Source organism: Lolium perenne, chromosome 4 (assembly GCF_019359855.2).
Source record: "Lolium perenne isolate Kyuss_39 chromosome 4, Kyuss_2.0, whole genome shotgun sequence".
Lineage (NCBI taxonomy): Eukaryota > Viridiplantae > Streptophyta > Magnoliopsida > Poales > Poaceae > Lolium > Lolium perenne.
This window is the reverse complement of record NC_067247.2, coordinates 228,652,194-228,724,282: the sequence shown is the minus strand read 5'-3', so window position 1 is coordinate 228,724,282 and position 72,089 is coordinate 228,652,194. Positions and strand designations below refer to the sequence as shown.

General features: G+C 43.7%; 1 protein-coding gene across 1 annotated transcript; it reads right to left on the bottom strand.

Annotated features, from left to right (window-relative positions):
- Positions 1 to 45,781: 45,781 nt before the first annotated feature.
- Positions 45,782 to 48,670, bottom strand: LOC127323304 (GDSL esterase/lipase At5g55050). The gene is made up of 3 exons (XM_051351469.2): positions 48,235 to 48,670; positions 46,657 to 46,781; positions 45,782 to 46,578 (listed from the first exon to the last, which is right to left on the bottom strand). The coding sequence occupies exons 1-3, from the start codon at positions 48,488 to 48,490 to the stop codon at positions 45,871 to 45,873; spliced, it is 1,089 nt and encodes a 362-aa protein (XP_051207429.1). The 5' UTR covers positions 48,491 to 48,670; the 3' UTR covers positions 45,782 to 45,870.
- Between the last annotated feature and the right edge of the window lie 23,419 nt (positions 48,671 to 72,089).

Below are 72,089 nucleotides of genomic sequence, written 5' to 3'. Positions count from 1 at the left end.
TACTGCAATGCTTTTAGCTCCTTTTTTCATGCATCTCTTGTTCAGAGCTGTTAGTTTTCTTTAGTTAGGTATTATTAGCTCTATGGTCTTCATTGATAAATTAATATGAGAGTTTTTTCAAAAAAAAGTTGATTGGTGTTGGAGAAGGATAAAATATTTCATGCTGACAGTGGTGCGAAAGGAAGCTTGTTTAGATTGTGGCATAGACTTTAACATGTCATGTTAGATATTATTTTCATCAGATGCTTAGTACTTATTGTTGTACCATGACTTGTCTCAAATAGCTGAGAGTTCTTAATATGCCATTGAAAGAATCATATGTTGTTTTAATCATACAAAAGCATAATATTGTGGTATTCTCCTTTAAATATTTTATTTGGGTTGACTTGGCGCATGCTTACGCCATGTTATGACTACAAACCAGTCACCTCAAGCCTCTATGATCATTTAGCTTTTGGATTGTAATATCACTTTATGCTTTGATTAATAATATTTTATCGCTATGCATGATTATGGCCATTATTGCTCTCTTAGTTGGTCACTCCCAGTCTTTTGCTAGCCTGTACTGAGTATGAGCTTTACTCGTGCATCCAACTCTCAAAAATCCAAAGTTTGACAAATGTGTCCACCATACCTACCTATATGTGGTATTTCACCGCCACTCCAAAGTAAATTACTTGTGTGCTACCTTTAAAACCTTCAAAAGCTATTACCTATTTTGTGTTCCTGTTTTAGCTCATGAGGAAGTGTTGGATGCTTTATTGTCTCTTTCATGTTTATTTGGCTTCACACCTTGACTAGCATGCATAATGTGCTAGTCCCTAATATTGCAAAAAGAGCAGGCCAATGGGTGTCCTGCCCACTAAATATAAAATAATCAAATAAATCTCCTAACACTATGGGCTTGAGAAATCATGAACTTAGCTTGTTCAAACAAAGGAGAAGAGAAACTTTAGTATTCTCTCTATGGGAGCCGCTCTTGAAGCCATTAAACATGAAAGGATGATAAATCATTTGATGTCATTCATTGACATAGACATACATACCTCTCAACATTATATGTTCAATACCTCTGTTTTATTCAAATAAAAAGCTCTATCACATGAGTAATCCCTGCTTCCCTCTACGAAGGGTCTTTCTTTTACTTTTATGTTTAGTCTTCATCTTCTAACTTTATGCACCAATTAAGAGAGCATAATTGTCATTCTGAGTATAATGTGCATAGTTCCAAGATTTATTATTGATTGATTCATGATTATGCTATTGCTTGTTCTTAAACTATTTGTATCTAGTCACCCTTTGAACTTTAAAGGTGTCCTGGCATTTATGTTTTGCTATTCCATGAAGGACAAGCTAAATACCACTTTGCTATGTTTTCTCTATGCTCGAAACAAACAAATAGCTTTCAATGCATTATTATTCATGATCTTTTGTTTTTGTTACTTTTCATGTTGTAACATATTTGCTAAGTTACACTGTTAGAATTTTATCCATCATGCCTATGTTTAGAATACTTTGATCTGAGCTTACAATGCTTTTACAATAACTTGATCAAGATTGTATTGGCTGCATGTCACGTCAAAAATTATTTTGTTATCACTTACCTACTTGAGAACGAGCAGGAGTTAAGCTTGGGGATGCTGATACGTTGCAAACGTATCTATAATTTTTGATGCTCCATGCTTGTTTTACACCAATTGCTACATGTTTTGTTTACACTTCGTAGCATTTTTATGCATATTTTGGAACTAACCTATTAACAAGAAGAAGCAGTGCCAGTTCATGTTTTCTGTTGTTTTTGTATTTCGGAGAAGTTGTTCTAGAAATATTCTCGGAATTGGACGAAACAAAAGCCGAAGTTCCTATTTTTCTGTCACGAAGACGAAGTCCAAAGGGGAGACAGAGAAGACCCGGGAGGCGGCCACACCACCCATAGGCGCGGGCCCCTGGCCACGCCTAGGCATGGTGTGGGCCTCCCGGGCGACCACCGACATCGCCATTTTGCCTATGTATTGCTTCTGACATGAAAACCCTAAATCAATCAGCCTCCATCCACGAAAAGTTCCGTAGCTCCGCCATCATCGAAGACAAGTTTCGGGGGACATAAATCTCTGTTCCGGTGATGTCTACGCACGCTTCTATTCCTGTAGACAGTGTTGGGCCTCCAAGAGCAGAGGTTTGTACAACAGCAGCAAGTTTCCCTTAAGTGAATCACCCAAGGTTTATCGAACTCAGGGAGGTAGAGGTCAAAGATATCCCTCTCAAGCAACCCTGCAATTACGATACAAGAAGTCTCTTGTGTCCCCAACACACCTAATACACTTGTCAGATGTATAGGTGCACTAGTTCGGCGAAGAGATAGTAAGATGCAAGTGATATGGATGAATATGAGTGGTAATAGCAATCTGAAATAAATATGGCAGCAAGTAAACATGCAGTAGAACAGTAAATAAACGGAGATTCGATATTTGGAAACAAGGCCTAGGGATCCTACTTTCACTAGTGGACACTCTCAACAATGATAACATAATAAAACTACTCTACACTCTCTTGTTGGATAACAAACACCATTCATTTAAATATCTACACAAATTCTATAACAAAACAGACACACCTTGAGTCCACCTCATTTGGAATTCCTACTATTTTGGTAAAGTGCCTCATACCATGAGTCCCTGTGGATCTTTTTGGTGGAGAGAGATTTTCAAATTGACTCCCATTTATAGAGGGATCACAAAGATCTTAATTGGAGATGGTTCCACTGCACTATTCTGGAAAGACAACTGGGAGGATGGAATTCATTCAGAAATGTACCCCAGGGCATTCTCCTATGCTAGGAATGAAGATGTTTCAATACAGGATTTCCTAACTGCCAGCAGATTGTCTGATAATTTTTATTTGCCCCTGTCCCCTCAAGCTTTGGAAGAAACAAGGACCCTACAAAATGATGTGACTCATATTGAAATGGCAACTAATGGCAATGATAAATGGACCTATGCCTGGGGTTCTGACATATACTCATCAAAGAGCTTTTACCAATACTGCTTTAGAGAATTGCAACCCCATATTACATTTTCCTGGCTCTGGAAGACAAAATGTGTACCTAAGATGAAGTTTTTCTGCTGGCTGGTTCTCTCGGACAGACTAAATACTAGAAACATGTTGAGACGAAGACATTACACACTGAATTCTAGATATAATTGCCTTTTGTATGTTTCTCCTCCTGAGGAAACAATTGAGCATCTGTTCTTTCATTGTCAATTTAGTACTGAATGCTGGTCCACCCTTAACCTTTTCTGGCAACAAACTGGGGATAGATGTCATATTATTGAACAAGGACGATCACAATGGACACAGCCCATGTTCATGGAAATATTTATTGTTGCAGCCTGGAGCATTTGGAAGGAGAGAAACAACTTTCTCTTCAATAATGTCCCACCTCATGTGGATTCTTGGAAGCAAAGATTAAAAGCTGACTTCTCTATGCTAGTTCATAGAACTAAGGAATCTCTACATCCCTTTATTCATAGTTTTGTTAATAATTTGTAACTTCTTTCAGTGCCCCCCTGTAATTCCTCCCCATGTAAATTCTCCATGACTACACCCTCATGAGGGTGATTGATACGTCTCCGACGTATCGATAATTTCTTGTGTTCCATGCCACATTATTGATAATATCTACATGTTTTATGCACACTTTATGTCATATTCGTGCATTTTCTGGAACTAACCTATTAACAAGATGCCGAAGTGCCGCTGTCGTTTTCTGCTGTTTTTGGTTTCAGAAATCCTAGTAACGAAATATTCTCGGAATTGGACGAAATCAACGCCCAGGGTCCTATTTTGCCACGAAGCTTCCAGAAGACCGAAGAGGAGACGAAGTGGGGCCACGAGGTGGCCACACCCTAGGGCGGCGCGGCCTGGCCCTTGGCCGCGCCGACCTGTAGTGTGGGGCCCTCGTGTGGCCCCCTGACCTGCCCTTCCGCCTACTTAAAGCCTCCGTCGCGAAACCCCCAGTACCGAGAGCCACGATACGGAAAACCTTCCAGAGACGCCGCCGCCAATCCCATCTCGGGGGATTCAGGAGATCGCCTCCGGCACCCTGCCGGAGAGGGGAATCATCTCCCGGAGGACTCTACGCCGCCATGGTCGCCTCCGGAGTGATGTGTGAGTAGTCTACCCCTGGACTATGGGTCCATAGCAGTAGCTAGATGGTTGTCTTCTCCCCATTGTGCTTCATTGTTGGATCTTGTGAGCTGCCTAACATGATCAAGATCATCTATCTGTAATTCTATATGTTGTGTTTGTTGGGATCCGATGAATAGAGAATACTTGTTATGTTGATTATCAAAGTTATGTCTATGTGTTGTTTATGATCTTGCATGCTCTCCGTTACTAGTAGATGCTCTGGCCAAGTAGATGCTTGTAACTCCAAGAGGGAGTATTTATGCTCGATAGTGGGTTCATGTCTCCGTGAACTGGGAAGTGACAGAAATCTCTAAGATTATGGATGTGCTGTTGCCACTAGGGATAAAACATTGGTGCTATGTTCAAGGATGTAGTTACTGATTACATTACGCGCAATACTTAATGCAATTGTCTGTTGTTAGCAACTTAATACTGGAGGGGGTTCGGATGATAACCTGAAGGTGGACTTTTTAGGCATAGATGCATACTGGATAGCGGTCTATGTACTTTGTCGTAATGCCCAATTAAATCTCACTATACTCATCATAATATGTATGTGCATGGTCATGCCCTCTTTATTTGTCAATTGCCCAACTGTAATTTGTTCACCCAACATGCTGTTTATCTTATGGGAGAGACACCTCTAGTGAACTGTGGACCTCGGTCCAATTCTCTATACTGAAATACAATGTACTGCAATACTGTTCTACTGTTTTTCTGCAAACAATCATCATCCACACTATACATCTAATCCTTTGTTACAGCAAGCCGGTGAGATTGACAACCTCGCTGTTTCGTTGGGGCAAAGTACTTGGTTTGTGTTGTGCAGGTTCCACGTTGGCGCCGGAATCCCTGGTGTTGCGCCGCACTACATCTCGCCGCCATCAACCTTCAACGTGCTTCTTGGCTCCTACTGGTTCGATAAACCTTGGTTTCATACTGAGGGAAAACTTGCCGCTGTACGCATCACACCTTCCTCTTGGGGTTCCCAACGGACGCGTGCTGTACGCGTATCAGTGATTTAATATAAAAAGCAGTAGGAGCCTTTCCTACTGTTAAATGTTCAAAAAAAAAAAACAAACACCATTCATTGTGTAGGGCTACAAGAGCTCCCTCAAGCCGGAGTGAACAAGCTCCACAACATTCGGAGTTCATATTTAAGTAACCTCTAGAGTGCATAATAGACCGTTGCAATTTAGACCGAGTACTAACATAGCATGCACACTGTCACCATCATCTATGAAAGGGGGAATAGATCGCATCAATACTATCATAGTAATAGTTAACTTCATAATCTACAAGAGATTACAATCATAACCTACACCAAGTACTACATGATGCACACACTGTCAACAGTACATCATGGAGGAGGAATAGACTACTTTAATAACATCACTAGAGTAGCTCATAGATTAATAATGATACAAAGCTCATGATCACATAAATATCACATGGGAGAGAGAGATGAACCACATAGCTACCGGTAGAGCCCTTAGCCTCGGGGGAGAACTACTCCCTCCTCATCATAGGAGACAGCAGCGGCGTTGAAGATGGCGGTGGTGTCGATGGAGATGCCTTCCGGGGGCAATTCCCCGTCCCGGCGGCGTGCCGGAACAGAGACTTCTGTCCCCCGAATCTTGGCTTCGCGATGGCGATGGCTTGATACGTCTCTGACGTATCGATAATTTCTTATGTTCCATGCCACATTATTGATGTTATCTACATGTTTTATGCACACTTTATGTCATATTCGTGCATTTTCTGGAACTAACCTATTAACAAGATGCCGAAGTGCCAGTTGCTGTTTTCTGCTGTTTTTGGTTTCAGAAATCCTAGTAACGAAATATTCTCGGAATTGGACGAAATCAACGCCCAGGGGCCTATTTTGCCACGAAGCTTCCAGAAGTCCGAAGAGGAGACGAAGAGGGGCCACGAGGGGGCCACACCCTAGGGCGGCGCGGCCCCCCCCTTGGTCGCGCGGCCCTGTGGTGTGGGGCCCCCGTGCCGCCTCTTGACCTGCCCTTCCGCCTACAAATAGCCTCCGTCGCGAAACCCCCAGTACCGAGAGCCACGATACGGAAAACCTTCCAGAGACGCCGCCGCCGCCGATCCCATCTCGGGGGATCCAGGAGATCGCCTCCGGCACCCTGCCGGAGAGGGGAATCATCTCCCGGAGGACTCTACGCCGCCATGGTCGCCTCCGGAGTGATGTGTGAGTAGTCTACCCCTGGACTATGGGTCCATAGCAGTAGCTAGATGGTTGTCTTCTCCCCATTGTGCTATCATTGTCGGATCTTGTGAGCTGCCTAACATGATCAAGATCATCTATCTGTAATTCTATATGTTGCGTTTGTTGGGATCCGATGAATAGAGAATACTTGTTATGTTGATTATCAAAGTTATATCTATGTGTTGTTTATGATCTTGCATGCTCTCCGTTACTAGTAGATGCTCTGGCCAAGTAGATGCTTGTAACTCCAAGAGGGAGTATTTATGCTCGATAGTGGGTTCATGCCTGCATTGACACCGGGACGATGTGAGAAAGTTCTAAGGTTGTGTTGTGCTGTTGCCACTAGGGATAAAACATTGATGCTATGTCTAAGGATGTAGTTGTTGATTACATTACGCACCATACTTAATGCAATTGTCTGTTGCTTTGCAACTTAATACTGGAGGGGGTTCGGACGATAACCTGAAGGTGGACTTTTTAGGCATAGATGCAGTTGGATGGCGGTCTATGTACTTTGTCGTAATGCCCAATTAAATCTCACTATACTCATCATGATATGTATGTGCATGGTCATGCCCTCTTTATTTGTCAATTGCCCAACTGTAATTTGTTCACCCAACATGCTGTTTATCTTATGGGAGAGACACCTCTAGTGAACTGTGGACCCCGGTCCAATTCTCTTTACTTGAAATACAATCTGCAATACTTGTTCTACTGTTTTCTGCAAACAATCATCTTCCACACAATACGGTTAATCCTTTGTTACAGCAAGCCGGTGAGATTGACAACCTCACTATTTCGTTGGGGCAAAGTACTTTGGTTGTGTTGTGCAGGTTCCACGTTGGCGCCGGAATCTCTGGTGTTGCGCCGCACTACATCCCGCCGCCATCAACCTTCAACGTGCTTCTTGGCTCCTACTGGTTCGATAACCTTGGTTTCATACTGAGGAAACTTGCCGCTGTACGCATCACACCTTCCTCTTGGGGTTCCCAACGGACGCGTGTTGAACGCGTATCAAGCAGCTTTTTCGGGCGCCGTTGCCGGGGAGATCAAGACACGCTGCAAGGGGAGTCTCCACTTCTCAATCTCTTTACTTTGTTTTTGTCTTGCTTAGTTTTATTTACTACTTTGTTTGCTGCACTAAATCAAAATACAAAAAAATTATTTGCTAGTTTTACTTTATTTGCTATCTTGTTTGCTATATCAAAAACACAAAAAAATTAGTTACTTGCATTTACTTTATCTAGTTTGCTTTATTTACTGTTGCTAAAATGGCCAACCCTGAAAATACTAAGTTGTGTGATTTCACAACCACAAATAATAATGATTTCTTATGCACACCTATTGCTCCACCTGCTACTACAGCAGAATTCTTTGAAATTAAACCTGCTTTCTTGAATCTTGTTATGCGAGAGCAATTTTCTCAGTGTTAGTTCTGATGATGCTGCTGCCCATCTCAATAATTTTGTTGAATTATGTGAAATGCAAAAGTATAAGGATGTAGATGGTGACATTATAAAATTAAAATTGTTCCCTTTCTCATTAAGAGGAAGAGCTAAAGATTGGTTGCAATCTCTGCCTAAGAATAGTATTGATTCATGGACTAAATGCAAGGATGCTTTTATTGGTAGATATTATCCCCCTGCTAAAATTATATCTTTGAGGAGTAGCATAATGAATTTTAAACAATTAGATACTGAACATGTTGCTCAAGCTTGGGAAAGAATGAAATCTTTGGTTAAAAATTGCCCAACCCATGGACTGACTACTTGGATGATCATCCAAACCTTCTATGCAGGACTAAATTTTTCTTCACGGAATTTATTGGATTCAGCTGCTGGAGGTACCTTTATGTCCATCACTCTTGGTGAAGCAACAAAGCTTCTTGATAATATGATGATCAACTACTCTGAATGGCACACGGAAAGAGCTCCACAAGGTAAGAAGGTAAATTCTGTCGAAGAAACCTCTTCCTTGAGTGATAAGATTGATGCTATTATGTCTATGCTTGTGAATGATAGGACTAATATTGATCCTAATAATGTTCCATTAGCTTCATTGGTTGCACAAGAAGAACATGTTGATGTGAACTTCATTAAAAATAATAATTTCAACAACAATGCTTACCGGAACAATTCTAGTAACAACTATAGGCCATATCCTTATAATAATGGCAACGGCTATGGTAATTCTTATGGGAATTCTTACAACAATAATAGGAATTCACCCCCTGGACTTGAAGCCATGCTTAAAGAATTTATTAGTACACAAACTGCTTTTAACAAATCTGTTGAAGAAAAGCTTGGGAAAATTGATATACCTGCTGATGTTGATCTTTTGAAATCGAAAGTTATGCCTAATGAGAATCATCATAATAAAATTGTTACTACAGCAAATGCCATCCAAGTTAGAATTAATGAGAATATAAGATTAATGGCTGAACTGCGTGCTAGGTGGGATAGAGAAGAAAATGAACAACTAGCTAAAGAGAAGAATGTAGCTAAAGTTTGGACTATTACCACCACTAGTAATGCTAATGCTACACATGTTGCTGCACCTTCTACTATTAATAATAAAAGAATTGGTGTAAGCAATGTTTCCACTTCTAATGCAAAGCGCGAGAAACTGCCTGAAACTGCTAAAACTGCTGAAACTGCCTGTGATAAAGCTGCTGAAATTTTTTCCAACATTGGGGATGATGATCCCATTGCTTTAGATTATAATGGTTTGAATTTTGATGATTGCCACATCTCTGAAGTTATAAAGTTCTTGCAAAAACTTGCTAAAAGTCCTAATGCTAGTGCTATAAATTTGGCTTTCACGCAACATATTACAAATGCTCTCATAAAAGCTAGAGAAGAGAAACTAGAGCGCGAAGCCTCTATTCCTAAAAAGCTAGAGGATGGTTGGGAGCCCATCATTAAGATGAAGGTTAAAGATTTTGATTGTAATGCTTTATGTGATCTTGGTGCAAGTATTTCTGTTATGCCTAAGAAAATTTATAATATGCTTGACTTACCACCATTGAAAAATTGTTATTTGGATGTTAATCTTACTGATCATTCTACAAAGAAACCTTTGGGGAAAGTTGATAATGTTCGCATTACCGTTAACAATAACCTTGTCCCCGTTGATTTTGTTGTCTTGGATATTGAATGCAATGCATCTTGTCCCAATATATTGGGAAGACCTTTTCTTCGAACTGTTGGTGCTATCATTGATATGAAGGAAGGTAATATAAAATATCAATTTCCTCTCAAGAAAGGTATGGAACACTTCCCTAGAAAGAGAATGAAGTTACCTTTTGATTCTATTATTAGAACAAATTATGATGTTGACACTTCGTCTCTTGATAATACTTGATACACACTTTCTGCGCCTAGCTGAAAGGCGTTAAAGAAAAGCGCTTATGCGAGACAACCCATGTTTTTACCTACAGTACTTTGTTTTTATTTTGTGTCTTGGAAGTTGTTTACTACTGTAGCAACCTCTCCTTATCTTAGTTTAGTGTTTTATTGTGCCAAGTAAGGTCTTTGATAGAAAAGTAAGTACTAGATTTGGATTACTGCGCAGTTCCAGATTTCTTTGCTGTCACGAATCTGGGTCCACCTCCCTGTAGGTAGCTCAGAAAATTAAGCCAATTTACGTGCATGATCCTCAGATATGTACGCAACTTTCATTCAATTTGGGCATTTTCATTTGAGCAAGTCTGGTGCCATTTTAAAATTCGTCAATACGAACTGTTCTGTTTTGACAGATTCTGCCTTTTATTTCGCATTGCCTCTTTTGCTATGTTGGATGAATTTCTTTGATCCGTTAATATCCAGTAGCTTTATGCAATGTCCAGAAGTGTTAAGAATGATTGTGTCACCTCTGAATATGTTAATTTTTATTGTGCACTAACCCTCTAATGAGTTGTTTCGAGTTTGGTGTGGAGGAAGTTTTCAAGGATCAAGAGAGGAGTATGATGTAACATGATCAAGGAGAGTGAAAGATCTAAGCTTGGGGATGCCCCGGTGATTCACCCCTGCATACATCAAGAAGACTCAAGCGTCTAAGCTTGGGGATGCCCAAGGCATCCCCTTCTTCATCGACAACATTATCAGGTTCCTCCCCTGAAACTATATTTTTATTCCATCACATCTTATGTGCTTTGCTTGGAGCGTCGGTTTGTTTTTGTTTTTTGTTTTGTTTGAATAAAATGGATCCTAGCATTCACTTTATGGGAGAGAGACACGCTCCGCTGTAGCATATGGACAAGTATGTCCTTAGTTTCTACTCATAGTATTCATGGCGAAGTTTCTCCTTCGTTAAATTGTTATATGGTTGGAATTGGAAAATGATACATGTAGTAATTGCTATAAATGTCTTGGGTAATGTGATACTTGGCAATTGTTGTGCTCATGAATAAGCTCTTGCATCATATGCTTTGCACCCATTAATGAAGAAATACATAGAGCATGCTAAAATTTGGTTTGCATATTTGGTCTCTCTAAGGTCTAGATAATTTCTAGTATTGAGTTTGAACAACAAGGAAGACGGTGTAGAGTCTTATAATGTTTTCAATATGTCTTTTATGTGAGTTTTGCTGCACCGGTTCATCCTTGTGTTTGTTTCAAATAGCCTTGCTAGCCTAAACCTTGTATCGAGAGGGAATACTTCTCATGCATCCAAAATATTTGAGCCAACCACTATGCCATTTGTGTCCACCATACCTACCTACTACATGGTATTTTCCGCCATTCCAAAGTAAATTGCTTGAGTGCTACCTTTAAAATTCCATCATTCACCTTTGCAATATATAGCTCATGGGACAAATAGCTTAAAAACTATTGTGGTATTGAATATGTAATTATGCACTTTATCTCTTATTAAGTTGCTTGTTGTGCGATAACCATGTTCACTGGGGACGCCATCAACTACTCTTTGTTGAATTTCATGTGAGTTGCTATGCATGTCCGTCTTGTCTGAAGTAAGAGAGATCTACCACCTTATGGTTAAGCATGCATATTGTTAGAGAAGAACATTGGGCCGCTAACTAAAGCCATGATCCATGGTGGAAGTTTCAGTTTTGGACATATATCCTCAATCTCAAATGAGAAAATTATTAATTGTTGTTACATGCTTATGCATAAAAGAGGAGTCCATTATCTGTTGTCTATGTTGTCCCGGTATGGATGTCTAAGTTGAGAATAATGAATAGCGAGAAATCCAATGCGAGCTTTCTCCTTAGACCTTTGTACAGGCGGCATAGAGGTACCCCTTTGTGACACTTGGTAAAAACATGTGCATTGTGATGATCCGGTAGTCCAAGCTAATTAGGACAAGGTGCGGGCACTATTAGTACACTATGCATGAGGCTTGCAACTTATAAGATATAATTTACATGATACATATGCTTTATTACTACCGTTGACAAAATTGTTTCATGTTTTCAAAACCAAAGCTCTAGCACAAATATAGCAATCGATGCTTTTCCTCTATGGAGGACCATTCTTTTACTTTCAATGTTGAGTCAGTTCACCTATTTCTCTCCACCTCAAGAAGCAAACACTTGTGTGAACTGTGCATTGATTCCTACATACTTGCTTATTGCACTTATTATATTACTCTATGTTGACAATATCCATGAGATATACATGTTATGAGTTGAAAGCAACCGCTGAAACTTAATCTTCTTTTGTGTTGCTTCAATGCCTTTACTTTGAATTATTGCTTTATGAGTTAACTCTTATGCAAGACTTATTGATGCTTGTCTTGAAGTGCTATTCATGAAAAGTCTTTGCTTTATGATTCACTTGTTTACTCATGTCATATACATTGTTTTGATCGCTGCATTCACTACATATGCTTTACAAATAGTATGATCAAGATTATGATGGCATGTCACTCCAGAAATTATCTGTGTTATCGTTTTACCTGCTCGGGACGAGCAGAACTAAGCTTGGGGATGCTGATACGTCTCCGACGTATCGATAATTTCTTATGTTCCATGCCACATTATTGATGTTATCTACATGTTTTATGCACACTTTATGTCATATTCGTGCATTTTCTGGAACTAACCTATTAATAAGATGCCGAAGTGCCATTCTTGTTTTGCTGTTTTTGGTTTCAGAAATCCTAGTAACGAAATATTCTCGGAATTGGACGAAATCAATGCCCAGGGGCCTATTTTGCCACGAAGCTTCCGTAAGTCCGAAGAGGAGACGAAGAGGGGCCACGAGGGGCCACACCCTAGGGCGGCGCGGCCCTCCCTTGGCCGCGCGGCCCCGTGGTGTGGGGCCCCGTGCTGCCTCTTGACCGGCCCTTCCGCCTACAAATAGCCTCCGTCGCGAAACCCCCAGTACCGAGAGCCACGATACGGAAAACCTTCCAGAGACGCCGCCGCCGCCGATCCCATCTCGGGGGATCTAGGAGATCGCCTCCGGCACCCTGCCGGAGAGGGGAATCATCTCCCGGAGGACTCTACGCCGCCATGGTCGCCTCCGGAGTGATGTGTGAGTAGTCTACCCCTGGACTATGGGTCCATAGCAGTAGCTAGATGGTTGTCTTCTCCCCATTGTGCTATCATTGTCGGATCTTGTGAGCTGCCTAACATGATCAAGATCATCTATCTGTAATTCTATATGTTGCGTTTGTTGGGATCCGATGAATAGAGAATACTTGTTATGTTGATTATCAAAGTTATATCTATGTGTTGTTTATGATCTTGCATGCTCTCCGTTACTAGTAGATGCTCTGGCCAAGTAGATGCTTGTAACTCCAAGAGGGAGTATTTATGCTCGATAGTGGGTTCATGCCCGCATTGACACCGGGACGATGTGACAGAAAGTTCTAAGGTTGTGTTGTGCTGTTGCCACTAGGGATAAAACATTGATGCTATGTCTAAGGATGTAGTTGTTGATTACATTACGCACCATACTTAATGCAATTGTCTGTTGCTTTGCAACTTAATACTGGAGGGGGTTCGGACGATAACCTGAAGGTGGACTTTTTAGGCATAGATGCAGTTGGATGGCGGTCTATGTACTTTGTCGTAATGCCCAATTAAATCTCACTATACTCATCATGATATGTATGTGCATGGTCATGCCCTCTTTATTTGTCAATTGCCCAACTGTAATTTGTTCACCCAACATGCTGTTTATCTTATGGGAGAGACACCTCTAGTGAACTGTGGACCCTGGTCCAATTCTCTTTACTGAAATACAATCTACTGCAATACTTGTTCTACTGTTTTCTGCAAACAATCATCTTCCACACAATACGGTTAATCCTTTGTTACAGCAAGCCGGTGAGATTGACAACCTCACTGTTTCGTTGGGGCAAAGTACTTTGGTTGTGTTGTGCAGGTTCCACGTTGGCGCCGGAATCTCTGGTGTTGCGCCGCACTACATCTCGCCGCCATCAACCTTCAACGTGCTTCTTGGCTCCTACTGGTTCGATAACCTTGGTTTCATACTGAGGGAAACTTGCCGCTGTACGCATCACACCTTCCTCTTGGGGTTCCCAACGGACGCGTGTTGAACGCGTATCACGGCTGTGGAACTTTTCTCGTATCGTGGCTTATGTTTTTAGGGTTTTCGCGACGGAGAGGCTTTATAGGCGGAAGGGCAGCCTCGGAGGGGTCCTGGGGGACCCACACACTAGGGGGCTCCCCCCCTTGGCCACGCCGCCATGTGGGGTGGGGTCCCCTTGGCTCCCCTCTGGCCCCTCTTCGGTGCTCTGGAACCTTCCGTGGAAAATAGGACCCTGGGCTTTGATTTCGTCCAATTCCGAGAATATTTCCTTTATAGGATTTCTGAAACCAAAAACAGCACAAAACAGGAACTGGCACTTCGGCATCTCGTTAATAGGTTAGTTCCGGAAAATGCATCTAAATGATGTAAAATGTGTATAAAACATGTGAGTATCATCATAAAAGTAGCATGGAACATAAGAAATTATAGATACGTTTGAGACGTATCAAGCATCCCCAAGCTTAGTTCCTACTCGCCCTCGAGTAGGTAAACGATAAAAAGGATAATTTCTGAAGTGACATGCTACTAACATAATCTTGATCATACTATTGTAAAGCATATGAGATGAATGAAGTGATTCGAAGCAATGGTAAAGACAATGACTAAACAACTGAATCATATAGCAAAGACTTTTCATGAATAGTACTTTCAAGATAAGCATCAATAAGTCTTGCATAGGAGTTAACTCATAAAGCAATAAATTCAAAGTAGAGGCATTGAAGCAACACAAAGGAAGATTTAAGTTTCAGCAGTTGCTTTCAACTTTCAACATACATATCTCATGGATAATTGTCAACACAAAGTAGAATAATAAGTGCAATAAGCAAGTATGTAAGAATCAATGCACAGTTGACACAAGTGTTTGCTTCTAAGATGGAATGTAACAACCCAAAAATTTCAAAACAAACAAAATGAATTTCCCTAGTTCCAAATTTTGGAACCAACAAAAACTTTTATTAAAATGAGATTTATACATATAGATCTTGTTCAAATCTTGTGTTTTACCATGATGAGTGTTATTATGCTTATGTGCTAAACCCTAAAACCCCAAAGTGATCAAGTGAAGATCACCAACCCAATAAAACAAAAGAGAAAGAAATCAACTAAGAAAAACCTTAAACCCTAATCTTCTCCAAAAATCATTTGGATCTATTTTGAGAAACCCAAAATAAAATAAAAGACATATGGGGGCATATAACCCCAATAGGTAAATCTTGAACCCTACCTTTATTAATTATGCTAAATGGGGGTGAACCATGGTGAACCCCACTAAACCCTAAACCTCACCCCTCTTTTCACCACTACTAGTTAAAATGAAATAAAAAGAAATTAAATAAGAAAAAGGTATATGTGCCTATGGCTATTTTTATAAAACTTTACCCTAAGCCTTTCTACTTTGCTTAGAGGTTTGGAAAACCTTCATACACCTTACCTAGTACCTACCAAACCATTTCCAAGTGGTTTCCAAAGAAAATAAAAAGAAGCTAAAAATGCCATAGAGGCATATGTGAGAAAAGTGCAAATTTGTGAATTTGAGAAGATTGACCCTAGGACTTGTTGTGAATGGATGGATCACTTCCATATACCATTTCAACACTCAACAACATCAAATGGGCCAAGAACACTCAAATCAAAAATCAAATGCAACATATGCATAGAGGCATATGAGACACATAGCCATTTCACCAAACTTTGACCTAGGGCTTTAAACCTTGACCAAATGATGGGAAACCATCTCTCAACCTATTATAACCCTAAAGTGACCCTAACCCATGTCCAAGTAAAGCAAGGTGAACCCTTTTCAAAAATAATAAAACTTAACACATCACCTCTTATGTGTTATGGCCATTTTGCAAATCTACAAGCAAGGCCACCATGGCTTGATCTATTGTTTGTAAAACTCTTATATATGATAAACAAACACAATTGCATCAAAGAAACAAGAATCCAATCAAAGGAAATCTCAAATTCAATTCACATATGATAATGGTCATATGTCACTTTTATATTTTCTTCCCCACTTTGCACCCCTGGTTTGGACTTTTCCTAAACCAAACTTGACCAACTCTCTCCATGTCATCCAAGACAATGTCAAGGTGAACAACTTTCATGTTGACCACCATACCCAATGTTGACCAGGTTGACCAGTATAGTGTTGGCAAGTGGAGACTTTGAATTAAAGAGAAGATGATCCACTTTTTGAATTCTTGCAAACCAACACCAAATTGACCACCACCACCACCATTCTATCTCTAAGATTATATGAATGAGATCCACCAAAGGAATTTCAAAATTTTGAAAACTTTTCTCTTTCGGCCATTTTTACAAACACCTTGTGGGCAGAGTGAATGTTGAAGCCCATACTGATTTTTGGCATGGACTTGGTCCAACCCTGGCCCTCCTCAGATGCTCTGGCACCTCCTCTCACCTTTCAACACTAGTGCCACCACTTGCCTGCCCTGGCATTGGACCATTTTTGACCAGAACCCAACCATGCCGGCCTCATGTCACTCCCCATGCTCTTCCACTCTCCTCTCACATCCATCTCCCCTCACCATGTCAGCTGCCCTCCCCTGACCCTCCTGAAGCTGACCATGCACGCGCTGACCCCAGGAGACGCCGCACCGCCAGAACGCGACGCGCCCAGACACGCCCTGTGACGCCAGCATGCGCATGGTGGCGACGCAGAGCACGCCAGAGCGTCGCTTGCCCCCGTCGTTGCTGACCTCCCCTCGTCCTCTCCCTCTCTCCTACGCACTCACCCGGTCACCTGCTCCCTCCTAGACAACCCCACTGGCCCGCGCAAGCCCTGTAGCCGACGACTTCGTCGCCGACCGCCGCCACTGTTCCGCAGGACGCCGCACTATGCAGACCAAGCCCGTCCCCCTCCCGCTGTTCTGAGACCACCGTGACGACCGCCAGACCATGCTGCACTGCCCTGCCCCCTCGCCCGTGACGCTAGACGCCTGTAGCCTCGCCTCCATGCTCGACCTGCCCCGCTCCACCACGGCCACCACGCGCCGCTATAAAAAGAGACCCTCCCACCTCGATTTCTTCACACCGCCAGTCTCCACTCCCTCTTCTCACTCGCCTCGCTCACTCCCCTTGCTCGATTAGCCGCCGATGCCGTCCAATTGCAACGTCGGAGCCGCGGAGGTGCTGAGAGGCTCGCCGTCGATTGCGTCCTCCTCAAGCTCTCCCTCGACCACCGTTCGACTCGCCGTCCTCGACAACGTCGAACGCCGCCGACGCCCAGTCTCGCCGGAGCTCAGGTGAGCCGCCCACCTCCGACTAGCGCCGCCAGTAACCCTGCCCCTCGCCGTCGACGATGACGACTGTGGACCGTCGATCCCAACTCTAATCCTACGGCCTCCATTCGCGTACCGCTTCGGCGTTTTAAAACGCCCTGACAGTGGACCCCACTGTCAGGCGGCCCGCCCGCATCGCCAGCGTAGCTGGGCCGGCCCAATTAAGTTTCCCGCCCCCGTTTGAATTCAAACTTGTTCTTTTCTTTTTCATTTAAATTGCAATCTGAAGCTAGTTTCAAATTTGAATAGGGACAATTCTACTGAGCCAAATTTTACAAATTTTATATTTTTAGAAAGCTAATGAAAGACCCCATCCAACCCCACTGGATTCAAATCAAAATATGTTGTAGAATTTGAATAGTAAAAATAACAAGGCAGGTACTTTTCTGCCTAAGAATAATTCTTAAAAATCAACCCTTTTGAATTTTGAAGTGATTCCACCTCTCAAAATTCACATTTCACAAACTCTAATTGATTATGTAAAAATATGATATGGGTACTGTATATGATCATGGGTTAGAATCAAATAATGGCTATGTAGCCATTACTAGCCCATTTAAATTTGTCCAAATTTAAGATTTCAAATCTATGAGGTATAGCACCTCTTTTAAATCATCTTTTCAAGTTGTATGAAGTAATGTGATGACCCTGGTTGCTTGGTCTCATAATTGCTCACTTAAGAATATTAAATGTTTGCCATAGTAGCATTTAAATTGTCCCAACAAATTATTAAATCTTATGGGAGTGTTTCTCTCATTTAAATCTTGTCATGAACAATTCAAAATGAGGTAGAGACTCTGGTCATTTAGGTCTCATATGAATTGTTGATGATATTAAATCTTTACCATGTTAGGATTAAATGGTATGAGGTATCCCTACCTCATTTAAATCATTTTCTCAAATGATGATGATGAATGGTTGACTTAGGTCAACATAAATTCATGTGTGATGGTTTGAGAAATTAAATCTTAAAGAAGATTCAATGAGAGGGAATTATTCCTCAAGAACTATATGGAAACTATATTTTACATATAAACTGAAAGGAAATTATTCTTCCGCAAAGCAAGACCACCAATGCACCAAATTGTATTAATTGTGTGAATAGATTAGTTTGTGTGAATTTGTGATGTTTGGAATAGCCAATGAATTGTTTGGTGATTGTATCCTCGTATTCGTATTTTAGACGCTAGTACCGAAGAGTATCAAGAGGAGGAGGAGATCTACTTCCAAGGAGAGGAAGACCACTTTGCTCACCTCAACCACCAAGGCAAGCTATATTATTGCAAGCTAACCCCATTGCAAGCTAATATTCTTGCTAAGTGCAAGGCTCTACAAGAGCAAGGCACCACCACTTTTTACTTTATGATTATGACCCTATTTCCCAGTTTTACTTTACAAGCTTTATTTACTTTTGTTTTATCAAAGTACTTTTTGATTTATGATTCACTTGGTTAGTATTAGATTAGCACAAGAGTATCAAAGTTAGCCTAGAGGCAAAGCAAAATACTTAGCACCCCTCATCCTTAGATGCTAGTGCTAAATTGAAAATGACTACTCTAGTTGGGAACTTGTGAAATGAAATGACTTTGAAAACCTTGGAATGGTGAGTCATTCTATTGAAAGATTTTGAAGGTGAATATGACTGGTGAATGACTTGGTGAATTTTAACAAAACTGATGGTTGGGTTCGGATGCGATACCATTCCAACTTTGCAAGTACCCCCACAATACCTGATATGGGTAGGGCTTAACTAAAAGTTTATGTATCTTAGTATGGGTTCCCTCTAAACAAGCGTCATCGGGGTTATGCTGGAGGCTGCCTCTACAAAAGTGAAGTGATATGAAATGATGTGAAATGAGGTGAATGTCCGGCCCAAGCCCTGTGCAGTTCCCAGGCTGACAGTTTGTCTTCACTGGGAGGCCAAGCTCATGGGGAGAGGTGCCTATACTAGGGTATGTAAATGAAAGGTTATGGTTGGTAGTCCGCACACGGAGTGTGGTAAATCAGGGCCAGTTAACCCTGACGGATTATTGCAAATGTTGTGGCACAAGTGTACGACCTCTGCAGAGTGTAGATCTATTCGAATAGCCGCGTCCACGGTTATGGACGGTTGGAAAGGCCATACTGTTCCGTCATCAGACCTTTTTTTTTCAAAATGTGACATGAAAAGGGTGAATGGTGAACTTGACTTGAATCACAACTGAGTTGTGGGAATGACACTAATGTTCTCACTTGAGTTAGTTAGCAAATGAAGAGGCTTTTACTAAATGTTTATGAAATAAAACTAGCTTTATGCAAATGAAACTAGAGCTTAGCATCCCCTTCCCTAGTTGATAATACTTACCTTAGTATTAGTTTGCGAGTACTTTAAAGTACTCATGGCTTTGTCCCTGGCTATTCAAATGGCCAGACTATGAAGAGGAGTACCAGAACCCGGAAGAAGGACAGCAGGACGTCTACGACAACTAGGATCACTCCTGACGTCAACAGTTGCCTGTGGAATAGATGGACTACTACTACGCTACTTCGCTTCCGCTATGTGTTTTGTAATTGATCAATAGATCATCTACTATTGTAATGAGACTGGATCATGTGATCCTTTGTTGTAAGACAATTACGATGTTGTAATGAATGATGTTCTGTGATATCAAATCTATTATGTCTCGCAAAAACAATATTCCTGGGATTGCGATGAATGGCATAATAGGAATCTGGATTTAAAAATCCGGGTGTTGACAAGTTGGTATCAGAGCCATTGTTGACCTTAGGAGACCCTAGTTAGAATGGACGTCTGTAAAACTTAGTTTCAAAACCCAAGAAGTGAATATTTGTGAAAAACTTATTCTCACCCTTAACCTTGAAATCTTTTTCAAAATGAGAAATCCATACTCTACTTTCTTTGCAAGCCTACATAAAATTTTGCACACTTGACTACTTCTTAACTTACTTATCCTAATTGCTCACAGATGAAGTACCAATGGGAGTCCTATCAGCTTGGTTCCGGAGGCGACCTAAGGTTCGAAAAGGAGTTGAAGCAACTAGTGGACTATCTGGGACACCCGTATCCCGAGTTCTTCGGAATACCCCTCAAAGCTCAGTTAGGAGAACCACCTCGGTGGGACGTTTCTACTGATCTACGAAGGAAGCTTGATGCCCCGGTATGGGAAACCATATGGTTTTCTGTAACGGGAAACACTTGGAAGGAAGGACTAGACAAAGCTATGCAAGAAGCAATTTCCCGTCTGTGTGGACAAAATGAGGACAAGATCAAGAACACTCGTTTCATCTACTACCCAAGACATGACTCCATGGGAAGACCGATGACCATGCCCCCACCACAACCAAAGATGAACCCCTATGAAGCACCTCAGGACTTCAGGCAGTACAAAACCCGCAGAGATTTGGACAACGCCCTCGCCTCTCGCCAAGCACCTCACCCGTGAAGACGAAGAAATCCCCCCCTAAAGAGTAGTATCATTTAAGCACTTAAGTAGGTGTGAGTTGTATCAGGATCCCCCTTGTATCGTAGAACGATGAATGGTTCTTCAAACCAACGGTGTGTTAGCTTTGTAATGTATGATGCTTGGTATGAATGAAAAAGTGTTGTTGGTTTTTACCCCCGCAACACTACTCAAATTTTTCAATTTGTGAACTTTTAAAAATTTAACAAAACAAACCATAGAAATTTCCCTCTTATCTTATCATCTACCTCAATGTTCAGATGGCCCCACCAACCCGCAACACCACCCAGGATGCCATGATGCAACTGCTGCAGACGATGATGGCAGACCGGGAAGCCGAGAGAGCTGAAAGACAAGCCAACATTGCAGCCCTTCAACAGCTTGCCAACAACAATCCAGGCCATCATGATCACCCAGGATCAAAGCTAAAGAACTTTCAGAACACCAACCCACCTATTTTCAACAAGACTGAAGAACCCCTAGATGCTGATGACTGGCTCCAGACAATGGAGAACAACCTCGAAGTTGCGCAAGTTGAAGCCGCAGAAAAAGTACTGTTTGCCACGCACTACTTAGCAGGACCAGCCAGAGCTTGGTGGACAAGTGCCCGTGCAATGAATGCGGGACAGATGATGACCTGGGAAGACTTCAAGCTAAAGTTTAGCAAGTACCATGTGCCCCAAGGACTGATCAAGAAAATGAGAGACGAGTTCCGTGAACTCAAGCAAGGAAGAATGTCCGTGGTGGAATACCGCGACAGGTTTCTTACTCTGTCAAGGTACGCCCCGGATGAGACCGACACCAACGAGAAGAGAAAGGAAAGATTTCTGAACGGACTGCATGACGAGATGCAGACTGTGTTAGTGAACATTCCGTTCGCTGACTTAGAAGCCCTTGTAGACTCAGCCATACAGATGGAAGGAAAGCTACATCAAGCCAATGAGAACCGCAAACGCCGGATGATGAACCAGAATGGACCCCACCATAATCAGAAGTATCGCAATAACTCCTCTGGAGGATTCACCCCAAGATACAACAAGCCCCCTGCCCAGAATTATCGCCCCAACTACACCAACAACAACGGAGGACCCCCGAAGCCCGGAGGGAACAACAACAACAACAACAACAACCGCCCCAACAACAACAACAACAATGGAAACAACAACAACCCCAATACTGCCCCAAGGACTGGAAGCAACGCTGTTCCCGTCAACCCCAAAGACAAGTCCACCGTCAACTGCTACGAATGTGGAGTTGTGGGTCACTTCTCCAATGAGTGCCCCAAGAAGCTTGCCAGGATTGCCGCCAATACCGCCGCACCTGCTCAGCAACAGCGCCGCTTTGCCGGAAGAAAGAATCAGAACAACAACAACAACGGCCGTCTCTACCACATGACTGCCACTGAAGCTCAGGAAGCACCCCAGACCATGCCAAGTATGTCCTCCTGTTAATAAAATGCTCAATCTCTCTTAGGAACCTAACTTTTCTTAAAATCTCGGGACGAGATTTGTTTAAGGGGGAAGGGTTTGTAACAACCCAAAAATTTCAAAACAAACAAAATGAATTTCCCTAGTTCCAAATTTTGGAACCAACAAAAACTTTTATTAAAATGAGATTTATACATATAGATCTTGTTCAAATCTTGTGTTTTACCATGATGAGTGTTATTATGCTTATGTGCTAAACCCTAAAACCCCAAAGTGATCAAGTGAAGATCACCAACCCAATAAAACAAAAGAGAAAGAAATCAACTAAGAAAAACCTTAAACCCTAATCTTCTCCAAAAATCATTTGGATCTATTTTGAGAAACCCAAAATAAAATAAAAGACATATGGGGGCATATAACCCCAATAGGTAAATCTTGAACCCTACCTTTATTAATTATGCTAAATGGGGGTGAACCATGGTGAACCCCACTAAACCCTAAACCTCACCCCTCTTTTCACCACTACTAGTTAAAATGAAATAAAAAGAAATTAAATAAGAAAAAGGTATATGTGCCTATGGCTATTTTTATAAAACTTTACCCTAAGCCTTTCTACTTTGCTTAGAGGTTTGGAAAACCTTCATACACCTTACCTAGTACCTACCAAACCATTTCCAAGTGGTTTCCAAAGAAAATAAAAAGAAGCTAAAAATGCCATAGAGGCATATGTGAGAAAAGTGCAAATTTGTGAATTTGAGAAGATTGACCCTAGGACTTGTTGTGAATGGATGGATCACTTCCATATACCATTTCAACACTCAACAACATCAAATGGGCCAAGAACACTCAAATCAAAAATCAAATGCAACATATGCATAGAGGCATATGAGACACATAGCCATTTCACCAAACTTTGACCTAGGGCTTTAAACCTTGACCAAATGATGGGAAACCATCTCTCAACCTATTATAACCCTAAAGTGACCCTAACCCATGTCCAAGTAAAGCAAGGTGAACCCTTTTCAAAAATAATAAAACTTAACACATCACCTCTTATGTGTTATGGCCATTTTTGCAAATCTACAAGCAAGGCCACCATGGCTTGATCTATTGTTTGTAAAACTCTTATATATGATAAACAAACACAATTGCATCAAAGAAACAAGAATCCAATCAAAGGAAATCTCAAATTCAATTCACATATGATAATGGTCATATGTCACTTTTATATTTTCTTCCCCACTTTGCACCCCTGGTTTGGACTTTTCCTAAACCAAACTTGACCAACTCTCTCCATGTCATCCAAGACAATGTCAAGGTGAACAACTTTCATGTTGACCACCATACCCAATGTTGACCAGGTTGACCAGTATAGTGTTGGCAAGTGGAGACTTTGAATTAAAGAGAAGATGATCCACTTTTTGAATTCTTGCAAACCAACACCAAATTGACCACCACCACCACCATTCTATCTCTAAGATTATATGAATGAGATCCACCAAAGGAATTTCAAAATTTTGAAAACTTTTCTCTTTCGGCCATTTTTACAAACACCTTGTGGGCAGAGTGAATGTTGAAGCCCATACTGATTTTTGGCATGGACTTGGTCCAACCCTGGCCCTCCTCAGATGCTCTGGCACCTCCTCTCACCTTTCAACACTAGTGCCACCACTTGCCTGCCCTGGCATTGGACCATTTTTGACCAGAACCCAACCATGCCGGCCTCATGTCACTCCCCATGCTCTTCCACTCTCCTCTCACATCCATCTCCCCTCACCATGTCAGCTGCCCTCCCCTGACCCTCCTGAAGCTGACCATGCACGCGCTGACCCCAGGAGACGCTGGCACTGGCCAGAACGCGACGCGCCCAGACACGCCCTGTGACGCCAGCATGCGCATGGTGGCGACGCAGAGCACGCCAGAGCGTCGCTTGCCCCCGTCGTTGCTGACCTCCCCTCGTCCTCTCCCTCTCTCCTACGCACTCACCCGGTCACCTGCTCCCTCCTGGACAACCCCACTGGCCCGCGCAAGCCCTGTAGCCGACGACTTCGTCGCCGACCGCCGCCACTGTTCCGCAGGACGCCGCACTGTGCAGACCAAGCCCGTCCCCCTCCCGCTGTTCTGAGACCACCGTGACGACCGCCAGACCATGCTGCACTGCCCTGCCCCCTCGCCCGTGACGCTAGACGCCTGTAGCCTCGCCTCCATGCTCGACCTGCCCCGCTCCACCACGGCCACCACGCGCCGCTATAAAAAGAGACCCTCCCACCTCGATTTCTTCACACCGCCAGTCTCCACTCCCTCTTCTCACTCACCTCGCTCACTCCCCTTGCTCGATTAGCCGCCGACGCCGTCCAATTGCAACGTCGGAGCCGCGGAGGTGCTGAGAGGCTCGCCGTCGATTGCGTCCTCCTCAAGCTCTCCCTCGACCACCGTTCGACTCGCCGTCCTCGACAACGTCGAACGCCGCCGACGCCCAGTCTCGCCGGAGCTCAGGTGAGCCGCCCACCTCCGACTAGCGCCGCCAGTAACCCTGCCCCTCGCCGTCGACGATGACGACTGTGGACCGTCGATCCCAACTCTAATCCTACGGCCTCCATTCACGTACCGCTTCGGCGTTTTAAAACGCCCTGACAGTGGACCCCACTGTCAGGCGGCCCGCCCGCATCGCCAGCGTAGCTGGGCCGGCCCAATTAAGTTTCCCGCCCCCGTTTGAATTCAAACTTGTTCTTTTCTTTTTCATTTAAATTGCAATCTGAAGCTAGTTTCAAATTTGAATAGGGACAATTCTACTGAGCCAAATTTTACAAATTTTATATTTTTAGAAAGCTAATGAAAGACCCCATCCAACCCCACTGGATTCAAATCAAAATATGTTGTAGAATTTGAATAGTAAAAATAACAAGGCAGGTACTTTTCTGCCTAAGAATAATTCTTAAAAATCAACCCTTTTGAATTTTGAAGTGATTCCACCTCTCAAAATTCACATTTCACAAACTCTAATTGATTATGTAAAAATATGATATGGGTACTGTATATGATCATGGGTTAGAATCAAATAATGGCTATGTAGCCATTACTAGCCCATTTAAATTTGTCCAAATTTAAGATTTCAAATCTATGAGGTATAGCACCTCTTTTAAATCATCTTTTCAAGTTGTATGAAGTAATGTGATGACCCTGGTTGCTTGGTCTCATAATTGCTCACTTAAGAATATTAAATGTTTGCCATAGTAGCATTTAAATTGTCCCAACAAATTATTAAATCTTATGGGAGTGTTTCTCTCATTTAAATCTTGTCATGAACAATTCAAAATGAGGTAGAGACTCTGGTCATTTAGGTCTCATATGAATTGTTGATGATATTAAATCTTTACCATGTTAGGATTAAATGGTATGAGGTATCCCTACCTCATTTAAATCATTTTCTCAAATGATGATGATGAATGGTTGACTTAGGTCAACATAAATTCATGTGTGATGGTTTGAGAAATTAAATCTTAAAGAAGATTCAATGAGAGGGAATTATTCCTCAAGAACTATATGGAAACTATATTTTACATATAAACTGAAAGGAAATTATTCTTCCGCAAAGCAAGACCACCAATGCACCAAATTGTATTAATTGTGTGAATAGATTAGTTTGTGTGAATTTGTGATGTTTGGAATAGCCAATGAATTGTTTGGTGATTGTATCCTCGTATTCGTATTTTAGACGCTAGTACCGAAGAGTATCAAGAGGAGGAGGAGATCTACTTCCAAGGAGAGGAAGACCACTTTGCTCACCTCAACCACCAAGGCAAGCTATATTATTGCAAGCTAACCCCATTGCAAGCTAATATTCTTGCTAAGTGCAAGGCTCTACAAGAGCAAGGCACCACCACTTTTTACTTTATGATTATGACCCTATTTCCCAGTTTTACTTTACAAGCTTTATTTACTTTTGTTTTATCAAAGTACTTTTTGATTTATGATTCACTTGGTTAGTATTAGATTAGCACAAGAGTATCAAAGTTAGCCTAGAGGCAAAGCAAAATACTTAGCACCCCTCATCCTTAGATGCTAGTGCTAAATTGAAAATGACTACTCTAGTTGGGAACTTGTGAAATGAAATGACTTTGAAAACCTTGGAATGGTGAGTCATTCTATTGAAAGATTTTGAAGGTGAATATGACTGGTGAATGACTTGGTGAATTTTAACAAAACTGATGGTTGGGTTCGGATGCGATACCATTCCAACTTTGCAAGTACCCCCACAATACCTGACATGGGTAGGGCTTAACTAAAAGTTTATGTATCTTAGTATGGGTTCCCTCTAAACAAGCGTCATCGGGGTTATGCTGGAGGCTGCCTCTACAAAAGTGAAGTGATATGAAATGACGTGAAATGAGGTGAATGTCCGGCCCAAGCCCTGTGCAGTTCCCAGGCTGACAGTTTGTCTTCACTGGGAGGCCAAGCTCATGGGGAGAGGTGCCTATACTAGGGTATGTAAATGAAAGGTTATGGTTGGTAGTCCGCACACGGAGTGTGGTAAATCAGGGCCAGTTAACCCTGACGGATTATTGCAAATGTTGTGGCACAAGTGTACGACCTCTGCAGAGTGTAGATCTATTCGAATAGCCGCGTCCACGGTTATGGACGGTTGGAAAGGCCATACTGTTCCGTCATCAGACCTTTTTTTTTCAAAATGTGACATGAAAAGGGTGAATGGTGAACTTGACTTGAATCACAACTGAGTTGTGGGAATGACACTAATGTTCTCACTTGAGTTAGTTAGCAAATGAAGAGGCTTTTACTAAATGTTTATGAAATAAAACTAGCTTTATGCAAATGAAACTAGAGCTTAGCATCCCCTTCCCTAGTTGATAATACTTACCTTAGTATTAGTTTGCGAGTACTTTAAAGTACTCATGGCTTTGTCCCTGGCTATTCAAATGGCCAGACTATGAAGAGGAGTACCAGAACCCGGAAGAAGGACAGCAGGACGTCTACGACAACTAGGATCACTCCTGACGTCAACAGTTGCCTGTGGAATAGATGGACTACTACTACGCTACTTCGCTTCCGCTATGTGTTTTGTAATTGATCAATAGATCATCTACTATTGTAATGAGACTGGATCATGTGATCCTTTGTTGTAAGACAATTACGATGTTGTAATGAATGATGTTCTGTGATATCAAATCTATTATGTCTCGCAAAAACAATATTCCTGGGATTGCGATGAATGGCATAATAGGCATCTGGATTTAAAAATCCGGGTGTTGACATGGAAGGAAGTAGGTAAACTGACTCAACATAAAGTAGAAGAATGGCCCTTCGCAGAGGGAAGCATGGATTACTATTTTTGTGCTAGAGCTTTTATTTTGAAAACATAGAAACAATTTTGTCAACGGTCGTAATAAAGCATATGTGTTATGCATAAGACATCTTATAAGTTGCAAGCCTCATGCATAGATTACCAATAGTGCTCGCACCTTGTCCTAATTAGCTTGGATTTACATGGATTATCATTGCATAGCATATGTTTCAACCAAGTGTCACAAAGGGGTACCTCTATGCAGCATGTACAAAGGTCTAAGGAGAAGGCTTGCATTGGATTTCTCGCTTTTGATTATTCTCGACTTAGACATCCATACCGGGACAACATAGAAAACAGATAATGGACTCCTCTTTAATGCATAAGCATTCAACAACAAATAATATTCTCATAAGAGATTGAGGATTAGTGTCTAAACTGAAACTTCCACCATGATACATGGCTTTAGCTAGCGGCCCAATGTTCTTCTCTAACAATATGCATACTCAAACCATTGGATCATGATAAATCACCCTTACTTCAGACAAGACGAACATGCATAGCAACTCACATGATATTCAACAAAGGTGTAGTAGTTGATGGCGTCCCCAGAAACATGGTTACCGCTCAACAAGCAAATTATAAGAAATAAGATACATAAGCTACATATTCTTTACCACAATAGTTTTTAAGGCTATTTTCCCATGAGCTATATATTGCAAAGACAAGGAATGAAATTTTAAAGGTAGCACGCAAGCAATTTACTTTGGAATGGCAGAGAAATACCATGTAGTAGGTAGGTATGGTGGACACAAATGGCATAGTTTTTGGCTCAAGGATTTTGGATGCACGAGAAGTATTCCCTCTCAATACAAGGCTTAGGCTAGCAAGGTTGTTTGAAGCAAACACAAGTATGAACCGGTACAGCAAAGCTTACATAAGAACATATTTCAAGCATTATAAGACTCTACATTGTCTTCCTTGTTGTTCAAACACCTCACCAGAAAATATCTAGACTCTAGAGAGACCAATCATGCAAACCAAATTTTAACAAGCTCCATGTAGTTCTTCATTAATAGGTGCAAAGTATATGATGCAAGAGCTTAAACATGATCTATATGAGCACAAAAATTCCCAAGTATCAAATTATTCAAGACATTATACCAATTACCACATGAAGCATTTTCTGTTTCCAACCATATAACAATGAACGAAGCAGTTTCAACCTTCGCCATGAACACTAAAAGTAAAACTAAGAACACCAGTGTTCAATATGAAAAAGCGGAGCGTGTCTCTCTCCCACACATGGATTTATTCAGAGAATGAAAATAAAAAAACGAAAATAAAACACACAGACGCTCCAAGTAAAGCACATAAGATGTGACGGAATAAAAATATAGTTTCACTAGAGGTGACCTGATAAGTTGTCGATGAAGAAGGGGATGCCTTGGGCATCCCCAAGCTTAGATGCTTGAGTCTTCTTGAAATATGCAGGGATGAACCACGGGGGCATCCCCAAGCTTAGACTTTTCACTCTTCTTCATCATATTGTATCATCCTCCTCTCTTGACCCTTGAAACCTTCCTCCACACCAAACTCAAAACAAACTCATTAGAGGGTTAGTGCATAATCAAAAATTCACATATTCAGAGGTGACATCATCATTCTTAACACTTCTGGACATTGCACAAAGCTACTGAAAGTTAATGGAACAAAGAAATCCATCCAACATAGCAAAACAGGCAATACGAAATAAAAGGCAGAATCTGTCAAAACAGAACAGTCCGTAAAGACGAATATTTCTAGGGCAGTTAACTTGCTCAGATGAAAAAGCTCAAACTGAATGAAAGTTGCGTACATATCTGAGGATCACGCACGTAAATTGGCAGATTTTTCTGAGTTACCTACAGATGGGGCGGCTCAATTTCGTTACAGTAAGAAATCTGTTTCTGCGTAGTAATCCAAATCTAGTATCAACCCTACTATCAAAGACTTTACTTGGCACAATAATGCAATAAAATAAAGATAAGGAGAGGTTGCTACAGTATTAACAACTTCCAAGACACAACAAAACAGTAGCAAAATAAAAACATGGGTTATCTCCCAAGAAGTGCTTTCTTTATAGCCATTAAGATGGGCTCAGTAATTTTAATGATGCTCTCGCAAGAAATAAGAGTTGAAGTAAAAGGAGCATCAAGAAGCAAATTCAAAACAAATTTAAGCCTAACCTGCTTCCTATGCATAAGAATCTTGTACACAAATAAATCATGGAAGCATAATGCAATAAGCATAGAAAGGCAACACAAGCGCAACTTCAAGATTCTCAACATAAAGAGGGGAAACTTAATATTATTAAGATGCATATAGCCATGTTTCCCTCTCTCATAATAACTTTCAGTAGAATCATGAACAAACTCAACAATATAACTATCACATAAAGCATTGTTATTCACATGCATTAAAGTATCATTACTCTCCACATAAGCATAATCAATTTTATTAGTAATAGTGGGAGTAAAACTATCACAACCATCATTGTAATCATCATAAATTGCAGGCATGGTATAATCATAATAAACTTTATCCTCCATAGTAGGTGGCACCAAAATATCACTATCATTATAATCATCATAAATGGGAGGCAAAGTATCATCAAAGAAAATTTTCTCCTCAAAACTTGGGAGACTAAAAATATCATGCTCATCAAAACCAGCTTCCCCAAGCTTAGAATTTTCCATAGCATTAGCAACAATGGTGTTCAAAGCATTCATACTAATAACATTGCCATTAGCATGCATATAAAGTTCCATAGGTTTTTTAATTTTCTCTTCAAACACCTCATGTCCTAACTCAATATAAATTTCATAAAGATCTCTAATTTTTTTGTTGTTTTCCATTAAGCCTAACTAGTGAAAATAAAAACAAGAAACAAAAAGATGTAATTGCAGGATCTAAAGGAAATAGCTTCGAGCACTCACACACCGGCAACAGTGCTATGAAATAGCTTAGTAGTCGGAGGATGTGAATACCTTTTACCTTACCTCCCCGGCAACGGCGCCAGAAAATAGCTTGATGTCTACGCACGCTTCTATTCCTGTAGACAGTGTTGGGCCTCCAAGAGCAGAGGTTTGTAGAACAGCAGCAAGTTTCCCTTAAGTGAATCACCCAAGGTTTATCGAACTCAGGGAGGTAGAGGTCAAAGATATCCCTCTCAAGCAACCCTGCAATTAAGATACAAGAAGTCTCTTGTGTCCCCAACACACCTAATACACTTGTCAGATGTATAGGTGCACTAGTTCGGCGAAGAGATAGTAAGATGCAAGTGATATGGATTAATATGAGTGGTAATAGCAATCTGAAATAAATATGGCAGCAAGTAAACATGCAGTAGAACAGTAAATAAACGGAGATTCGATATTTGGAAACAAGGCCTAGGGATCCTACATTCACTAGTGGACACTCTCAACAATGATAACATAATAAAACTACTCTACACTCTCTTGTTGGATAACAAACACCATTCATTGTGTAGGGCTACAAGAGCTCCCTCAAGCCGGAGTGAACAAGCTCCACAACATTCGGAGTTCATATTTAAGTAACCTCTTGAGTGCATAATAGACCGTTGCAATTTAGACCGAGTACTAACATAGCATGCACACTATCACCATCAGCTATGAAAGGGGGAATAGATCGCATCAATACTATCATAGTAATAGTTAACTTCATAATCTACAAGAGATTACAATCATAACCTACACCAAGTACTACATGATGCACACACTGTCAACATTACATCATGGAGGAGGAATAGACTACTTTAATAACATCACTAGAGTAGCTCATAGATTAATAATGATACAAAGCTCATGATCACATAAAGATCACATGGGAGAGATGAGCCACATAGCTACCGGTAGAGCCCTTAGCCTCGGGGGAGAACTACTCCCTCCTCATCATAGGAGACAACAGCGGCGATGAAGATGGCGGTGGTGTCGATGGAGATGCCTTCTGGGGGCAATTCCCCGTCCCGGCGGTGTGCCGGAACAGAGACTTCTGTGCCCCGAATCTTGGCTTCGCGATGGCGGCGGCTCTGGAACTTTTCTCGTATCGTGGCTTATGTTTTTAGGGTTTTCGCGACGGAGAGGCTTTATAGGCGGAAGGGCAGCCTCGAAGGGGTCCTGGGGGACCCACAAACTAGGGGGGCGCCCCCCCTTGGCCGCGCCGCCATGTGGGGTGGGGCCCCCTTGGCTCCCCTCTGGCCCCTCTTCGGTGCTCTGGAACCTTCCGTGGAAAATAGGACCCTGGGCGTTGATTTCGTCCAATTCCGAGAATATTTCCTTTGTAGGATTTCTGAAACCAAAAATAGCACAAAACAGGAACTGGCACTTCGGCATCTCATTAATAGGTTAGTTCCGGAAAATCCATATAAATGATGTAAAGTGTGTATAAAACATGTGAGTATCATCATAAAAGTAGCATGGAACATAAGAAATTATAGATACGTTGGAGACGTATCATCCGGCACCCTGCCGAGATGGGGAATCGCCCCCGGAGCCATCTCCACCGTCTCCACCGCCATCTTCATCGTTGTTGATGAAAATCCCACGATGAGGAGGGAGTAGTTCTCCCCCGAGGCTGAGAGCTTTACCGGTAGCTATGTTGTTTATGTCTCTCTCCCCTGGTGTGATCTTTATGTGATCATGAGCTTTGTAATCTAGTTGAATAAGTAGATGTTACTCTTCATCTATTATGCTACTCAAGTGGTTTTATTAATGTGATCTCCGAAGACACCTTATCCGACGGTGTGAAGGTGACTGTGTGCGCACCATGTGTGGCTCTTAGGTTAAAGATTACAGAAATACTTATCATGAGTTATAATTTGTGTTGGATGCCTCTATAAATTGTGGTGTTTGTTAGTACTATTTTTGGATGCTCAAAGTGACAGAGTGGGGTGTCCCTAGTTTTGGAATGCGAACTTTAAGATGTGCTTTTGTAACCCTATGCTGTGAATTGGTGTTTGTTATCCAACCGGAGAGTGGTTCAGAGTAGCATAGTGAAGAGAAGATATTTATGTATTCAATTATGATATCATTGTTCAGAGTGTCCACTAGTGAAAGTAAGATCCCTAGGCTTTGTTTGTAAGCATTGAAACACCGTTTACAACCAGTTCTGCTACATGTTTGCTTGCTGCCATTTTTATTTCAGATTGCAATTACCACTTATAATCATCCATATTACTTGTATTTCACTATCTCTTCGTCGAACTAGTGTACCTATACACGTGACAAGTGTATTGGGTGTGTTGGGGAAACAAGAGATTTCTTGTATCTTAATTGCAGGGTTGGTTGAGAGGGATATCTTTGACCTCTACCTCCATGAGTTTGATAAACCTTTTGATTCACCTAAGGGAAATTTCCTACTGTTCTACAAACCTCTGCACTTGGAGGCCCAACACTATCTACAAGAATAGAACCGTGCATAGATATCAAGGAGCACCACCAAAAATGTAGTCCACATGTGTTGACACCACCTCTTGGCAAGGCCGCTGCTGCAAGTAACCAAACACTCGATACACAAGAAGAACATGAGATGTCAGTATTCAATGCAACCAATACACCTCTCCACCATTACAAACCTCCTATCGCATCCACCATAACTTTCTCTGCCTGTTTTATCACCACGGAAAACTATATTTAGACATGTCACATGGCACCAACAATAAAGAGAAGCTTCACAGCACACCCCCATGAAACCTCACTAGTTGAAGATAAGAGCATGCACGTGCGGATCGATTCAGATCTAGATATCCAATGGTGCTATGCGCCAATCAGCAAAAATCTTCGAGATGATCTAGATGGTGATATGCAGAACCGGATCGATTCAGATGTAGATATCTAGTGGTTCTATGCACGGCCGGATCACCGATCTAGATGGTCCCCCCTGGGATGGGCTTGGGCACCGGTGGCTGGGCGGAAGGCGCTGGACCCAGCCGCCTCGCGCCTTCTCCTGCCGGTGCGGCAGAGGCAGGAAATTGTGGTGGCACGTGGCTGACCCAATGGAACAAACGCGTGAGTCTCAATGAAGCTTCCGTGACGTAGACGCCATGTCGATATCAAAGAATTATGAATAAGCCGGAGGAGGAAGGGAGTGAGGGGGAGACGAACTATACCCGCTAGAGTCTTCCGTCGTGGGGGATCGAGATTTGAGATGCGGAGATGTCGTCACTACCGCCATCGCTTCTACCGAGTTCACCTCCTGGTAGCACCATCACCAAGTGTTTTCAAGCGCGCCTCTCGGCTCGAGATTTCTTCCACGAGTTGGGAGACGATGTTTCGATCCATAGTGGAATGGATGGGCTCGGGCAGGTTTGAACCGGGATAAGTTTCACGTAGGATATAACCGAACGAGCGGTTACGGGTGGGCCGAGATAAAATATCGGTCAAATCTATCGACAGGGGTTGATAGGGGTTGGGCCGCATTCCCTGCCGTGTTGGCGCTAACTGAACGGAGCCTTAAAATATTTAGTATACTTAGTATGCGGAGAAAGCAACAATTTACACCCGGATTAATATTACTCTCGAACCCAGATGTCATCTTTGTTCTCTCTCTATTTGTTCCTCCATTCACTCCCAATCAATCCCAATTAGCCTCGAAACATGTGGCACCCACTTTCCCCAGGCTGATGCACGTGTACCTACGGCATCATCAAGCTCGGCTCAAATGGACTCATTGTGATGTCCAATCCCCTAACCAAACAAGAATGGAACCATTTCGTTTCAACTTTTTGTCATAACCAAATAGGAGAATGGAACCATTGACCGAATTCTTTCAAAGAAAAAGTTACTGGTGGAAGGCTAAGTAATGAGCGTGTTGAAGAGAACACATCAGTCAAGTAATAATTCGGCAATTCCGATATTTTTTTGATTTCTTCTAGTGCACCTCTTGCCACTCAACACCAGTGCGGCGCATGCATCATGAAGTGTTCAGTCGAATCGAGATGAGCGAGTGTGTACCAACTCATGTTTTCACTCACTTGCTAGTGGTAGAACAACCTAATTTGCAAGGTGGTCTAACTTCACCCAAATTTTCATGTGAGACTAAACTTTCCACCTCTTGCCACTTCCTTGTAAGCTGCCACCACTTAGGCTCAAACTTACATAGGCTACCACATATGTGGACTTTGAGATTTATAGAAAAATCAAAATCTAATATGGGACACTCGTATGTTCCCAATATTTCAACATAGAACACACCAGTTATGTAATAATTCGGCAACTCCGATATATTTTCGATTTCTTCTATAGTTCCATGTATCATATGAGACACATTTATCAATGGGGTGGTTTTAAAGCTAGATTTCGAGAAGGCCTATGATAAAGTCAAGTGGGTTTGTCTTCATCGGACACTCATGATGAAAGGTTTTCCATCAGGGTGTCGTGCTTTGATCAATGATTTCGTGTCTGGAGGAAGTGTTGCGATCCGTGTTAATGATGGCACAAGACATTTCTTCCATACTAGAAAAGGTTTACGCCAAGGGGGCCTCTATGACCACTTTTGTTCAACATTGTGGCTGATATGCTCGCCCTCTTGATCGAACGCGCCAATACTGATGGTCTTAAATGTGTGATCCATCATTTGGTTGATGGGGGTTTATCAATTCTTCAATATGCTGATGATACCGTTTTATTTATGGAACATGACCTTGACAAAGCTCGGAATCTAAAGCTAACCTTGGCTGGTTTTGAGCAATTATCGGGCCTCAAAATTAATTTCCATAAAAGTGAATTGTTCTGCTTCAGCGAAGCCCATGACTCAGTTGCCGCCTATACGGAGATGTTTGGTTGTGGGCAGGGCCAGTTTCCTATCAATTATTTGGGAATCCCGATTCATTACCGGAGATTAACAATTGCTGAATGAAAACTAGTGGAGGATGAATGGATCGTAGCGAACAAGAGGGGGGGGGGGGTGAATGGCGCTACAGCAACTTTTAGTCTTTTTCAATTTTTATGCAACAGAAGGTAAAGGTGTGAACTTTTAGCAATAGGGGTGATCCTACAATGAATATCGGACGAGTACAACAAGTAAAGGAATCAACAAGATAACGAGAGTAAGGAGCGAGACAACCGGGGGGCGCGAGGCGAGTCGAGGTTTGTTTCCCGCAGTTCCTTCCACTAAAGGAAGTACGTCTGCATTGAGGAGGTGCTAGTCTCACACAAGAGACTAGGCGGCCACACCACGAAGGAAGGCCTCACCCTCTTCCTCGAGAGAGCTCCACGGAGGTGCTCTCCCTCTTCCACTAAGGCACCGGTCGAGGCGGTGATTCCTTCACAAGGTTGGGGTGAGCTCCACACACAAGGATGCTCCCAACACCCTATGGATCTAGTACATCACCAAGTTAGACTCCATAGCTGCACATCTCCAATGCTCCACCATAGGAACCCATCACCAATGCTCCACCAAAGGAACTCTCCAATGCTCCACCAAAGGAACTCTTCCAATGCTCCACAAAAGAAACTCTTCTCCAAGATCCACTAAAGGAACCCTACCACCAAGATCCACTAAGGAATAGCTAGTATTGGTGAAATCTCTCTTGGTAGAACTATAGATCGGGGTCTCCTCCACCTATCGGGCAAGATTGGTTGGATGGGGAAGGAGATCCTCAAGGATTAAGCTCAGCAACAATGGAGGAGAGAGAGGGGGAAGAGATAAAATCGTGTTGGGGAAGAAGGGGCCCTTAAATAGGCTCCTCCAAATCCAACCGTTATGTCCAGATTTGGCCTAAGCGGTACTACCGCTTTGGGTAAGCGGTACTACAGCTCTGAGTTCGAAATCCTTCTAGATCTGGTCAAAGGACGCAGAGCGGTACTACCGCACGAGGTACCGCTTGAGGTACCGCAATAGGGTCCAAACCATATTGGATCCAAAGCGGTACCAGAGCGGTACCAGGGCGGTACGACCGTAACTCGGTTACGGTACCTAAGCGGTACCTTGAGCGGTACTACCGCTCGTGAGCGGTACTACCGCCCCAGGTACTGCAGGGGTACCGCAGTGTGTTTCTGGGGAACGAATCAGCGCAGACTCAGAGCGGTACCGACAGCGGTACCTATAGGGTAGCGGTACTATCGCTACAGGTACCGGTAGTACCGGCCTGGCTAAATCTGGTTTTCTTCCCTTTTTCTCTCCAACCTTGTTACCTCGCTAAACACACACAAAACCAGAAAACCTATCAACTACGCTTCAGTCTTCCGATCTTGACGTGTCCGGCGAGGTCACCGTGCTCTTGCAAATCTAACAATGATACTCAAGGCACACGGTGAGATTACTCAAGTGTTGTCATCAAACACACAAAACTTGGGGTGTGAATTTTTCTCTTACAATCTCCCCCTTTTTGGTGTTTGATGACAACACAAGAGTAGACAATAACATATGATATTATGATGAGATCATTAGATTTGCAAAAACTCGACGGAGCTCCCCCTACACATGTGCATATCATGAATATGTATTTGAATACAAATACACATGTTATAGAGACATCACTCCCCCTAGTTTTTACAAACCAAGCACATATGCAACATAGATAGATGACATGTTCAAGTAGCATATGCACAATATGGAGGCAACATAAGATCATGTACGGAGATTTGGGTGAAGTTATCATACCATCGTCTTGAGAATACCCAAACTCACAATAAGATGCCTCCATAGGGTTGTTGATGTAGCCATAAGACAAGATAAGCAACTGGAACCAAACGGCTACAAACAAAAAAAGGTCCCCATCTACCTAGGAACTTCTCCCCCTTTGGCATCGAAACACCAAAAAGGAGGGTAACGAAACTAGAGGGATGGAGAAAAAGAACATACGACCAAGCTTGCAAAAATCACGAGAGAACAAGCTTGATGGAGGTTCTCAAAACAAGAAGAAGAAAGCAAAGAAGAAAGACAAAACAAGGTCACGAAGAACCGAAAAACCCTCAAAGAGGGGGTGTTGGTGGCCGAAGCCACTGTGTAAGAGTATAGTAATTGTGAGGTCGCGTAGATGTATCTAGGACTCACAGACTACAACTCAACATGAAGCTCATAAGTCACTTAATTGACAAATAGCAAATGTTTTGGATTTCTTTATGCATTATGGGGGGAGTGATAGCTCAATGGATTTAAACCGCACTCCCCCTATGTCCATGCGCGCCTTTCATTGAGATACAACGGTAGGAGTGGTATGTGCGCACGACGGTCAAGCAAAGTTCGACGGATCAATGATATTTAGCTCATGCCTCAACTCAATAAAGCGCTTCTCATCCAAGGGCTTCGTGAAGATGTCCGCCAATTGCTCCTTGGTGCCAATATAGGATAGTACAATATCTCCGCGAGCAATGTGGTCCCGGATGAAGTGGTTCCGTATCTCAATGTGCTTCGTCTTGCCATGAAGAACCGGATTGTATGCGATCTTGATTGCGCTCTCATTGTCACACAAAAGAGGCACCTTGCTATACTCGAGTCCATAATTTCGCAAGGTTTGCCTCATCCATAAGATTTGAGCACAACTACTTGCCGCGGCAATATATTCGGCTTCCGCGGTGGAGACGGAGACACAATTTTGCTTCTTCGAGGACCAACACACCAAAGATCTTCCAAGAAAGTGACATGCTCCGGAGGTAGACTTCCTATCAATCTTATCGCCCACCCAATCGGAGTCGGTGAAACCAACCAAGGCAAAGTCCGTGTCCCTTGGGTACCATAGTCCGAAGTGTGGGGTATCAACTAAATATCGAAAGATCCTCTTGACCGCCACAAGGTGGCTTTCCTTCGTACTTGCTTGAAATCGTGCACACATACCAACGCTTAACATTATATCCGGGCGAGAGGCACAAAGGTAGAGAAGCGAACCTATCATCAAACGGTAGAGCTTGGTATCCACCGCCTTGCCGGCCTCGTCAAGAGTGAGTTGACACTTGAGTTGCATCGGAGTTCCAATCCCCTTGGCACCCTTCATATCAAAGCGCTTGAGCATGTCTTGGAGGTACTTTGCTTGATTGATGAAGGTGCCGTGTTGCATTTGCTTGATCTCGAACCCAAGAAAGTACTTGAGTTCACCCATCATTGACATCTCAAACCTATTTGTCATCAACATAGCAAACTCATCATTGAATTTTGTGTTAGTAGAGCCAAATATGATGTCATCTACATAGAGTTGGCATACGAAAAGCTCCCCATTGACCTTCTTAGTAAAAAGAGTAGGATCAATTTTCCCCACTTCGAAACCACAGTCTTCAAGCAACTCCTTGAGATGCTCATACCAAGCTCTAGGAGCTTGTTTGAGACCATATAGGGCCTTTTTGAGCTTGAAGACATGGTCCGGGAAATGGGGGTCCTCGAACCCCGGGGGTTGCTTCACATATACTTCCTCATGTAGAGGACCATTAAGAAAAGCACTCTTAACATCCATTTGTTGCAACTTAAAGCCATGATGTGAGGCAAAGGCCAAAAGGATACGGATGGACTCAAGCCTTGCAACGGGTGCAAAGGTTTCACCAAAGTCCAAGCCTTCGACTTGAGAATAGCCTTGTGCCACCAATCTTGCTTTGTTGCGGATGACCGTGCCACTTTCATCTTGCTTGTTCTTGAAGATCCACTTGGTGCCGATAACATTGCGGCAATGATCGGGTCGCTTCATGAGAGTCCATACATCATTCCTCTTGAAGTTGTTGAGTTCCTCTTGCATTGCATTCAACCAATCAGGATCTTTGAGAGCATCATCAACTTTGAGTGGTTCCACTTTAGAGACAAAGGCGTGGTGCGCACAAAAGTTTGCAAGTTGCCTCCGAGTGGTAACATTTCTCTTTAGATCACCAATGATGTTATGCAAGGAATGAGACTTGAGACACAAGTGTCTTGTAGTAGGATCTTCACGGCGAGTGTCGGCTTGAGGAGATGGTTCTTGTGAGTCCTCTTGGCCTTCATCACAGTTTAGGTCCTCGCCTTGACCTCCATTGTCGTTGAAAGAGGCAACTTTGTCATGAGATCCGGACGGCTCGGGGGTATAGGGAATATTATTGTCCATGAAGATTATCCCCGAACCACTCGGAGAAGAACTTGAAGCTTGACCTTGGTCACTTGATGTTGGGTGTTGAGGTAGACGAGCTTGCGGTGTATGTTGTTCTTGAGCTTGTTGAGGTGAACTTGGACTTGATTGTCGTTGTAGATGTCGAGGTTGATCTTGAGGTTGAGGTTGAACTTGAGGTTGTTGTAGAGGTTGACTTGCATTTGTTAGATCAACGGAAGAAGCTTGGCCTTGTGGTGTAGATGGCTCCACTTGGGTGGAACTTGGTCCTTCCCCGATACTCATAGAAGGTAGCTCTTGAGGTAGACGAATGCCAACACCCATCCTTCCTATGGTATCCGGGGGAATTGCATCTCCTTTCTCACAAGAAGCACTTCGCTCCTCCAAAGATCTATCATCTTCATCGAACGTCACATCACAAGATTCTACAACACGTACACTTGACTTGTTGAAGACTCTATAGGTGTGAGAATCCGTAGCATAGCCAACGAAAATTCCTTCTTGAGCTCTTGAACCAAACTTGGATAGGCGCGTGTCCTTGACAAGTATGTAGCATTTGCATCCCAAGACCTTGAAGTATGACACATTAGGCTTGTTGCCGGTGAGGATCACATATGGTGTCTTCTCAAGACCTTTGCGAAAGTAGAGGCGATTAGTAGCATGGCATGCGATAGAGATAGCTTCCGCCCAAAAATTATAGTTGGACTTGTATTCCATCATCATGGTTCGAGCGGCTTCGATCAAGGTTCGATTCTTCCTTTCGGCGACCCCATTTTGTTGGGGAGTATATGGCGTGGAGTTTTGGTGTTCGATTCCTTATTCGCCGAGGAAGTCATCCAATGTGTAGTTCTTGAACTCCGTTCCATTGTCGCTCCTTATTGCGAGAATCTTGTTGTCGTACTTGCGTTGAACTTGGTTGGCAAACTCCATCATGGTTCGTTGAGTCTCACTCTTGTACTTGAAGAAGAATACCCAACAATAGCGTGAATAGTCATCAACGATGACGAGGCAATACTTCTTTCCTCCAAGACTTTCATGAGATGGTGGACCAAAGAGATCAAAATGTAGGAGCTCCAAGCATCTTGTGGTAGAGATGATAGTCTTCGCCTTGTGAGGAGCTCCATGCATTTTTCCTTGTACGCAAGCCCTACAAACACGATCCTTGCAAAAGGAGACATCTTCTTTTAGTCCGAGAATGTGGCCACCCTTGTGGAGACTTTGCAAAGTCCTCATGTTGACATGGGCTAGTCGGCGATGCCATAACCAACCCTTGTCACCTTTGGCGAATAAGCAAAGAGCGGATGACGTTGTCTTTCCGGAGAAATCGACAACATACAACCCGTTCTCTACATATCCAACAAAAGCTACATTGAGTGTCTTGCTCCACAAGAGGACCACCATATGTTCATCAAAGAAAGTGCATAGTCCCATACGAGCAATTTGATGAACGGAGAGTAAGTTGTAACCAAGGGTCTCGACAAGAAGGACATTCACAAGTGAGATGTCGGGTGTTACCACCACCTTGCCAAGACCCAATACCTTAGAGCACGTGTTGTCGCCATATGAAACGGTGGAGAGAGAAGGCCCGAGGTCGACAACAATATCCTTGCTTCCGATCATATGACTTGTGGCTCCACTATCAACCACCAATTTAGCGCCACCGGAAGCATAGTCCTACAAGGAATCAAGTCTTGGATTTAGGTACCCATTTTTCAATGGGTCCTAGCATGTTAGTAACAAGGGGTTTGGGAACCCAAATAGTCCAATCAACATTGTCCTTTTGAGGACCAATAAAGCGAGCATGAATATGTCCATAGTAATCAACAAAAAGAACATGAGAAGGGTTGTTAGAGCCGGCAAAACCCGTCGAGGCGGAGTTGGGTACTCCATCTCTTCTTGAGCTAGCGTTGCTCCCTTCAAGGTTGGTCTCCATGTTCTCCTTGTCCTTCTTCTTCTTGGTCCTCCTCTTCCTCTTTCTCTTTGGCTTGGTAGCCACTCCTCCTTCATTGCGCGAGCCCTCTTTGGCTCCCTCTTTAGCTTCAATGATTCCTTCCAAGTACTTGGCTTGAACTTGGAGTCTATCAACCTTGGCCTTCAAGCGATTGACTTCATCTTCATGCTCCGGGTGTGGATGGCAAATATCAAACACTTGGACCTCCTTTGCCTTGTTTACCCGGAAGTGTTCCATCAAAGCTTCTTCTTGGAGAGCGTTCATCTTCATGAGCATGCGCTTGTCATTCTCTATCTTGGCAATGTCACTTTCATGAGTGCAACATGCACGATCCTTGCTCAAAGGAAAGTACTCCTTCAAGGTTTCTTCTTGCATGGAGTTGACCTCCATGAGCTTGGCTTCCCTTCTCTTCAAGGCGGCTATTTCCTCCTCATGATCACAACACGTATCCTTCTCCTTGCTCATGCGGAGACACTCCACCAACGACTCTTCTTGCTTGCTACTCAAACACAATAGCTTGGCCTTGGTGATCTCAAGAGCGGCAATTTCTTCTTCATGGTTGCAACATGAGGTCTTCTCTTTGAACAAGCGGTAGTACTCATCCAAGGCTTCTTCTTGAAGAGCATTGACTTCCAAGAGGAGAGCATTGTGCCTCCTCAAGGAAGTAATTTAATCCACAAGCTCATCATGGCAAGAATTGGGGTCTTCATCATCTTTCGCTTTGTTGGCTTCCTCGAGTGAGAGCATCTTCTTCTTGAGGTCACCAACCAACTCAAGAGCATGGTCTCGATCCTTGGTGAGTCGTGAAACAATAGCTTCATTCTTGTCTTCAAGAACGATGACACTAGATTCAAGAGACATGCGAAGATTCCGTTCATCATCAAGCTCCTCCTTGAGATTGGCAAGCTCAAAGGCCGCTTCCCTTTCCAACTTCTCCCTCTTCTCAATAAGATCTTGTGCCGCACCAAGTTGGGCTAAGAGAGCCCCAACATGAATCTTGGTGTCCCCCTTCATGTTAGTGAGAAAAGAATCCAAGGAATCCAAACCCATAATCTCACGTTTAACGGTGAGACTAGTGGCATCATCAATATATAAGGTATTAGTCGAAGATGATGGTTTGGAAGGGGATTTTACCTCCGTGGATACCTTTGCCATAAGGAAACGTGCATTGTTGGTGACGAGGTTCTCATTAGGAGAGTTGAAGAGGGAGATAGAGGGAGTGGAAATGGCGATGGCGGCCACTCCCTCTCCTTCCTTGTTGGAGTGCTTGTCCTCATGCTCTCCATCTTCATCGGAGGAGTACTCTTCTCGAATGATGAAGGCTTTAGGCTTCTTGTTGGAGGAGACCTTGTCGTCATCGGATCTTGGGGAGAACTTGGAGAATCCTTTGGAGAGTGGCTTGTACCTATCCTTTGGGATAAGCCTTCCACCATGATCTTCTCTTCTCTCAAACATACAATCCGCGACAAAATGATTCTTGTCACCGCAATTGTAGCATGTTCTTCCATTTGTCCCTTCTCTTGGGCTCTTGGAGAGTCTTCTTGGAGAATCACGAGATCTTCTTGGTCTTGTGTTTCGGGACATGTTTCCATCCCAAAACTTCTTGGCGGCGAGAGCCATGTGCTCATGGTAGTTGATCTTGAGATCATCCGATCCCCACTCAGCGGGATCCTCATCACTTTCACTAGCTTCATGCACCTTCATCTTCAATGCAAGGTTGGGCTTGCGGGAGTTGTGGGCGCGAGCAACAAGATCCTCCGCATTCTTCTTGGAGATGTCCAAAGCGATGACTTCGCTAAGGACTTCATCGGATGTCATAGCACGGAAGGAGGCGTTTTGGCGGATGGCCGTCAACTTCACTTCCTCATAAGGGAGGAGAGCGTTGTAGAACTTGCGCTTGATCCAATGGTCATCCACGAACGTTGCTCCAAGATCTTGCATTTGTACGGCAAGAGCGATGAGGCGCCGATACATTTCTTCGGGAGTCTCTCCTTCAATCATGACGAAATTGTCGGCCATGTTGTTCACTTCATCAAAACGAGAACTTTGGATGCTTGCATTGCCGAGGAAGAGCTTCTCAAGTTTGTCCCATGCTTCCTTGGCGGTCTTGAGCGAGCGGATATGAGCGCGGTCCTTGGGGGTGATGGCCATATGAATCATGTTGATGGCGGTGGCGTTGAGTTGGTCATCCACCACATCTCTTCTTGTCAAGCTCTTTGGATCTCGTGGTGAATAGCCCTCCTCAATGATACGCCAAAGCTCGGTAGAAGCGCTGCGCACATGAGAACGCATTAAGAATTGCCAATTCTCAAAGTTGTTTGACTCGAGTAACGGTGGTGAACCATGCGACAAGATATGCGGCATCGGTATCGGAACGTTGATGATCATTTGGTGGTGGCACCGCATGATAACCCCCTTGACGTTCCGCAACCGGTGTGTCATCATCCTTCCCTTTTGTTGAAGTGCTGGTATCCCCAAGCCCTTCCTTTTGTGAATCTTTTGTCGCTTCCGCGACAAAATCAACAAGAGGAAGGGTGTTAGCTTTTTGTGGCGGATCCTCGGCACTTGCCTTTGGTGGAGGGTTTGGTTTTTGTACAACCAACTCCATCATCATCGCCTTCATTTGGGCAACGATGGATGACTCCAATTTCTTGAGGTCATCCAACGTAGCCGTCGTGGAATCGATGGGCGATGATGGAGCGGGTGGCACAAGGGAAGGTGACCCATTCTTATCCGACTCTTGTTCGGCCATTTCTTAGGCGGTAAAACCCGAGCAAGAAAACCTTGCTCTGATACCACTTGAATGGATCGTAGCGAAGAAGAGGGGGGGGGGGGTGAATGGCGCTACGGCAAGTTTTAGCCTTTTTCAATTTTTATGCAACGAAAGGTAAAGGTGTGAACTTTTAGCAATAGGGCTGATCCTACAATGAATATCGGACGAGTGCAACAAGTAAAGGAATCAACAAGATAACGAGAGTAAGGAGCGAGACAACCGGGGGGGGGGGGGGCGAGGCGAGTCGAGGTTTGTTTCCCGCAGTTCCTTCCACTAAAGGAAGTACGTCTGCGTTGAGGAGGTGCTAGTCTCACACAAGAGACTAGGCGGCCACACCACGAAGGAAGGCCTCACCCTCTTCCTCGAGAGAGCTCCATGGAGGTGCTCTCACTCTTCCACTAAGGCACCGGTCGAGGCGGTGATTCCTTCACAAGGTTGGGGCGAGCTCCACACACAAGGATGCTCCCAACACCCTATGGATCTAGTACATCACCAAGCTAGACTCCATAGCTGCACATCTCCAATGCTCCACCATAGGAACCCATCACCAATGCTCCACCAAAGGAACTCTCCAATGCTCCACCAAAGGAACTCTTCCAATGCTCCACAAAAGGAACTCTTCTCCAAGATCCACTAAAAGAACCTTACCACCAAGATCCACTAAGGAATAGCTAGTATTGGTGAAATCCCTCTTGGTAGAACTATAGATCGGGGTCTCCTCCACCTATCCTCAAAGTTTGGGCAAGATTTTTTGGATGGGGAAGGAGATCCTCAAGGATTAAGCTCAGCAACAATGGAGGAGAGAGAGGGGTAAGAGATAAAATCGTGTTGGCGAAGAAGGGGCCCTTAAATAGGCTCCTCCAAATCCAACCGTTATGTCCAGATTTGGCCTAAGCGGTACTACCGCTTTGGGTAAGCGGTACTACCGCTCTGAATTCGAAATCCTTCTAGATCTGTTCAAAGGACGCAGAGCGGTACTACCGCACGAGGTACCGCTTGAGGTACCGCAATAGGGTCCAAACCATACTGGATCCAAAGCGGTACCAGAGCGGTACCAGGGCGGTACGACCGTAACTCGGTTACGGTACCTAAGCGGTACCTTGAGCGGTACTACCGCTCGTGAGCGGTACTACCGCCCCAGGTACTGCAGGGGTACCGCAGCGTGTTTCTGGGTAACGAATCAGCGCAGACTCAGAGCGGTACCGACGGAGGTACCTATAGGGGTAGCGGTACTACCGCTACAGGTACCGGTAGTACCGGCCTGGCTAAATCTGGTTTTCTTCGCTTTTTCTCTCCAACCTTGTTACCTCGCTAAACACACACAAAACCAGAAAATTTATCAACTACACTTCAGTCTTCCGATCTTGACGCGTCCGGCGTGGTCACCGTGCTCTTGCAAATCTAACAATGATACTTAAGGCACACGGTGAGATTACTCAAGTGTTGTCATCAAACACACAAAACTTGGGGTGTGAATTTTGCTCTTACAGAGGAGAGACTTCAAAAGCATGTTTTTTACTTTGAGTTATTCAGACTCTCGAATGGTTGTGTGCATCCTGGTTACGCAGAGACCGAATGTAATTGCTTGATCAAATAATAAAACACCCATTATCGGAAAAAATGTGAAACACATTTTGCGGTTCACGTGGCTATATTTCGCTAAGCTGCCTTATGTTGATGGGGAAGATGAAGGGAGGCGAACCATCAAAGGCGGTGCTACTGAGCTTCTGCGCGGTGGCCTCCGTGGGGTGGTAGAAGTCCCAGAAGACGTGGTCCGAGCGGTTGGAGCAGTAGTGGCTGATCGGGGTGCATGCGATCTTGGCGTTCAAGTCTCCCAAGCCGCAGCAAGCCGCCTTGACCTCAGCAAACCCGTACGCCGCCGGCTGGTCGATGTACCGGAGGAGCGCGGCGGAGGAATCGAAGAGCGCGTAGTGCAGGTCCTGGTGCTTCGAGCTCATGCCGCTCAGGACGGCCTCGGCCGCCTTGTTGTACTGCACGGCTATGGCGTTCGCCTCGGCGACGCAGTCCTTGGTGGAGCTCAGCTCCCGCAGCGACGGGGTGCAGCCCACCGGCCCCACGCCGAGGAACACCACCTTGCGTGCCCCGAGGTTGTACAGGCTCTGCAGCTGGCCCGTGAGGGACTGGATCAGCGAGTCGACGAACTGCTGGGAGGGGTTCCTGAGCTTGGCGGCGGCGTTGGACTTGGCGTAGTGGATGATGTCGTTGCTGCCGATGGTGATGGCGAAGATGGACCTGGCCAGGTGGCTCGCCGCCTGCTCCTGCCCGAGGCTCCGCGCCAGAGACGCGTACACGCCGGAGTAGTACTCGATCTGCTTATCGAAGGTGATGCACTGATCCTGTGATTCATTTCATCAGTCGGTCAGTCTCTGGTTCCCAATTTTTCACACACTCGATCGACAAGCTAGCCTGCGTACCTTGTTTGTGGCGTTGGAGACTCCTGAACCACCAGAAGCGAAGTTGACACCGTTCGCATAGTTGGCATTGCTGCTTGAGGATAAGGCGAGGTACGGTGGTGAGCTCGCCAGCCCGAGCTTCTCGGCTGCATCCATGTACATGTCAGAAACTCACAATTAAGCAATATATTTAGATACTTTATATTATCTAAAGTCCTTTCCATGGTATGCAATTAAGGAAGACTACTACGGTCACACTTGAAACACTTTTGGTCAAGATATCAGGGTATTATATCATATAGTCCATCTACTTCCATAAGAATATAACACGATATTTTGAGTTTAAATCCCACATGTCTGCCATTGCCTTCTTGACCTCTAAATTCTGATTTCAAGTATTAAGAAATTCTAGAGTAGGTTTCAAGTATTAAGAAATTCTGGTTTCATATACGATATATCTAGAGTAGGTTTCATATATACAATATAAAGAAAGTTACCAAGCTGACGGTCCGATGGAAGTTAGTCGTCCCCGCAATCAGGATAAGTCCTCGAGGTTAGAGTTGTAAGAATGTGCATAACTAATTCCGTTTAAAAAAAATAGGGAGTGCATTCTTTTAGTTAAAAGTTGACCGACCTTATAAACAAAAATATGAATGTCTACAATACCAAATCAATATCAATAAATTCAGCGTAATATGTATTTTCAGTATTGGAAATGTCCTTGTCTATACAATTAGTTAAAGTTGTGAGATGTCGATTGTTTACTATATATGTCATGTTTTTTTTTTGGAACGTACGTATCACGTATGAGTTGTACAATATAGAATGACACCAAGTGTGAATACACATGGCTGAGCTTACAAATTGCGACTTGGGACAACTATGTTTCTGTTTTTTGGGATGAAAGATATAGACGAGATAACAACGTCCGCAAAGAATGAAATTTCTTTTGGACGCCAAATCTGTACGTATGCAGTGAAGTTCCCTATCACACAGTGCCTTCTCCAGCTAGCTAAGCTACAGTTGCTGCGACTTGGCATCGTCAACAATGATGGTCAAATAAAATTTGCAGTGAGGAATAGGGACCGCGTAAAATGTGTATAATATCTTGCCCGTGAATGCAATGGCGCCATTCCTTTTTAGTTTTGTTTGGGAATATCTTGAAGGATTGATTGTCAGATCGATCCTCACGGTCAATCTCAAGCGTCTCTATAATTCTGAAGAGAAGATCATTTATCTGTTTAATTAACTAAGTAACTAACATAGATCGTGCTCAACGAAACAGTAGCAGGTAGTATCAGATATATTTAAGGACTAACAAAACACAGTAGTTACTCCACAAGAATACTTAGCTCCCGTAAAAAAAAAAGAACTAAAATTAATGCTGAACTAGGGGCAGCCGCACTGTGTTTCCACCACATGAGCTTAGCAATGCACGGGAAGTTTGGATTACTATATCAAGATTCAAGACTCACGGAAAATCGTCATAATATCCTCTCATTCGACCCTAGCAGGCGAATGCAAATGCACGACAAATCAGAGATGAGAGACTGCAGGTCAGGGAAGAATGACATCGTTTGGAGTGAAATGAATACGCACCGAGGAAGTCGGCAGAGTTCTTGCCGTTGCTGAAGCGGCCGGTGGCCTTCCCTCCAGGGTAGTCCATGCCGTTGTGGGAGAAGTCCGCCTTGAGCAGCGTCAGCAGGTGGTTGTTGTTCCCGACGTCGGCGAGCGAGTCGCCGAACACGTACACCGCCGGCACCGACGCCGCCACCACGGCCACCGTAGCCAAGAACGACGCAGCCATGAAAGCCACGATGGGTAGGGAGCAAGAGGCAACTGTATTGGCACCCATTGCTAAGCTCAATCAAGCTATTGCTCAAGTAGCGCGCTGTGTATTTTGCACGTCCTAATCTTGTCACTCCGAGCTCCTAGTACCAGTTAGTACTACACAATGAATTCAGGAGGTTTGGCTGACGACTATTTATAGGCCGCGCGTGCTGGAGTGGAAGTATGAGATGCAGTATTAGTAATTAAACTAGGTGTGTACTGAAAAGAGCTGGGAAGAGGAGTACGTACGCTGTTATAGCGTGTGTGTATGGGCTGAGTGGTTTGCAGAAGACGGCAGGGCTATCGATCGCATAACGACCAAATGTGACAACTGAGCGTATGGGACAGGTCTCTAGCCAGTTCACCTTCCATGATTTGGTGCGCGCGCCCGTCATGTATGATGTTTATGATAAGTGATCGAGGCATTACAGCACGTACCTGAATGAGTTAGCACGTACGTAGGGCCTTTTCATTTAAAACGATTAGAGAAAATAATACCCCATAGAAAAAGCAAGTTATGATAATTCCCAAATTAATAACTAGTGCCAAAATTAATGCAAAGATTTCTCTATATCTATCTCTATCTATATCTATATCTCTATATCTATATCTATATCTATCTCTATCTCCACCATCTATCTCTATCTCTATCTCTACCATCTAAAAAGGAAGAATTTCCGTTGTTTTCTCCGGCCAGAGGTTTCGTCACACATATTTTCAACTTAAGACCAATTTTCCCTCCTACCTTGGCTCAAACAAATTCAGCACACCAACATTATTTCACTGGAATAGAATAGGAAGCCGCATAATTACGGCACAGCCCACCTCCGAAAGTCCAACGCATCATTCCAGTAAAGGAAATTACACACAGAAAATCAGCATGTCAACATCAGTCCAGGAAAGGAAATTACACACAGGAAATTAGCACGACAACATCATTCCAGGAATGGAAAGGAAATTACACACAGGAAATCAGCACGACAACATCAAAGGAAGAACTTCATCTGTTTCCTCCGGTCGGAGGTTTTGTCACACTTATTTTCAACTTGACCAGTTTGCCCTCACAACTTGACTCAAACAAATTCACCACGACAACATCATTTCAGTGCAATAGAATAGGAAACCACATAATCACCGCCCAGAGAACCAAATCGCATCAATTTTCCCTCCCACCTCCGAAATTCCAGCGCATCATTCCAGGAAAGGAAATTACACATAGGAAATCAGCACGGCAACATCATTCCAGGAAAGAAAATTACACAGGAAATCAGCACGGCAACATCATTCCAGGAAAGGAAAGGAAATTACAAACAGGAAATCAGCACGACAACATCATTCCAGGAAAGAAAATTACAGCATTATAATTCATGGCTACAAGAATGGAAATTACACATAGATTTATGTCAAGGCTACAGGAAAGGAAACCGCCCTGCCATTTCAAAGGAAACTGCAGCATTTAAGGGATCTCTCACATTTTAAAGGAAACTCCATCATTGCGGATCAACAATATCGGTATAATCCTAATCGCACAGCCATGCTTTCTGGGGCGTGCATATAAAGGGTACTTTGAACCATTGTTATGCCAGAGAACTCCTTGGATCATCAGGGAGAGTAAAGGTACATAACCATACCTCTAGGTTTATGCAGTTTTCAAATTGTTGAGGAATGTTGTTTCATACCTTTTCTGATTTTATCGTGCGGATCAACAGGGAAACTTGAGGTGCACTTTGTCTGGAGAATTCCCCATCAGGGAAAGAGCAGATCACCAGAACAAGGTATCGAACTGTATGTATTTTACTCTCATGCAGATCACCAGCTGTATGCATACCTTTCCTGATTTTATCATGCGGATCAATAGGGAAACTTGAGGTGCACTTTGTTTGAAGAATTCCCCATCGAGAAACACCGGATCACCAGAATGAGGTATCAAATTGTATGTATTTTACTCTCATACGGTCACCAGCTGTATGCATTTTGTTTGAAAAACTTCCCCATCATGTGAGATCATGGTTTGAACTAATACCAACCTGTCAGATCATAATGTTTTAATAGTTCACTGATACTAGAGATTTCATGCTTTGAGATCTATTTACCTTGCCTCATCAAAGGAAATTCCATGTTAGTTGCCACTGCCATATAGATAGTGTAGCATGTAGGTGAATTCAGATAATGAAATATTAGGGTGGATCCTATAATGGTTGTCTCCCCTCTAAATTGGTATACCTTTCATGGAATTGCAAAATCTTTTGCAGCTCCTGCATCTCCCTTGGGAGAAAAATTCTATGGAGCTGGGTCACATAGTCTTGTTTGTGAGGCCCCTCCTCTAATTGATGCCACGTCACTCTTCAGACACATCTTAAAGCACCTCACTAATCCTGGTGCTTCGCTGCATATTTCTTCAATCCATCAAAGCTCACTACATAAATTCTAATCATCTCAAAACCTGAAGCAGCTCTGCATCTTGATAAGCTTGAATGATATCATGTTCGGATCGCTGGACATACATGGTCGAGGGTTTCTTCTAAGCATTATTGTGAATTTTGGTATTCTAGCACAAGAACTTGTGCTCCTGTGAAAGGACCAAGGCAGTGAATAGGGAGACATGTGCCTGGGATCATATTATTACTGGTGGAGGTAGAGATTTCGTTTGCCGTGATTGATCTGCCAATAATTTCCATGGCAATGTCCTTGTCCTCACCAATAGCAGGACAGTTAGCAAGGATGCGACGGCCACCGGAGGCTAAAACGAGCGACGCTACCTTGGTATTTTGGTTGATCTGATGAAAGCCTATACCCAATTAAGTAGAAAAGGTACGTTACATATGTATCCTAATTAGAGCCATCATTATTATTAAGTTATTATTAGGTGAATATGGAGATTCTTTAAGATGTGTGTTAAGGGTGAGCTAGCGAAATCAGAGGAAAAAAACTCACGAGCAAGACTATGCGGCCTAGCCCCATAGAAATTTCTTTCTCTCCCTTGACCCAAAGTAGATGATGTTGACTTTTGCCTCAAATGTGCTCAATTTATGTTACATAAAAACATCAAAGGAAATTCCATGTTAGTTGCCAAAGCCGTATAAATAGTGTAACATGTAGGGTGGATCCTAAACTAAGGCTAATTATAACATAGTCCCACAGCAAGTGAACCTAGAAAGCAGTCCTATCCTAAGGCTTATTATTTCTCAGCTGTCATAATACTCTGGATGCAACTAATATATTGCCCATGTTAAAAATCTGGCTAAGTGAATTAATTATCTTGCTCAAAGTTCTCATATTTGACATTTGCCTCAAATGTGCTAAATTTTTGGTACATAAAAACATCAAAGTAAATTCCATGTTAGTTGCCACTGCTGTATAAATAGTGTAACATGTAGGATGGATCCTAAACTAAGGCTATAACATAGTCCCACCACAAGTGAACCTAGAAACAAGTCATATCCTAAGGATGAGTATTTCCCAGTATTATATGTCATAATACTCTGGATGCAACTAATATGTTGAACATGTTAAAAATCTGGCTAAGTGAATTAATAATCTCGCTCAAAGTTCTCATACTTGTCCTTTCAATGACTAAGTGAATTAATACGATCCGTATGATTATATTTTTATTTTCTATTAGAGATGAGCACAACCGTTTTACCCATGGAAGCGATGACCGGAGAGAAAATTAAAGAATACATCATGTGTTTCCCTCCAAAGATAAAACTGGTGCAGATACTAGACGCATGCTTAAAGTGCACTAATCTAGAGTGCTTGTTTGATCACAGTGGATGGTTATGTGGAGACATAAGTAAACATTTCTAGATTTAAAATATGTGCATTGTATTGTAAATCTGATTTTCATTTTTCACACTACATTTGCTTCAAACTACAGGTGATGAGTGTTACATTTACTGCTTAAGGGCCCAAGAGCATCTATCTAATAGGGTAGGTGGACAGGTTTGGGTTGAAACCACACATATTTCTAACATGATGCGTCGAGATGACACAAATCCTATTAGTGCGAGTGAGCATGACAAGGTTATAGAATGTGCCCCGCTTAATTATCTTAAACACATGGTAACATTACAAAACTTTTTGATTACATACATATTTAAATCCAAAGCTATTGCTACCACTTACTTTCTTTGTTGTCAGGTTTTTGTGCTAGTTAACGCGAATAAAAAATATTGGATTCCATTTAACGTCAATAGGCCCAACCGCCGCATACAAATATTTGACTCTTTTGGTTCAATCATGGAGCGTCCAGAACTACAAGTTACCGTAATCACTTAACACCCTCATATTTATGTTTAGTTGTTTGCGGAAAAAAGGTTATATCTTTTATATAACCTTGTCATTTCCTTTTCTATTTAATAGCTACAGGGTCTTCAGGATCAGCTTGCACTCACTACAAATAATTGGAGCTTCAATGACGGTATAGGGCTGACGTTTGAGAAATCCGTCAGGGAATGTATTTTTCCGTGACGGTACCACGTTTTCGCGTCACAGCTGGCGTTTTGAGCCGCCCGGCCCAGAAATTCGTGACGGGCGAACTCTAAACATCAACGATTATGCAGAATGAGCATCGTGGGAGGTGGGCCATCCGAATTGCGGATCGGCAGGGGGGTCGTCACAAGATCTGGGCTTCGGGCTGGTGGACACACCTGACCCACACTCTGCACGCTTTTGTTCACGTACTTTTCTGTCTGCACGTATAACAAGGGCTACAACATTGGAACCCACATTTGTAAGGGAAGATACCAACTGTCTGCACACATGTACCTGACCTGCAGCAGTTGCTGCTTAGGTGAGTGATTTCAACCTACGTGAGAAGTGGCAAGACCTTAAAATAACTACCTGACCATGGGAGGAGTCTATTCATGACCCACTACAGACATATAGGTATGTACCAAGCGTATTATCTTTTGCTATTTAAAAAGTGGTTGGACTTACATCAAGAAATTGTTAAACTGGTGCAGCTCATCATGCGGGTTGTTTGTGATCAAACTCATGGAAGAATGGATAGGCCACGAACTAGCACATGATGTAACACATGTACTTTCAGAAGGATTCGAAAATTATATACTAGAGCACGTGCAAGAACAATTATGCCATTAATAATTTGCACTACTTATTTTGTAGGAGGATATCAAACTATTTATGAAGCAATTACCTTTGCTTCTGCATGATACTGTTTTGAATGATTTAAAAGGAACCCTAGAAATGCGTTACTTACCGGGAGAGTTCCGCCATGGGAAGCTACGACGACACCATCGCTGTGGGGCGCGTCCTCTACGCCGAAAATCTTCCGATCGTCCCTCCGGATGAGTGCTGTATTCCGGCTAAGACAAACCCCGTCAAGCTCTCCATCGTCCCAGTCGGCGGCATACACATCTTCATCGGGGAAATCATCGATTCCGACGGAAACCCACTGGTAAGTAACGCTGATGCGACCGCCGCTAAGCAGGACACAGTCGCGAAGATCCGATCTGAGATGCAGGAGCTTCCCAAAGAAGATTCCGCCTTGGATCTGAAAAAATCAAAACCCACCCAATCCGCCCCTGAGCAGGAAATAGAGGTGGAAGACCAATATAGATCCGCATGGGTCTCCCAGGTGTTAGAGAAGTAAAGGTGTCACTTCGTACACTTCTTCGCCCATACCGCCGGAACCGCCCCTCAAGAAGCCGGAGCTGGTCCCGAGCAGGTTGAGGCACCGGAAAACAACGCTGCTCCGGATCAGCAGGAGGCTGTCGGAGAAAGCAGCGCTCCGGCTGAAGAGTCGATCCTGGGCAACCTAAACCCAATTTCCGGGGATACCCCCTCCATGGATACTGAAGAGTTCGATCACAAGGTGAAGGAATACGGATACGGTGATCAGCCTGAAGTTGAATCCGCCCAGCCTAAACAGGTTCTCGCAACCTTGGCGGCGCTGGATCAACGGGAATCAGAGGACGAAAACACCCAATCCGACCCACAGCCATCCCACACAGGATCTCCGCTTTCGCGGGAACGACGGCGTAAGGAAGTCTTGTCCCCAGAAGAATTGGTTGAGCAAGCAGGCATGGATGCAATCGCACACTCGGATATTCTCAACAAACCCATTACTCCCGAAGATGCATTAAATGTAGAAGCGCTAGAAGCTAAGAGACTGGAGATGCTGGCCACAGCCCAAAAGTTTGCCCAAACTGCAGCCGCAATGATTGACGAGAGGAAAGAAGCCGCGAATTTCGTGGACAATTTTCTCAAGCGCGAGCGTGAGGTGGACGAATCATTGGTGAAAGTGAAGCAACTCCGGAAGCATTGGGAGGACAAGATCACTGAGGCTCAACAGGAGGTTGATAAGATCCGGAGAGAAACTATAGCTCCCCGTAAGATCACCTTCGCAACTCCGACCGAGCAGCAGCCGTACGCCACTCCGAAGGATAACATGAAGAAGGCTGCGGAGATCTTGAAGAAACAAGATGAGGAGATCGACATCGACTACGTTCGTACGCTCATTGCTTCAACAATGAAGCAGCAGAGCGAGGCAGATAATTCGCGTAAGTTGGAATCCAACCCTAAACTTTGCATCTCCACCGTGCAGAAAGACGCCTATGACAATCGCCATCGTGATGATGAATCATGAACCGGATCCTCGGAACGCAGAAGGAAAACCAGAGAACACCCAAATCCAATCCCTGTACCATCAAATACGCCTCCGTCAGATCAAAAAAAGGGGGAGGATGCAATGTACACTCACCTCCGCCTAACGGATATCCGCGTCCCCCACCTCCTCGTCGCCGTAGTCCAGCCGGAAACACCAGACCCCATGGGCCTGGCGGAATCAATATCCGCGACAGCGTGCTGCCCTCAAGGAACAGAAACAGGGAGCGAACGCCGGAACCTCGTCGGAGCCAGATCAATGATCGCGAGCCTGAGCCCAGGAGGAGTCGGAATGAAGAACGCGACCCGGAGCCTCGCAGAAGCCGGAACGGCCAAGGCAGCCAGCACCAAGGTGAAGGCAGCCATCGAAGCCGTAGCCAGCATCGCGAAGGGCGGGGAGAATCAGAAGGCGGAAGCAAAAGGTCGCATCGGCCCCCTCGCAGGTCTCCCTCACCACCACCTAGCGGTGGAGGCGGAGGTGGTGGAGGAGGCGGTGACCGGAGATCTCGCTCACGCTCAAAATCCCCCCGCAACGGTTCGCGTGATGCGCGGGAACGCCTCAACGAATACAAAACTGACTACATTGGCCCAAAGTGCTTTGGCAGGATGATTCGAGAGGAACCAAAGCAAAGGATGAACCTCAAGCTACCCGGAAACCTGAAGAATTATGATGGCACGGAAAGGCCGGACACCTGGATTGAGGATTACTACAATGCAGTAACCTTTGCCGGAGGAACCCCTAATATCGCCTGCCGCATGCTTCAGCTGTACCTTGTAGGTCCAGCCCGGATCTGGCTCAGCGACCTCGAGAAGAACTCCATCTTTTGTTGGTTTGACCTGAAGACCGCCTTCGAAAAGCACTTCAGGGGCACCTACAAAAGACCTGCCACAACAAGCGACTTGCAAGCATGTATCCAGAAGAAGGGAGAAACTTCAAGACACTTTCTCACACGATGGTTGGCATGCAGAAACGAGTGCAAAAACGTCGACAATCGTACTGCCATGCACGCCTTCATAGGTGGATTGCAGAGAGGAGGACTACTGCGACACAAGCTCACTTGCTTGGTCAACGCAAATAAACTGACTTTGGATGACATGATCACCATTGCCAGCGATCACACCGCCACCGATGACGACGCAGGCGGAGATCACCCAGCTACAGCAATTCCCTGCATCAGTGATAACCCACAAGTATAGGGGATCGCAGCAGTCTTCGCGGGTAGTATAACCCAATTTATTGATTCGACACAAGGGGAGACAAAGATTACTTGAAAGCCTTAACAGCGGAGTTGTCAATTCAGCTGCACCTGGAAATAGACTTGCTCGCAAGAGTTTATCAGTAGTAACAGTTTTATAGCAGTAGTGAAATAACAGCAGCAGAGTAACAAAGACAGCAGTAGTGATTTTAGTAAACAGCAGGATTAAAATACTGTAGGCACGGGGACGGATGACGGGCATTGCATGGATGAGAGAAACTCATGTAACAATCATAGCAGGGCATTTGCAGATAATAATAAAACGGTGTCCAAGTACAAAGCAATCAATAGGTATGTGTTCAAATTATAGTCGTACGTGCTCGCAATGAGAAACTTGCACAACATCTTTTGTCCTACCAGCCGGTGGCAGCCGGGCCTCAAGGGAATCTACTGGATATTAAGGTACTCCTTTTAATAGAGTACCGGAGCAAAGCATTAACACTCTGTGAACACATGTGATCCTCACATCACTACCATCCCCTCCGGTTGTCCCGATTCTTGTCACTTCGGGGCCATTGGTTCCGGACAGCGACATGTGTATACAACTTGCAGGTAAGACCATAAACAATGAATATCATGATGAAATAATAACATGTTCAGATCTGAGATCATGGCACTCAGGCCCTAGTGACAAGCATTAAGCATAGCAAGTTGCAACAATATCATCAAAGTACCAATTACGGACACTAGGCACTATGCCCTAACAATCTTATGCTATTACATGACCAATCTCATCCAATCCCTACCATCCCCTTTGGCCTACAGCGGGGGAATTACTCACACATGGATGGGGGAAACATGGCTGGTTGATGGAGAGGCGTCGGTGGTGATGATGGCGATGATCTCCTCCAATTCCCCGTCCTGGCGGAGTGCCAGAACGGAGACTTCTGGCTCCCGGGACGGAGTTTCGCGATGTGGCGGCGTTCTGGAGGCTTTCTGGCGACTTCGACTTCTCCCCGTGCGTTTTTAGGTCGAAGGCAATAAATAGTCCGAAGGAGGGCGTCGGGGGCTGACCGAGGCCGCCACACGGTAGGGCCGCGCGGGCCCCTCCTGGGTCGCGCCGCCCTATGGTGTGGGGTCCTCGGGCCCCCACCTGGCTTGACCTTCTGGCTCCGCCAATATTCTGGTAAAATAGGACCTTCTGCATAAATTCCGAGGATTTTCCTGAAAGTTGGATTTCTGCACAAAAACGAGACACCAGAACAGTTCTGCTGAAAACAACGTTAGTCCGTGTTAGTTGCATCCAAAATACACAAATTAGAGGCAAAACAATAGCAAAAGTGTTCGGGAAAGTAGATACGTTTTGGACGTATCAACTCCCCCCAAGCTTAGCTTATTGCTTGTCCTCAAGCAATTCAGTTAACAACTGAGCGATAAAAGAACTTTCACGAACACATTTGCTCATATGATGTATATATTCTCATAATATGGCTAATACTTAGGCAGTTCATAATGAGATGCATACAAATAAGATCATCTAACAGCTATGTCAATCATGGAGAGGTACCAACAATTAATAATAAGCATCATGAATCATGTATATAAGCAGGATTGCAATGTTCATAAGGGAGTATGATAAAGTGGTATCTCGCTTGCCCATATTTGATCAGCAAAACATAAACGCTCAGGCACCTCTGAAGTTCATAGAAAGACTAGAAGTAGTGATTGTCAAAGATAAAAGCATCAAAGTTATACCACAATCAATCATATTTTGAGACAAGCATATTATACTAAGAATGACAGTTGTGCTCTCAAGATAGTGCTCGAAGAAAGAATGGAGACACAACACAAAAGTAAAAGATTGACCCTTCGCAGAGGGAAGCAGGGATTAACATGCGCTAGAGCTTTTCATTTCTAAAATAGGAGTAAAATTATTTTGAGAGGTGTTTGTTGTTGTCAACGAATGGTAATGGGTACACCAACTACCTCGCCAACCGGACTCCCAAGAGTGGCTCCCATGAATTATTTTTATGTTTATGTGGCACTCCTTCCAACCTTTCTTTCACAAACCATGGCTAACCGAATACCCGGGTGCCTGCCAACAATCTCATACCATGAAGGAGTGCCTTTTTATTTTAGTTTTATTATAATGACACTCCCCCCAACCTTTGCTTACACAAGCCATGGCTAACCGAATCCTTCGGGTACCGTCCAACAATCACATACCATGGAGGAGTGTCTATTTAGGTTAATTAATTCGGGACTGGGAATCCCATTGCCTCTTTTTGCAAAATTATTGGATAAGCGGATGTGCCACTAGTCCATAATGAAAGTCCGTCAAAAGTAAATGACAAGGTTGAAAGTTAAACACCACATACTTCCTCATGAGCTATGAAACATAAACACAAATTGAGAAGTATTTTGAAGGTTTTAAAGGTAGCGCATGAGAATTTACTTGGAATTGTTTGAAATGCCATGCATAGGTATTTATGGTGGACACTTTGGAACAACTTGGTTTTCAGGTGTTTGGAAGCACGAGCAGCGTTCCCGCTCAGTACAAGTGAAGGCTAGCAATAGACTAGGGAGCGACAAATCAAGAGAGCAGTAACTGTCATAATCATGCTTGCGGCAAAATAAATTAACGGAGGCATAAAAGTGATACAAGAACTCTGAAGCAATGTAAATTATAGTTCAGTCATATGCATGCGTGAGCATGTGCCAAGTCGATATAAATGAACTATTCAGAGGAGGATACCACAATGCCATACCTACTTATGAATAAAACAATGCAAGCAAACATCCATGACATGCTACTCATATTAATAAATTGGAGCTAAACATGAGAGATCACGAACTACTAGACTTTCTTAAATGACATATACCTCACATGAACCAACTAAGCATGCTCACATGGATGAGTATATGTACAAAAATGAAAACAAATAGAGTTCATACCAGCCTCTCACCATAATTCAATTGTCGTAGATCGTCATTATTGCCTTTCACTTGTGTAGCTTGGATAATATGAAATGAAAACCACGCTCCAGCCACCGAAGACCATTGAACTCATGATGAGCTTTACAAACCAAAGAAGAACAGCAAATATTTTTGGTGTTTTTGAATTTGAGAACAAGAACAAAAGGAAACAAGCAAACAAAGCAAAATCTTTTTGGGTTTTCTTATAGCAAACTAGAAATAGCAAATAAAGCGAAATAAATGCAAGAAACCAAAGCAAACAAATTATGAAGAGAAACAACAGAAATATTTTTGGTCTTTTTGTGTTTTGGGAAAGAAACAAAGCAAAAACAAGAATTGGCAAACTAGAAGACTCACATAAACACAAAGCAGCAGAAATTCGTCAAACTTGACAGCAGTACAGTACCCGATTTTTAAGAAATTCTTCCACTGCTCAGATCGAAAAGTGTTCAACTAATGAAAGTTAGATAACGACCTGGGGAACATGCACAAAAATTGGCTTCGCAAAATACTGTACTGGCTATTTTTGGGAATTTTTTCGGTAACAGTCCAGAATCTGTTTTCGGGCAGCACTTCCCCAAATATCATCTCCCTCCCATTAGAAAACCACTCAAACAAACTAAACAAGTATATACAAGTATCCAGCAATCATAATATGCAAAGAATGGAGTGATGCCGGTATACCTCCCCCCAAGCTTAGGCTTTTGGCCTAAGTGGAGTTCAACCCCAGCGAGGGTCGCTGTTCCTCGCCGGTGGATAATGCATGGCGTAGTCATAGTAAGGTTCCTGTGCAGAAGAAAAGCGTGGAGGCTCCACATGCTCAACATGTTGATGCGAGGAACTTGCTGCATCGGATGATGAGTCGAGGTGTTCCTCGGCCTCCTCCGTGTTGTTTCTTGCATGATGGCCTCCTCCCTCTATGTGTGCATTCAGTGCACCTTCTGTGACTGACCAATCCTCCATGGAATCAAGGTTAAATAGAACAGGCGCAGGCAATCTTACTAGTTTTTCAGTTTTCTTAGTTATTCTCCAAGCTTTCTTATAAAATGTTATCTTGTAAAAGAGGTTACCCAAGTTAGATGAATCAGAAACAAATTCATGTCTGATCATAGAGACTATGTCAAGTTTTTCTATGGAAAGTTGAATATCAAGATGATGAGGTTCTACATTATGCAAAGCTAGTAAACGAGAGGCGATGAGACCTCCACGAATTCCACCTTTCTCACGGTTAGTAGCAAGTCTATAAGCTATCAATGCCCCCAAATTATAAGTCTTACTACCTTGCAGTGCAGCAGCTAGAAAAGCTAAATCCTGGATAGATAGTTTACCACCATTCTTTCTAGCAAGAACGCATTTAGTAATGAAATAAGAAAAGTAGCGGATAGCTGGGAGTTGAATGCTAGTAATTTTACCACCATCCTCTGAGAAACTCCTTCCATAACAAATCATCTCGAAGAGGCTTAAGAGCTCTCGCGGCGATCCCCTTATCTTCTCGCACGATCCCCATTGCGGTACTCTAATTGCTGTACAAAAATCATTGAATGGCAAGTTGACAGTTTTATTATAAATCTTATACTGAACCATGGGGTTAGATCACGACCAATTGAACTTAAAATCCTGCACAACAGACATAGTCAATTTTGCATATTGGCATGGTTCTCCATCAACGAAATCATTCAACCCTGCACGAGAAATTAGATTCTGAACATCTTCCAATATTCCTGCGCTTCTCATGAAATCTACGCACGGGTAGTAAGAGGGGTATACTCCCTCTTCGCGGTTCACTCTCATGACTTGTTGCACCTCCAATTCTTGTTGGTTTAGTTGATATTTATTCCACTCCATTTTCTGAAACTTTTCAACAAACAATATAAAATTTGATTTGGTGACATATAATCAAGGGGAACTACTATAGGAACTTGCTAGAGTACTAATCATGCATTAAAACTAGTTTATACAACTTAGAACAAGCATGCAAGCTCACTAAACATGTTACCTACAGCAGCAAAATATTCAAGATATACTCAACCAAACAAAATTCTACTTGGATAATCAGAGGAGTCACATACCGGAGAGCAAATGTGCCAAATTTCAGACAGAAATCTGGGCTGAGCAAAGAGATCGAAAAATCCTGAGCTCTTGAGCAAAAACGCGAGTGAGAGGAAGCTGGTGTCGATTTTTTCGGGAGAGAGAAGAGTCTGGGAGGAAGAGATGCTGAAGTGGGGTAAAGGGGGGCCCACACGCCAGGGTGGCGCGCCCCCCTTCCAGGCCGCGCCGGCCTGTGGGGTGCCACCCTGGGGTGCCCCACAGGTCATCCCCAGGTGCTCCCAGGTGCATTTTCGAAAAATAGGACCAACGGTATAATTTTTGTGAATTTTTGAAAACTTCGAAAAATGCACATTTCTGGGTATTAAATTTATTATTACTGGCCAGGAAATTTTTTGAAATCTCTAATTAACCAAGGAACTTTGCAAATCAAAAGTGCTATAGCAAGTTAGACAAGTGGAGGGAGAAAGAGATGTTGTTTACCTCCTCTATGCATATAAAAAGTATTTGTTAACAAGGTTGATCAAGTCTTGCCACCAAATAAATTTTACATAGCATATGAAGAAATAAACCTCAAATCAATCATGTTACCTTGAATTGTATTGATATGGATCCAATCATAAGATTTTGATATCCTTCTTTAGGCTCATATATAGGACAATCAATAGTTCCAACTTTGATAGTTCTCACATTAGAAATAGTATTGACTCCACATACTTTATCAATCCTCTTGGGGAAATAGACGGTATGCTCCTTATCATCAACATTGAAAGTAACTTTTCCTTTATTGCAATCAATAACAGCCCCTGCGGTGTTTAGAAAAGGTCTCCCAAGAATAATAGACATATTATCATCTTCAGGCATTTCCAACACAACAAAATCAGTTAATATCAAGCAGTTATTAGTAACTTGAACATGAACATCCTCACATATACCAACAGGAATAGCAGTAGATTTATCAGCCATTTGCAAAGATATATCAGTAGGTATCAACTTATCTAAATAAAGTCTCTTATAAAGAGAAAAAGGCATAACACTAACACCGGCTCCCAAATCACATAGAGCTGTTTTAACATAATTATTCTTAATAGAACAAGGAATAGTAGGTATACCTGGGTCGCCCAACTTCTTTGGCACTTTGCCATTGAAAGAGTAATTAGCAAGCATAGTGGAAATTTCCTCATTGGGGATTTTCCTTTTGTTAGTAACAATATCTTTCATATACTTTGAATAAGGAGGCAATTTAATAGCATCAGTCAAAGGGATTTGCAAGAATAAAGGTTTCATCCAATCGCAAAATTTATTATAGTGTTCTTCTTCCTTTGATTTTAGTTTCTTAGCAGGAAAAGGCATTTGCTTTTGCACCCAAGGTTCTCTTTCATTACCATGTTTCTTAGCAATAAAATCTTCTTTAGTATACTTTTTATTTTTAGCATGCTTTTCAGGTTCATCTTCAACTTCTTCTTTATCAGAAGCATCATTCTTATCATTATCATTATCATTATCATGTTCATTACCACTTTCAGTTTTAGCATTTGAAATAGAAATACTATTAGGATCATTAACAGGTTCAGAGGATTCTACAACATTTTTATGTTTCTTCTTCTTTTTCTTCTTAGAAGGAGCCCTAGGTTCAATTCGTTGAGAATCTTGTTCAATTCTTTTGGGGTGCCCTTCAGGATATAGAGGATCCCGGGTAGAGACACCACCTCTAGTTGTTACTTCATAAGCATGTTTCTCTTTAGAATTATTTTTTAGCAAGTCACTTTGCACTTTAGTGAGTTGATCAATTTGAGTTTGAACCATTTGAAAATGTTTAACAAGCATTTTAACATCATTGGAGGTTCTCTCCACAATATCATGCAAATTGCTAATAGCTTGAGAATTTTCCATTAGATGATTCTCTACTCTCATATTAAAATTTTCTTGTTTACCAATATAATTATCAAACTCATCTAAGCATTGAGCAGGAGGTTTCGAATACGGAATATCTTCCCTAGTAAAGTGTTGAAGGGAGTTTACCTCAATCATGGGTGAAGGGGGAATTATCTCACATATATCCTCTATGGGAGGTAGATTCTTCACATCTTCGGATTTAATACCTTTCTCCTTGAGAGACTTCTTAGCTTCCCTCATATCTTCATCATTCAATTCAATTAAACCCCTCTTCTTCAATATTGGCGTTGGAGTTGGTTCAGGTGTATTCCAATCATCATGATTCCGGCTTATTCTAGCCAATAATTCTTCAGCTTCGTCTGGAGTTCTTTTCCTGAAAACACAACCAGCACAACTATCCAAATATGCTCTAGATTCAATGGTTAGTCCACTATAAAATATATCAAGTAGATCATTCTTTTCTAAATCATGTCCAGGTCGAGCTCTGATAAGAGAACAAAATCTTGCCCACGCCTCAGGCAATTTCTCTTCATCTCCCTGGTCAAACCTATAAATTTTCTGTAGAGCAATATGTTGAGCACTAGCAGGAAAGTACTTCCGAAAGAAAACATCACGCAAATTAGTTGGACTTTTAATAGAACCAGGAGGTAAATTATTATACCAAGTTTTAGCATCATCCTTTAATGAGAAAGGAAAATTTTTAATGACAAAGTAAGTATGCATCTTGTCATCATCAGAAAACAAGCTACTCATAGAAGAAAGTTCAATCATGTGCTCTACATCACTTTCTTTTTCAGTCCCACAAAAGGGTACTTTCTCTACAATAGCTATATGAGATAGATCAAGAGAAAAATCATAATCTTTATCCTTAATGCATATAGGAGATGTGGAAATTTAGGATCAGGAGATAGCTTATGTCTAACAGTATATTGTGTGAGAAACTTTTTAATTTTTCTTGCATCAGCAGTAGCATTGCATCTATTAATAAAATCATCATTAAGCTCCACATAATCTTCATCAGGATCATCACTAGAATAATCAAGTTCAGGTGAACTAACAGGTGTAGTAGCATTTTCATTAGGAGTTTCAGCATTTTCAATTTGTCTAGACCTAGCAATTGTAGCATCTAGAAAGGATCCCAATGAACCACTATCATCAAGCACAGTAGAAACATTATCAATATTATGAGAGTTTTCAGATTCAGCAGAAGTACCACCAAGCGAAGCTTGAGGCGGTGAAACAAGTTGACTTATCACCGATGGTGAATCAAGAGTAGCAGAGGTACTCAGAGTTGTACCTTTTCTTGTAGTGGATGGTAATATGGCGACTTTAGAATCGCGAGGTTTACCCATGATGGAGAATTTGCAGCGAACAATATCAATCCAAGTGAACTTCCAAATAAAGCTATGCTCCCCGACAACGACGCCAGAAAACAGTCTTGATAACCCACAAGTATAGGGGATCGCAGCAGTCTTCGCGGGTAGTATAACCCAATTTATTGATTCGACACAAGGGGAGACAAAGATTACTTGAAAGCCTTGATAGCGGAGTTGTCAATTCAGCTGCACCTAGAAACAGACTTGCTCGCAAGAGTTTATCAGCAGTAACAGTTTTATAGCAGTAGTGAAATAACAGCAGTAGAGTAACAAAGACAGCAGTAGTGATTATAGTAAACAGCAGGATTAAAATACTGTAGGCACGGGGACGGATGACGGGCGTTGCATGGATGAGAGAAACTCATGTAACAATCATAGCAGGGCATTTGCAGATAATAATAAAACGGTGTCCAAGTACAAAGCAATCAATAGGCATGTGTTCCAATTATAGTCGTACATGCTCGCAATGAGAAACTTGCACAACATCTTTTGTCCTACCAGCCGGTGGCAGCCGGGCCTCAAGGGAATCTACTGGATATTAAGGTACTCCTTTTAATAGAGTACCGGAGCAAAGCATTAACACTCCGTGAACACATGTGATCCTCACATCACTACCATCCCCTCCGGATGTCCCGATTCTTGTCACTTCGGGGCCATTGGTTCCGGACAGCGACATGTGTATACAACTTGCAGGTAAGACCATAAACAATGAATATCATGATGAAATAATAACATGTTCAGATCTGAGATCATGGCACTCGGGCCCTAGTGACAAGCATTAAGCATAGCAAGTTGCAACAATATCATCAAAGTACCAATTACGGACACTAGGCACTATGCCCTAACAATCTTATGCTATTACATGACCAATCTCATCCAATCCCTACCATCCCCTTCGGCCTACAGCGGGGGAATTACTCACACATGGATGGGGGAAACATGGATGGTTGATGGAGAGGCGTCGGTGGTGATGATGGCGATGATCTCCTCCAATTCCCCGTCCCGGCGGAGTGCCAGAACGGAGACTTCTAGCTCCCGAGACGGAGTTTCGCGATGTGGCGGCGTTCTGGAGGCTTTCTGGCGACTTCGAATTCTCCCCGTACGTTTTTAGGTCGAAGGCAATAAATAGTCCGAAGGAGGGCGTCGGGGGCTGACCGAGGCCGCCACACGGTAGGGCCGCGCGGGCCCCTCCTGGGCCGCGCCGCCCTATGGTGTAGGGTCCTCGGGCCCCCACCTGGCTTGCCCTTCTGGCTCCGCCAATATTCTGGGAAAATAGGACCTTCTGCATAAATTCCGAGGATTTTCCTGAAAGTTGGATTTCTGCACAAAAACGAGACACCAGAACAGTTCTACTGAAAACAGCGTTAGTCCGTGTTAGTTGCATCCAAAATACACAAATTAGAGACAAAACAATAGCAAAAGTGTTCGGGAAAGTAGATACGTTTTGGACGTATCAATCAGCAGAAGAAGAACCGTGATAACGGTAACAGCAGCAGCAATAAGCGGAAAAATCCCCCTGATGACCAGAAGAGTGGCGGATCCGAGATGGTCGCCATGGCTTTCCAACGCGGAGGTCAAGGAGGCGGAGCCGGCAGGGGCCAGCAGCGTGGTGATGAAGTCACCCTGCTGCCGGATCCCGCGCCCCCCAAACCTACGAAGAGTACAGAGACATGCCCTGCCTGGCCCATCTGGATCTGGCTACGGGGAAGTCCACTCACACTAACCGCAACTGCAAGTGGGTCAATGATCTGAAAAACGACCCGGAAGCAGGATACATGCGAGCCCGGAAGCACCGCCCACGCGGCAAAGGAGGCAAGGGCAAGAACAAGGACAAAGAAGAGGACAGTTCTGAGGCGATGGATGAGGATGACGCTTCGCCGGATCCCAAGGAAGGATCCGCAGCTAAACCCAACCCCTTTGTCAAAACGAGCGCATGCGCTTACCACACTTTCCTCGGAACCCCAATAGTCCGCGCCAGCAAGTCAGCTTTCCGGATCCTAAACGCCATAGTTCCGGCTGTGCCGCAGTATGTCTGGTGGTCGGAAGTTCCGTGCACATTTGATAGGCAGGATCATCCTACCATTATGCCAAAAGAGTGCTACGCCTTGGTTGTAAGTCCCCGCATTGACGGCTTTGACTTCTCCAAGTGCCTCATGGATGGCGGAGCCAGCTTGAACATCATGTACCTGGAGACTCTGGAGCGGATGAACCTTACCAAGGAGCAGCTCAAACACAGCAACACTGAGTTTCATGGCGTGGTTCCGGGTAAAAACGAAAATTCCCTCGGCAGCATCATACTTCCCGTGGCCTTCGGCGATGTTAATAATTTCCGCGAAGAAATGATCATGTTTGAGGTCGTACCCTTCAAGAGCTCCTACCACGTCATCTTCGGCAGGCCCACCTACCACAAGTTCCACGCAAGAGCATGCTACATCTACAACAAGCTTAAGATTTCGGGTCCCAATGGTATGATTACCGTATCCGGAGACTACAAAAAGGCTCATGAGTGCGAGTTGGGCGAAGCCGCCTTCGCAGAGTCTGTGATATCTGGAGAGGAGCTGAAAGGCTACAGAGCCGCGGTGGACCCGACTGAGATGCAGACCACTAAGAAACAGATCTCCAAATAGAAAAACTCCTTCAAGGCCGTGATAGAGACCAAGAATTCAACTTCAAGGAAGGGGACGCTACCAAGCAGGTCTCGGTCGGAGCCAACATGGACCCCAAATAGGAAGACACGCTCGTCGAGTTCCTCCCTGCTAACATGGATATCTTCGCATGGCGGCCTTCTGACATGTCCGGAGTACCAAGGGAACTCGCCGAGCACTACCTCAACATAAACCCGGGGGCTAAACCGGTGAAGCAAGCTATGCGACGCTTTGGTGATAAGAAGCGTCGCGCCATAGGAATGGAATTAGCAAAGTTACTAGAGGCAGGTTTTGTAATTGAAGTTATCCATACTGACTGGGTCGCAAATCCCGTCCTTGTACCCAAAAAGAATTCTGAAATACTAAGAATGTGCATTGATTACTCCGGCTTGAATAAGCATTGTCCGAAGGATCCGTTTCCCCTGCCGCGCATTGACCAAGTCATTGATTCGACGGCAGGGGCGGAACTTCTGTGTATTCTTGACGCATATTCCGGGTATCACCAGATCCGGATGAAGAAGTCCGACCAAAAGGCGACCTCATTCATCACCCCATTTGGCACTTACTGCTATGTTACTATGCCCTTTGGCTTGAAAAACACAGGTGCCACCTACCAACGTACGATGCAGCGGTGCCTGAAGGACCAAATTGGTCGGAACGTACACGCCTACATCGACGACATCGCGGTCATGACCCGGAAAGGATCCGACTTGATCAGCGATCTCACAGAAACCTTTGAGAATCTCCGACGGTACAAGATGATGTTGAATCCGCTGAAGTTCGTCTTTGGCGTTCCAGCCGGAAAACTCCTTGGCTTGATTGTCTCTAACAGGGGCATTGAAGTTAACCCGGAGAAAATCAAGGCAATCCTGTGCATCAAAAGGCCAACTTGTCTCAAAGATGTGCAACGACTAACTGGTTGTGTTGCAGCAATCAGCAGGTTTGTTAGCCGTCTTGGCGAGAAGGCGCTACCCCTGTACAAGCTATTGACGAAGACAGACAAATTTGTCTAGGACGAGGCAGCAGATGCAGCACTTCAAGGGTTGAAGGAAATACACACCTCCCCGCCTATCCTAGCAGCACCAGGAGAGTCAGAGCCTATGCTCCTTTACCTGGCAGCTACCAACATAGTCATCAGCCTCGTCATCGTGGTGGAGCGACAGGAAGAAGGACACAAGTATGGAGTCCAAAGGCCAGTCTACTACATTAGCGAAGTGCTTACGGAATCCAAACAAAGATATCCTCACTTTCAAAAGCTAGCCTACGGAGTTTTCCTAGGTAGCAGGAAGCTGAGGCACTACTTCCAGGAGCATCCAGTAACAGTCGTGAGCAAAGCTCCGCTGTCAATGATTCTCAACAACGCTGACGCAACAGGACGCACAGCAAAATGGGGCATTGAATTATCCGCCTTCGACATCAACTACAAAGCCAAGACTGCGATCAAGTCCCCGATCTTGGCAGATTTTGTCGCAGATTGGACAGAAGCTCCGGATATAAATTTGGAGCCGGAACCAGAGACATTGGTTATGCACTTCGATGGATCCAAGCAGCACCAAGGCTCGGGAGCCGGAGTCACCCTAAAGTCTCCTACCGGAGAAGAACTGCAGTACGTTCTGCAGATCCACTTCGAAGCTACAAACAATATGAATACGAGGCTCTACTACACGGACTGCACATCGCTAAGGAAATAGGGATCAAGCACATTATTTGCTGCGGAGATTCCGACCTGGTGGCACAACAAGTAGCCGGAACCTGGAACGCCAGAAACTCCGTCATGGCGGTTTACAGAGACGAAGTTGACGAGATCGCCAAATGCTTCCTCGGATACAAAGGCAAGTACGTCAGGAGAGATGATAACATAGCGGCAGACATGTGACACGCGTACAGCACGCGACCGTTGGGAACCCCAAGTGGAAGGTGTGATGCGTACAGCAGTAAGTTTCCCTCAGTTAGAAACCAAGGTTTATCGAACCAGTAGGAGTCAAGAAGCACGTTGAAGGTTGATGGCGGCGAGATGTAGTGCGGCGCAACACCAGGGATTCCGGCGCCAACGTGGAACCTGCACAACACAAACCAAGCACTTTGCCCCAACGAAACAGCGAGGTTGTCAATCTCACCGGCTTGCTGTAACAAAGGATTAGATGTATAGTGTGGATGATGATTGTTTGCAGAAAACAGTAGAACAAAGATTGGCAAGAGATTGTATTTCAGTATAGAGAATTGGACCGGGGTCCACAGTTCACTAGAGGTGTCTCTCCCATAAGATAAACAGCATGTTGGGTGAACAAATTATAGTTGGGCAATTGACAAATAAAGAGGGCATGACCATGCACATACATATTATGATGAGTATAGTGAGATTTAATTGGGCATTACGACAAAGTACATAGACCGCTATCCAACATGCATCTATGCCTAAAAAGTCCACCTTCAGGTTATCATCCGAACCCCCTCCAGTATTAAGTTGCTAACAACAGACAATTGCATTAAGTATTGCGCGTAATGTAATCAGTAACTACATCCTCGAACATAGCACCAATGTTTTATCCCTAGTGGCAACAGCACATCCATAATCTTAGAGATTTCTGTCACTTCCCCAGATTCACGGAGACATGAACCCACTATCGAGCATAAATACTCCCTCTTGGAGTTACAAGCATCTACTTGGCCAGAGCATCTACTAGTAACGGAGAGCATGCAAGATCATAAACAACACATAGACATAACTTTGATAATCAACATAACAAGTATTCTCTATTCATCGGATCCCAACAAACGCAACATATAGAATTACAGATATATGATCTTGATCATGTTCAGCAGCTCACAAGACCCGACAATTAAGCACAATGGGGAGAAGACAACCATCTAGCTACTGCTATGGACCCATAGTCCAGGGGTAGACTACTCACACATCACTCCGGAGGCGACCATGGCGGCGTAGAGTCCTCCGGGAGATGATTCCCCTCTCCGGCAGGGTGCCGGAGGCGATCTCCTGAATCCCCCGAGATGGGATTGGCGGCGGCGGCGTCTCAGTAAGGTTTTCCGTATCGTGGCTCTCGGTACTGGGGGTTTCACGATGGAGGCTATTTGTAGGCGGAAGGGCAGGTCAGGGGGCCACACGAGGGGCCCACACTATAGGTCGGCGCGGCCAGGGCTTGGGCCGCGCCGCCCTGTGGTTTGGCCACCTCGTGGCCCCACTTCGTCTCCTCTTCGGTCTTCTGGAAGCTTCGTGGCAAAATAGGACCCTGGGCGTTGATTTCGTCCAATTCCGAGAATATTTCTTTACTAGGATTTCTGAAACCAAAAACAGCAGAAAACAGCAACTGGCACTTCGGCATCTTGTTAATAGGTTAGTTCCAGAAAATGCACGAATATGACATAAAGTGTGCATAAAACATGTAGATAACATCAATAATGTGGCATGGAACATAAGAAATTATCGATACGTCGGAGACGTATCAACATGCTATCCGAGCTCGGATCCGGAAGGAAGCCAATTCCGCCTGGTATTTTCCTGGAGCATCTTCGGATACCCTCGGTGAAGGGCGCTAACCCGGAAAACCCAGAGGTGGCAGTATCTCCGGCTAGGGAAGTGATGTTCATCACTCCGGCCTGGACACAGCCTTTCTTGGACTACCTCATTGATCAAAAGTTGCCAGAGGACGAGGTCCTAGCACGACAGATCATCAGACGAGCAAGATCCTACACAATCGTTGACGGACAACTCACAAACGAAGCACAACAGGAGTATTTCTCAAATGTGTCTCCAGTCAAGATGGTATTGAGATACTCAGAGAGATCCACGCAGGGGACTGCGGGCATCATGCCGCTCCCAGGTCACTCGTTGCAAAATCCTTTCGGCTTGGATTTTACTGGCTCACAGCTAAAGAAGATGCTGACAAGCTGGTAAAAACCTGCCGAGGTTGCCAGTACTACGCTACTCAACCAAACACTCCAGCCCAAGAGCTGAAGACCATCCCTATCACCTCGCCATTTGCGATCTGGGGGCTCGATATGGTTGGTAAACTAAAAAAATCATCTCCTGGCGGTTTTGAGTACCTCCTGGTCGCTGTTGACAAGTTCAGTAAGTGGATCGAGGCAAAGCCAGTGAGAAAAGCCGACGGTGCTACGGCACTAAAATTTGTTTGCAGCCTCGTGATGAGATTCGGCATCCCACACAGCATAATCACAGATAATGGAACAAACTTCGCACAGGGAGAATCGAAGGATTACTGTGAGGACGTAGGGATACGGCTGGACCTTGCTTCTGTAGCTCATCCAGAGTCCAATGGTCAGGTCGAAAGGGCCAATGGTCTCATATTATCAGGAATTAAGCCACACCTTCAAGAACTGCTGCGACGCGCAGCTGGAGCTTGGGCTGATGAGTTAGATTCTGTCTTGTGGAGTTTACGAACTACCCCTAACTGGTCAACCGGATTTACTCCTTTGTTCCTGGTATACGGATCCGAAGCCGTGCTCCCCTCCGACATCATCCATGATTCACCGCGAGTCTCCGCCTACAATGAAGAAACTGCTGACGAGGCCAGACAACTATCTATGGACCTGATCGAAGAAGCTCGGAATTTAGCTGACCAACGCTCCACCATATACCAGCAGAAACTCCGATGCTATCATAGCCGCCGAGTTCGGAATCGCTCATTCACGGCCGGAGACTTGGTCCTCCGCCTTCGTCTGGTGAAAGACCATAAGCTGCAATCTCCATGGGAAGGACCCTTTGTCGTCAGCAAAGTGCTTCACAATGGATCATACTACCTTGTTGATTTCCGGGAGCTAAAGGACAGACCTGCTAACTGGTACCGAAAACGCAAGCGAGAGGATCCGGATGACATATACGATGA

What these genes read in the sequence shown, in the direction of transcription:
- LOC127323304 (XM_051351469.2), bottom strand. Translation starts at nt 48,490, where the DNA reads ATGGGTGCCAATACAGTTGCCTCTTGCTCCCTACCCATCGTGGCTTTC. An exon ending in GAACTCTGCCGACTTCCTCG is followed by an intron (nt 46,782 to 48,234) that starts GTGCGTATTCAT and finishes ACATGGATGCAG; the next exon opens with CCGAGAAGCTCGGGCTGGCG. An exon ending in TCTCCAACGCCACAAACAAG is followed by an intron (nt 46,579 to 46,656) that starts GTACGCAGGCTA and finishes AATGAATCACAG; the next exon opens with GATCAGTGCATCACCTTCGA.